The 71723-nt window shown below is 36.2% G+C and overlaps 6 protein-coding genes and 1 long non-coding RNA gene across 10 annotated transcripts; 3 read left to right on the forward strand and 4 right to left on the reverse strand.

Annotated features, from left to right (window-relative positions):
- Positions 1 to 4798: 4798 nt before the first annotated feature.
- Positions 4799 to 10980, forward strand: LOC147508514 (putative clathrin assembly protein At5g35200). The gene is given in 17 exon segments (XM_086600998.1): positions 4799 to 4931; positions 5967 to 6119; positions 6220 to 6289; positions 6416 to 6513; positions 6933 to 7074; positions 7175 to 7275; positions 7583 to 7666; positions 7808 to 7858; positions 7938 to 7969; positions 7971 to 8001; positions 8076 to 8141; positions 8259 to 8339; positions 8444 to 8521; positions 9265 to 9441; positions 9548 to 9623; positions 9704 to 9810; positions 10351 to 10980. Coding segments are annotated over 16 exon segments (1644 nt in total). The 5' UTR covers positions 4799 to 4931; positions 5967 to 6017; the 3' UTR covers positions 10699 to 10980.
- A 1271-nt stretch (positions 10981 to 12251) lies between these two features.
- On the reverse strand, positions 12252 to 16451 carry TPR1 (Tetratricopeptide repeat (TPR)-like superfamily protein). The gene is made up of 5 exons (XM_086600999.1): positions 16106 to 16451; positions 14332 to 14511; positions 13639 to 13765; positions 13042 to 13155; positions 12252 to 12581 (listed from the first exon to the last, which is right to left on the reverse strand). The coding sequence occupies exons 1-5, from the start codon at positions 16325 to 16327 to the stop codon at positions 12466 to 12468; spliced, it is 759 nt and encodes a 252-aa protein (XP_086457125.1). The 5' UTR covers positions 16328 to 16451; the 3' UTR covers positions 12252 to 12465.
- Positions 16452 to 19453: 3002 nt separating this feature from the next.
- CLS (cardiolipin synthase) lies at positions 19454 to 24112 on the reverse strand. 4 transcript variants are annotated; one of them, XM_086601001.1, is made up of 10 exons: positions 23860 to 24104; positions 23150 to 23733; positions 22393 to 22458; positions 22096 to 22162; positions 21939 to 22013; positions 21750 to 21801; positions 20748 to 20833; positions 20586 to 20660; positions 19953 to 20047; positions 19454 to 19874 (listed from the first exon to the last, which is right to left on the reverse strand). In XM_086601001.1, the coding sequence occupies exons 2-10, from the start codon at positions 23182 to 23184 to the stop codon at positions 19760 to 19762; spliced, it is 666 nt and encodes a 221-aa protein (XP_086457127.1). In that variant the 5' UTR covers positions 23185 to 23733; positions 23860 to 24104; the 3' UTR covers positions 19454 to 19759. The 4 variants fall into 4 exon arrangements, with proteins under 4 accessions (XP_086457127.1, XP_086457126.1, XP_086457128.1 ...); XM_086601000.1 differs by having other exon boundaries at positions 23150 to 24104; XM_086601002.1 differs by lacking the exon at positions 23150 to 23733 and having other exon boundaries at positions 23860 to 24095.
- A 1921-nt stretch (positions 24113 to 26033) lies between these two features.
- Positions 26034 to 29244, reverse strand: LOC147508517 (uncharacterized). The gene is made up of 9 exons (XM_086599140.1): positions 29000 to 29244; positions 28810 to 28899; positions 28691 to 28733; positions 28482 to 28585; positions 28284 to 28379; positions 27548 to 27661; positions 27374 to 27462; positions 26597 to 26666; positions 26034 to 26486 (listed from the first exon to the last, which is right to left on the reverse strand). The coding sequence occupies exons 1-9, from the start codon at positions 29150 to 29152 to the stop codon at positions 26418 to 26420; spliced, it is 828 nt and encodes a 275-aa protein (XP_086455266.1). The 5' UTR covers positions 29153 to 29244; the 3' UTR covers positions 26034 to 26417.
- Positions 29245 to 36066: 6822 nt separating this feature from the next.
- LOC147508518 (uncharacterized) lies at positions 36067 to 37050 on the reverse strand. Its single transcript, XM_086599141.1, has 2 exons — positions 36287 to 37050; positions 36067 to 36179 (listed from the first exon to the last, which is right to left on the reverse strand). Exons 1-2 carry the CDS (start codon positions 37008 to 37010, stop codon positions 36151 to 36153), a joined length of 753 nt encoding a protein of 250 aa, XP_086455267.1. The 5' UTR covers positions 37011 to 37050; the 3' UTR covers positions 36067 to 36150.
- A 17358-nt stretch (positions 37051 to 54408) lies between these two features.
- On the forward strand, positions 54409 to 56929 carry LOC147508519 (uncharacterized). Its single transcript, XR_015216379.1, has 2 exons — positions 54409 to 54584; positions 56721 to 56929. It is a non-coding gene; the product is annotated as an uncharacterized LOC147508519 (long non-coding RNA).
- Positions 56930 to 62471: 5542 nt separating this feature from the next.
- Positions 62472 to 62810, forward strand: LOC147508520 (uncharacterized). The gene has a single exon (XM_086597199.1). The coding sequence runs from the start codon at positions 62472 to 62474 to the stop codon at positions 62808 to 62810; it is 339 nt and encodes a 112-aa protein (XP_086453325.1).
- The last annotated feature ends 8913 nt before the right edge of the window (positions 62811 to 71723 follow it).

The following is a 71723-nucleotide window of genomic DNA, read 5'->3' on the forward strand; positions in this document are numbered from 1 at the left end:
TTCTGTTTGGGGGTGCTTTTAAACCTCAGAGCAAAAATTAGGCATCTTGTAGCCTATATATAGTTTTTATTTTCATATTAATAATTGTACTTAGTGACAAAGTTTTGTTTCCTTTTCAATGATGAAAATTGTCTAGAAATCTCACATTAGTATCTAAATTAGGATTTGTTTTTAAGAAACTTTAGATAATACGTATGCAATAGTTTATACATCTTTTCATGAATATTCATGTACTGAATATCATCGATTGTACATAGCAGTAAGTTTCTGGAACCAACGGTTAGTTACTTAAACTATAAATCCTGTGAGAATCTAACCAAAAACCTTGACATGAGTGATTTGTGTGTGATGACACAGAGGAGTAGTTTTTCCGATTAGAGAAATCACGCGTCTACTTACTTGATCACCACCCGAACCCTAGGCGAGAATTTAGGCCTTCTTTGGATCGACATAGCTAAAAATTCTTACCTGTTACAAATTTTACCGCTAGTCACTCCACTGAACCGTTCATCAAACCTTTCACTTTCACCAAAAATTCCTTACCCATTTATTAAACCAAATAAAAGAACCTACCTAAGTGATGAGTATGAGAAATAGGATGAAATGTGGAAAGAATAAAGAGAAAGACTTGTCCCAAACAAAAGTCAGGTTACTTGCTTCAGAAAGAAAAATAGAATCATGTTTTTAAGCCATCTAAAATATATATATATATATATATATATATATATATATATATATATATATATATATATATATATATAATAATAAATCCATTAGAGGCTTAAGAACAAGGTTATAAAGCTCGAGTTAGAAGAAGGAAAAAAACAAGGATTTCTCTAGTGTAAATATATGAAGTCCCTATTCTCTCATACTCGTAGATTTTGATTATCCATTTCCATTTTCTTGTACACTATCCACCTAAGCCCCACAATACCTAATAAAGACCTCTAGCTCAATTAGGAGTAGGGTGGTGTGATAATAAGTAGTAGACGATTGATCGACATCGGCTCCTCATTTGTCGTCATGAGATGTGAGGAAACGTGTGCCCACCGCACACTGGAGTTAACAAAACCTGAGTGGTAAAATTTTGAGTGGAATTATGTTTCGACACATACCTGTGAGAACCCATTTAGGTACGCTCTCCAAGGGATCCAGAAACAACCGTACTAGTATATTTCAATGAAAAGTTCACTGCATGAATAATCATATGTAGATGTTTTAATTATTGAATACATATTAACTTGAGTTTCAAAGAAATCAATCCTCATTCCCTGCTAAGGAGATGTATGGATATCTGAGATTAATTTAGGAAACGAAGTTTTTACATCGAAGTCGTTGTAGTATAAATGAAGTTTGTGAGTATCTTTTCTGGAAAACTCTCACGGGCTATAATAACTCGTCCCACTAGGGAATTCCTAGTGGTTTAAGGCCTTGTTGCATATGGTCAATGCAACCGCACTCTGCGAAACGAGAATTAGTTTAGGACTACACATTCTTGGCCACTTATCTATTTTAATATCTCTTCTTTGCTTGTCCTTTCTTTGCTTGAGGACAAGCAAAGTGTTGTTTGGGGGTAGTGTGATAAGCACCCAAAAGCGTATTATGAAACACCATTGAGACATATAAATTTGGTTAATTATGTGTTTAATAATCATGAAATAAATATGTTTTCATACTTTTGCAGGTATTTGCAGTAAACATGGAAATATTGGTTAAACCTGCAATAAAGCACGAGGAACGACGTATATATGAATTCTCCCAAATCCGCACAGAAGCATCAAACTTCCAAAGCTCCTACCTCTCGAATCAGGACTCCGAATGCGACAAGAGAGCTGCTCAGACAATCAGGGCGATGAACTCTACGCATAGGCGGGAAGTTGTAAAACTGCCCAAAATACCGAACCGCCACTGGACTGCACATGAGCCCACTATGCGGGGCCACAAGATTGGATGAGTCATCAATCATGGAGCATGTCAAGACAAAAATAACAAATTATTGGTGCAAAGTTGACACATTGCATATAATAAATTAGATTAGGTGTTAATAGTGAAAACAAGGCAAGGTGTCACTTTGTTTTAATGTGGTGGATAAAAATGAATTAATATGGTTTGATGATTCACGTGGGAGGAAATGAGATTTCTCTCAAATGGAGAAGAAATTAGACAAGGGTGGGGGACACTCCATTTACTCCCTTGACTTATTTTCCTCATATGGCATTATTTTAGTTCCTTAGTGAAAAAAATCATAAGTTAGTTTTTAGTTTTTGTAAGAAGCTTGTAATAGTTTTAATGGAGGAAACACTTGTTTTCTTCTAGAAAATAAATATATCAAATGAGTTTGATTGTTTATCTTCTTCCTTTCTCTATCTCTCTTTTGTTTTTTTTAGTTTATAAATCCTTGTCCCAAGGATCATGAGCTAACTTCCCTTTTGGGGAGTTAATCCAACTCATGTGAGGGTAAATCAATTTTTGTTTGTTTGGTAGGTTGTTAGGAAGAACAACTAGCTCTACACCCTATCCCAAAATGATAGTTGGTGTAGTGTCTAGTTAGGAATCAAAGCAATGAGCTTAGAGATAAGTCATTGCTTAGTTCCACTTGCTAGCATGTGTGAGCTCTTAAGTGAGCCATACATGCTAGGGATCAAATCTTTACTTCCATTAGGGGATTGTCTATGAGTCTAGGAAGGATCAAATAACCTTTTTCAAATCAACAACTAATGATAGTTTCACATGAGGAAGATTAACTCTCCACCTTTTCTTTCAAATCTCTATTTTGGTATTAAGTGCATGTTTTCAAACTTTAATGTCTTTCTTAATGTTTGTGTAGGAAGGAAAACCTAGCATTAATATTATAATCTTACTCCTTAGTTCCCTTTATTGTAACATCCAATTTGTAGTTGTTCTAAACTTTAGGTTAGTTCGAATCCTTATTCCAACTCTACGAAACGAAGATCGTGAGTAAGGAACTTTGAGTGCTTTTGCATCAATTTAGAGAGTTCAAACATATAAGTAGTAGTAAACAAGCATATATCAGTAGGCTATTAAAAAATACTATCTTTTATATTAGAGTGTCACATATGATAGAAAAAATGCTAACTCTCATATTAGAGTGCCACATAGGAGAGAGAAAATCCTCCTTTAAAGGTCTCTGTTTTAATATATAGATAGTAGATTATTATCCATTGTTATCACTCTCAAGTTTTAAAATTCTCTCAATACGGAGTCCTTTTGCTTCTTCTAAACTTATTTCCATCATTTGTTTTATACATCAACTCATTTTAATCAAAACTCATTAGATAATAGGAATAGTAAAGACACACTCACTCATTTTTTCCTCCATCAAGAACATTCTCTAAACTTGTTAGGAATCATCCATTGGCGAACTTCAAACAACCACTAATATCACAACACCAAAATGGCGGCGCTGTCTATGGATCAATCCCTTAAGTAAAGGAATAATCTAGATCTAGGAAAGGGAAATATCATTCTCATCTCTTCATATTTTTCTTTTTTCTTTTTTCATTTTTCATGTTTTTAAGTTTTTGTTTATCTTTGTTGCTGATCCGTTTATTTGCAAATACAGTTGAATAGTTGGATTGACAACATCAAGACGAACCGCGCGCCCAAAGACATACATAATTAAAACTATCAGTTTATTTCTCTTTGTTTTCCTACTCCTAAGCTTTGTTATTGTTCTTTACTTCATAATATCTTATTGTTATTTCATTGTATTTTTTTGAACTGATAGAAACACCGGTTGTGGTTTCTTTGATATTTCTCCTCTTCGTCACTATTGACATTTCTCTCTTTTCACACCATGTCTAAAACAAAATAAAGTTTTATGCCACTTTTTTGTTGTTCACAAATCACACCATGTCTAAATTTTGATGATGAGTTGTAAATACTTTTCTTACACGTACAATGCTAACTATATATGTTGCTCTAGCCTAAGGTCCCCTCCAATATTGAAGTGCATAAATTCATTCTCTCTAATACACATCTCTAATTTATTCAAATCTTTAAAAGAACAATTATTATATTTAAAATTTGTATTATGATTTTTCATGGACGAAATAATCTTATCTAATGTCTTTAGTTAACTCATAAACTTGTACTTTCAACATGCAATAATTATATTCACAAGTCTATTATAAAGAAAAATTGTTTTTAGGTTCACACACTTCCAGGTCTATTATAAAACTTTATGGAGCTTAGGTTCTAAAAAGTGGCACCTCTTTTCAACTTGATCTAATTTTCATTGAATATTTTCAATCACATTCTCCATATTTGCAAACTCTCGTAGCGACACTATTGAAACTATACTATTAGTTGTGTTGAGAGTTAAATTTTGTTTCCGATTAGTATATCTGCCAAGTTTAGATCTCCAAACCTTATGACCAAAAAAATAAAAAAATAAAAAAATAAAAAGTTTCATTATCACCAACAATATAAACCTCCATCAGGTTTTATAGGCATGTCTCTAACCCATTTATATAATGACGCCACTGGATCGCAATTGTTTTGGGTGGGCAGCGTCTCCACCAATCAGTATATGAGGCCATATGGACAGCAAATAGTGGATGTCCACAAAGTTATTCTGTTTGCCAATTGCCAGTACATACCCTTCTAGTGGCCCTAAGTTCCAATGGACCAATGGATATATACATTCAATAGCGCTGGATTAGAATTTAGAAGCCCAATTAAATTTGTCAGAGAGAAAAAATATGTTGACTTAGGATTTAGCAAGTACAGCTGGTTTGGCTTTAAAATTTCCCAACTCATCATTATTCATGCATGCAAAATATATATATTCTTTGCCAAAATTACAACCAACCCCCCTTCTTTCTTTCTTTTTAGCAACAACACTACTCCTCTTTCTTTCTTTCTCTTATTCTTCGTCCTCGTTTCTTGCATTCGAAGCTTCTCTACAGGTAACCCCTTCTTTTTCTTCACGCTTTCTTCAAATATTAATCATTTTTCTGCCGCATTTGAATCCTTTTAACATTATTTTATGTATCTTGTATTTCTTTTTATTAGGATGTTTTTTATATTTCTGTGATTATGCCAAATTAAATATTATTATGCCAACTAAACCAGCTGAATTTTGAGACAAAACAAGAAAACAAGCAAGCTTAAGTAGAGCTTAAAGATGAAGAAATAGTAGATTGCGTTGTCGTAGGGTACAATGTGGCGCGATTATGTAGGCAATGCATGGGCTTCTAACACTTAAATTAACCCCTCTAGGTTGTCACTGTATTAGTTATACGAATTATTCAAGAAAAGGGGCTTAATTTTGTACTATGAAGTCCATTGATGGCTTAATCTACTCAGATAGAAACTTTTGTAGTTCATAATGAGCTGCATTTTAGATAGTTTTGTTCCCAAGAACATATTGATAACTTAAACGAGAAGACAACATTTTAGATAGTTTTGTGGTTGTTAAACAGATTTCTAGAGATTTGGTATTGACGTCGAACAAGAATGATAACTGCTTTAATAGGGCCATAATAAGGGATATGTAAATTTGGTTTAGCTGAACACTGAAAAAGAAGTCGTCATTTTCGCACCATGGTGCATGCGGCAGATAGTAAGGTTGTATCTATTATACCATTGGGCACCTAGCTCATGTGGAGAAGTTAGCGGTTTTTACGACTTGTGTGGAAACGTAGATACTCTATATTGTTTGTTGAATGTTGGTTGGTTGGGCTATCTGTGCTTGCAAATAAAAAGTTAGGAAGTTAGTATATATAGGATGTTGTAAGAAACGTATATAGAACATATATGTTTAGCATGGTAATACTTGAATACTATTTGCAATTATTAGAAGGTAGGGATCACTTCATCCAGCTCTTATTATATACTAGAACTTAGAATTGTTACGGTGACTCTTGAAAAGTCCTTTACATAGAAACACTATAAAATCTATTTTAAAAATCAAACAGACAAATTGATGCTCTTCTATTCAGGTTTTGCATATTGATTATCTTCTTCAGAACATGTGTTCTTAATTCTACGTCATGGCGGGGACTGGTAGTACTCAATTAAACCTAAGAAAGGCTCTAGGAGCTTTAAAGGACTCCACAAAGGTTGGGTTGGCAAAAGTGAACAGTGAATACAAGGTGATTTCATATCTGCACTATCTAATTGGTACGTTTAATTATGTCTCTTGTAATTGTTCTGTGGTTTCTCAGTTCCTCACAGCTGATGCTCTTTTTCCAGGAACTGGATATTGCTATTGTAAAAGCCACAAACCACGTTGAACATATAGCAAAGGAGAAGCATATCAGCAGTGAGTGAATTTTTTTCCTGAGTTCATACTCTTTAACACACATAATGATAAAGCTTTTTTTAATGTTATATTTACTTCTAAGTTTTGCTTGTTCTAATGTCAGAAAGTTTGTGTTTGTTTTGACAGCTATTTTTTCCACGATTTCGTCTTCAAGACCTCGAGCCGATGTTGCATATTGCATCTATGCTCTTGCTAAACGTCTTTCAAAAACACACAACTGGGCAGTAAGCACCTTTACTTTTTTGTCCCTTTTATTGTTTTGTTATCGAAACACCACTTAACTAGACCCTGTATAGCTTGGTGTTTAAAGTAAATCTTCTATAACTAGATGGACCCATTCTTTTCGGTCTAATCCAGTCGACATGTTTTTGTAGCTTCTTCTTTCCCTTTCATAATCTCCTCTGTATCTGAACCTCATGTTTTTGTGGAGATTCTATCCAACAAATATCTTTTAACCACATTAATCTGCATGCCTTTCGATCATTGTCCCGTTTTAACACACTATTTTAATTAACTTCTTAATAGTTTTATAAAATAGTAAAAAAACTTTGATCAGTTTTGTATGCTATTTTCATTGTCCTGTTTTGCATTTCATCAGTTTTGTTTTGATGATACTCTAGCTTACTCATATCTGCTTGCTCAGGTTGCCCTGAAAACTTTGATTGTCATACACCGTGCGCTACGAGAAGTTGATCCAACGTTTCGAGAGGAGCTCATAAATTATAGCAAAAACAGAGGTCATATGCTGAACTTATCGCGTTTCAAGGATGAATCAAGTCCAACTGGTAAAAGTACTTCGAAGAGTTGATCTTAATCAAAATTTAGTAATATCATGTGTTGGTAGATTCTAGGATCTTACTAACCTAATGTTTATCTTGTCATTAGCGTGGGACTACTCTGCTTGGGTTCGTGTGTATGCTCTATACCTGGAGGAGCGTTTAGAGTGTTCTCGCATACTCAAGTACGATGTTGAGGCAGATAGATTAGTAAGCAGATCTACCGAATTTATGCTCTGTCTTGTAGTATATTTATGCATACTTAAAAGTCTTTGCTTTACAATGTCCTTTTATGTCCCCCAGTGTGTACAAGTTTATGAAGCTTGCAAGTTGTATTGTACAGAACAAATATTGTTAAAGAGTTCTAGCATATCAATAGTTTCCAAATGGTTCACTTGCATTGTGTTGGTTCTTTATATTATTCTTCTCTGCAAAACAAAGAATGAATGTGAATGGCTTGTCATAGACTGTAATCATTTATAGTGGGAGCTTTGTTTCTGTGATGTGTTGTTGGCAGCGGAGTAGAGAGCTTGACACTCCTGACTTGCTTGAGCAATTACCAGCACTGCAACAGCTTCTTTTTAGACTTCTTGCATGCCAGGTAATTTTTATGCATGGATTTCTTACATCAGGTGTAAAAGTTTTCCACTCAATATTCCTAGCATATTGTATATACTAAATAGATATGCACATTTTTTTCTTTCTTTTTTGACTGATTAATACTGATGGATCACTCCTTCAGCCAGAGGGAGCAGCTGTATACAACATTGTGATTCTGTACGCCCTTCAACTTGTAAGCATCTGTCTGAAGCATATACTGTTTTTACGTTGTTTTGTAGCCTTTGACTCTATCTTATTGTCATGCTTACCAGGTTGCAAGTGAAAGTGTGAGGATTTATGCAATAAAATGAAGCTACCCTCAATCTGGTTGACAAGGTAAGGTTTTGGTCCTGTCCTCGTTTTGTCCCTGACATTTTCTCCGAATGGTATCTAAGTCAGTCTTGTGACAGTTCTTTGAGATGCAGCAGCATGATGCTGTTAGAGCGCTTGAAATTTATAAAAAGACTGGGAATCAGGTAAAAGTCTTGGTGCTAATCAGATTTGGAAACATTCTATATCCTGGTATTATTATCTTTCGAATCATTTTTCTGCATTTTCTTTTAAACTCACAAAACACTTCTGTTTTTCTGCAGTCAGAGAGGTTATCTGAATTCTATGAAACCTGTAGGAGCCTTGAATTTGGAAGGAAGCAGAAGTTTATTAAGATTGAGCAGGTATAAGAACTCCAAATTCTGTGTTGGTATATTCCATCTTCTACTTATTTCTTTTTCATCCTTTATTATGTCTGCTCTCTACCTATTTTACACTTCTGTTGCAGCCCCCAGCATCATTTCTCACTACAATGGAAGAGTATGTGAAGGAAGCTCCACGACCCCTAATGCTTACATGGAATGGGGTATGGTTGAATGCTATCACTCTGACAGTTTTGTGAACATAAGAAGCTGGATTTAGTAAAAACTGTGTCCCAGAAATCATAAGAAAATTCACTAAAACTGGTGTAGGAAACCTAATTAATGAGAATGAGAGAGTTAGACGTGTAGTGACATTGCCCAATGATTACAATAGATATTCTAAGCTCTGTATTGATCATAAATTTGGTATTTATTGCCTAATGATACATAACATATCTTTTTAGTGAAAAGTTATGTGTGTGGAATCCTTGTGAGAACTCGAGGTACATGGATTTTTTTTTAATGGTAAATAATTTGCATGTTATTAAGAAATTATATGTGTGCATACTTTTTATTTCAAAGTGATTTTTATTTGGAGCTGTAAAATGTCATTTTCATTTGTTATCATGTTACTTTTCTCCCCTGCCCGATCTCTAACCGACTTTTTCCAGCTTCTTTTTGTTTTGTGGTACAGTAACATTTCCATGATATTAGTCATTATAGTTGAACATACCACCTAGAGTATTGTAAAAATTTGGTGCAGACCTACTTTTATTCTGAATCTATTGTTTCAATGGGCCCGATTAGTGGTAATCTGTTGATCGTCATATTTTTTGGTGGAAAATGGATGATGTGGTCGATCTTCTTTGTGCCATTTTACTTCAGCTATAAATGTGTTGGAACATAGTAGACAAGTATAGAGGTACATCTGACTTTGTTACGTTATATCATTTTTGTCCGTCATCAGGTCAGTGATGATAGAGGGGCCCGTACATCAGTAGGGACTCCAGATTCAGTTTTGTCAATCAAGCCCAAGAGCGAGAAAGAAGTTGAAGAAGATTTTGAGTCTTCAATTACAGAATCAGAGGCCTCAACAACCATGCCAAGTGAAGATCCATTAACACCACCTATTATTGATCTCTTGGTAAGAGCATGTTGAAATTTTTTACTTAGTGATGTTGGTCTATCTTTAATTTGCTATGTTTTTTAAACTAAATATTTCCTTCTACCAATCTATATGATTTTTCCAGGGATTGGATGAGATAAGCCAGGATGCTACAGAATTGGAGGAGAAAAATGCTCATGCACTTGCAATCATCAATTCTGGTAAATGAGTTCACTATTTTATTTTTAATTAAACCTAACCGAATTCTTTTTGTGTACTCATTTTGCTCATAACAATACAGAAGATCCATTAAATGCAATAAATGTTCCGGTTGAATCTACTGGATGGGAGGTTGCACTTGTTACCACACCAAGCTCCAATTCAACTGTTGTTGCAGAGAGTAAACTGGTAAGAAACTTCATCTGCTAGCATAACCTTGAGAAAGGTGCTAGTTGCTATTTCTGTCTGGTGGATGTCTTTCGTAGTACTATTCGTAAGCTGTAGTTTAAAAGACCTTCTAGATCACTTCAGATCCTTGCAAAGCTTAAGCCGTAGTTCAAACTCAAGTTTTGCGAGCCTCTTTCTTTATGCATCAGTGTTTGAAATATTGGCTGCAGACCTTTATGACTTGCAAACTAGTTGAATCTTTAACATTAAAGCTAGGACCTCCAGTCATCTCTCAAGGTATAAGCTTAATGTGCTTCGAGGCAGAAAGGGATCTCAGATTAAATGGCTAGTGCATCCAGTGACTCCTTGGTTTCTTTGTTCAGAGTCCTGTCTAATGGTCTCTAGTTTCAGTGCTTTTCCCGCGAGAAGAGGATTTTTTCCCTTACTTTTATTCTAGTTGACTTTGTTATGAATTTATGCAGTCCTTCTTGCAACCTTGCAAGAATGTACTGTAATTCAACTGCTTTGGGTTTCTTTGCTGATTTACCTTCTCACTTTTAGGCTGGTGGGCTTGACAAACTGACTCTGGATAGTCTTTACGAAGATGCAATGGCAAGAAGAACGAATCAGAATGGGACGTACCACACTGGACAAGTGGCCCCTAATCCATTTGAGATTACCCAGTATATGCACGACCCGTTCTATGCATCAAACGATGTTGCTCCACCCTCGAATGTGCAGTTGGCTGACATGGCGCAGCAACAGCAAGCATTTATGATGCAGCAGCAACATCAACAGCAGCAACAGTCTGTGGCTGGCCAGAATCCAACCAATCCCTTTGGTAACCCGTATGACGGACAGGATGTACAAGCTGGACAATCTCAGAGTCCCTACACTAGCTTTATTTAGATGATGACCCATATCAGGAGGAAAAAAGAATGTGCAGATATAAGCAAGAAGTGAGAGTTGTAGATATTTTGTTATTTGCAGCTGTGAATGATGCAGTTGCCCTTCTTTCAACAGCTTTCACTAGAGCACTTCCCACCCCATCTTCATTTGGGATTTTGGGGTGTGCTTTACGAAGTTGTGATAGAGATGTACAGTGTATGGAACAGGATAATAGAAGATCTCGTAGAAATTGGCCGTTAATTTCCATACTGCATTTGAAGGAATATGTTAATTGGTTCCCACTATCTATACTGAAAAAAAAGTAATTTTCAGTTTGCTGAAAACACATGGAAAAAAAAAGCGAGACTGAACTCAGCTAACATTGTTGAGTTTGGAACCATGTATTTCACTCGTGCCTGGGGTAGGAGTCCTATTGGCTATTGCATTTCCAAATACTGTGCATGAGTACACGTTTCCAGTCAAGCACTTCGTAAGTGAGGAATGAGGATCATAAACAGGGATCGTCGTGTCTCAGATCTGACATTCATTCAAGGATCCAAATCAATGTGCATTTTGGAATTTATCGTTCTTGGCAAGGGAGGTTCAACTAGTTTACCAATCAGAAAATAATTGCAACGTGAAAATAGTTTAGTAATCTAGCGTTGTGTAGAACAGCAAAGTGAGCAAAGTTATCATTCTTTCTATGGTACATCTGTCATCCAGTGTATACTAAAGAAAATGGAAGTAAGAGCATCTCTAGGGCAAGTATCCGCAAATTTTGAGGTGAAAGCAAATAATAGCGGCAAATTTAGAGTAGGACCTACCTACCACCGGCTAATATCACTTGACTATCGCAAATTGACAAAGTTAAAAACCCTACTATCGCAAGAATATCGCCCAAGTTGAAAAAGTAAAAAAACAACCAAATTGAAAAAGTTAAAAAAAAAAAATCCACGTGACATTGGAAATGGCGCACGACACTACCACTATCGTGCCGCATCCACATCCGTATCCAAAATCCCAAATTTGCATCCACGGATAAACAGGTGATACTTCCACATTTGCCTCCACCTAGAGATGGTTTTTCGTAAAATTCCGAATTGTGGAGAACCCCAAATTTGCATCCACGGATAAACAGGTGATACCTCCACATTTGCCTCCACCTAGAAATGGTTTTTCGCAAAATTCCGAATTGTGGAGGCAAATGTGCAGGTGATACTTCCACCTAGAAATGCTCTAATAAATCAGATGAGCTTGAAATGTTAGTCACTGGACTCACAGCAGAAATGTTGCGATTCTGTTGCCGAGTTCATTTTAGGTGAAAAGTTCACTCCTGACCATAGCACTCTCTCCTAAATGCCTTCACACAAGTAAGAATCAATCTAAACATTCAAGAATCTTGCAGATTCATGCTTTACGTCAAAGTGGATTAGAGTATTAGACCACGTTATTCAACCTCTTCTTATGGGATTCGACTTAAAAGCAAGATACAAACTTAAAATGAGTTGTACCTGAGCCTACCTAAGCAAGATACAAACTCAAAGGCGCGGTAAATTGTCTAATGCCTCGAAAAGTTGAAAGAAAAACACATTGTATAGATAATCACTCCACAAGAACAAGTCTATGTACAACTGGTTCATAATTCCATTTACATCCCAAATCTGTAAAACTGCTCCCTCTAATCATGTAAAGAATTATGATCGTTATCTCTAACTTCCTATTTCTCTTTCCAACTTTCAAAGTCAAATCTTTTCATGGGAAATTCAACAGAACGATCCACATGTCGGTCTAGCGCTGGAATGAGATGGAATATGATCCAGTGTTTGGATCCTTAACTGCTTTAAAGTTATCGACACTCATTCCAAAGCGCCCTAATAGTCCGTTTCCAATATCCTTTAGCTTCCCTGCAAGACAGACCAACTTAAATCAGTTAAACTAGTCTTTAGAAGGCAGAGTCACTGTGAAAGTAAAGAGTAACAGTATGATCAAGACAATCTGAACTTCATTATGTTCTTAACCAATGTAAGTAAATGATAAATGTAGCGGAGTTCGGATTCCATTTGTCCTTCAGAAATTTTTAATCTTAAACTATGAACAGTTCTTTAAGCAGGCAGCAAACCTTTTAAAGTGTGCATATTTTGCATATGAAATCACATTTGTGCATAATTGTTGGAAACCAGTTTTTTCACAAAAATCATTTCCCACTTTGAAGGAGTCAGAGCCTATTATCTCTCAGTACTATGATAAAAGCTTATAGCATTATAAACTTTTGCCTCTGCAAACTGGATGCGTCATTTGAATATTTCTGGCTTCTTTGTATAATAGGAAACAATGCAATCTCAAGGAAATTACTTCTTTACTTACCAATCATCTCCTCCTTCATTTTTTCACGTTTTTCTGCAGCCAACGGTTCTAAGCGGCGTATTGTTTTTTGAGCTTGGTCATTTGAGGGATCCAGTTCCAAGGTTCTTTTCATATCTCAAGGAGACAAATGAAAGCACCAGTTTCAAAAAGTAGCAACAGCAAATTGCTTTAAGTGCAAGAACTTGACTCCTATGTTTTATAATAGTGTGACGCTTTTGACTACTTTCCTAATTTGTATTACCTTTTCCCAAAAGCAACTAAATGTTTGAGTAACTGCTAAATCAAATTCTCAAGTTATAGCAGCGGTTCAGATTTCTCGGCTTTTAACCAGTTTTGGATAGGTTAAACTGTTACAGGGATCAGAGTCAGCTTGCATCGATGTGAATACATGATGAGATAACCATCATTACTGGAAGTCATCTGTAGACTTATCTTATCTCTACATGATCCCAATGTCACAGTTACGAAAACACTTACAGAGTTCGCCTACGTGCTGTGCATGTATGGTTGTTTCCTAACCAGGATGATCTGCCATTGGTTTTATTATGTGTGTAAGTGTGTTATACATCTTGAAAACATTTAAACATCCAGACATACCGGCAATGGCCTCTTCAAAATGTTCAAGCTTTTCATGTGCCTCTCCTCTTCTAAGCAAAGCTTTAATATATGTAGAATTGAACTCCAAAGCTTTTGTGCACTCTTTAATGGTGTCGTCATATTTACCCTGAAAATATGAAGTTTCTAGATTACAAAACTCCATGAGTATCTCAATGAAGAGAAAATAAATCAAAAAGATAAACAACTAGGAACCGGTATAGAAACCACAAAGACGTTCACTAGAAACACTCATTAAGAATCTATCTTCAGTAGCCAGCACAACTAGCATTAACAATAAAAGGAGAAAGGTTGAAAAATACATTTTGAAGCCAAAATTCAATAAAACAGAGTACATATAACAGTGACCATGATAGGAACACGCACCACTATTGTAGTTTCCAGAGCAAGGAACAACAAGATACTTAAACACTGATGACAACTTTGGAGTCTTAGGCTCATAGCATCAGCATATTACAATTCATTTCAATTATTAAAGGAATTTTTAATATCTAATGTGAAAGTACAAAAAAAGAAAAACTGAAAGTGCACTACAAGAAGATGTCACACCATATTTCCTGAGTACAGATTAATGTTCATCACAACTGGATAAAAAGTTAAAAATAGTACGCTCAAAATGAAATCTCAGTCACGCTCTTATTTTAATTTTTTATACACTTGAAAATAAAGAAATACCAATTTTGAGTAGCATATTGCCCGGTTCGCATGGCAAATAGAACGAAGTTCCACACAGGATGATGCCTCCGGAGCGACATATAAAGCGAACTCATACTTTGACAATGCGTCTTCGTACTGCCCAGCTCCAAAGAGTTCATTGCCTTGAGCTTTTGCATCATTAGCTTGAGCTAGGGCCCTCTGCATCCAAAGAGATACAATACATAAGAATCCTGAGTAAGGCACCAGAAACAGAGGGATTGTCACCATAAAATCCATTCAGGTTTTTACGTTATAGAGATGAAATTACTGACTAGATTGCAAGGATTTTGGTTCTTCTGATAACTACTTTTTAATTTTAAAAGAAGCTTCTAAAAATCTTATTCTTTTTTGTGATATGTACTTATTTTCCAAATTGTAAGATCCCATAGCCTTGGGTGTTTAGCATCTCTAGCTATCTAGCATACCTTTAGTATCTGATTTGAACAAAAGAAGAAAGAACGATTAGGATAAATATCGTGACTTGGATACAAGATAAGTGCAATTTCGAAAATGTGCATACACATTGTTAATGAATTTCATGAAAATTTGTTACTTATCTCTGACAGAGGGTCAGGACGTCATCTGGCTTCTAATCCTAGTGATGGGTTCACTAATGATCAGAAATTGTCTAAGTAACATGGTCACTTCATATTCTTAAAAAAATCTGTGTCAAACACACAGACACACGTGTCGGGCACACGCGACACGCTTTGTGCATAATGATTTCAACCTAGGGTTTCCTTTATACCCAAAAAACTAGGAAAATAATCCCTAACATAGTTACAATCCATGATATACCATTTTCATGGCTATTTATTTGTAAGGAGGCACTTTGTAAGGTCTTGATCCCAAGAATTTATTCTGTAATTAAAGAATGGTAACAGTCATCCTTTTAATATGTCGTATCCCAGTGTCCTACTTAATATAGGCGCCGTGTAGGACACTGAAACGCATATCCGTGTCAGTGTGACTTAGGAAATTGTTGAAGAAATAACAAGATTTTTCCTATTCACAATATGCAATCTTAGTTCATCCAACTCCAAATGGTTAACAATCCCAACAAGTATACCCTTATTCCAAAACAGCAGTTATTCTTATCCACAGAAATTGTCCCTCCTAGGGAAAAAAAACGACTGATATATCCCAGATAATTACTTATTCACAAAGTTCAGTCTAAGTTCATCCTACTTCATGACATCCGAATGCATGTGGTTCCGAAAAGATACAAAGAATCAGTTCCAATAAGTTCTCTTTCCTATGTACAAACAATATGTGCCCTTTTCAATTTTACAAGTTTAATGTTCATAATGATATACAATCATCTACATAACAATATAATTGCAAGATTAGACTACTAAACTTGTAGATTTCTTATTTTCCCAATTTTGAACCTCGAAAGACTAGTGTTTGTTGTGCACATTGAAGTTTTTGTTAAGAATTGTGCAACATTTGGAAAAGTGGTGCAATTCTACATGGTTGAATGTTTTTACTAATTTTCTTTTCACTTGCTATGTTAAACCTTTATCACCACATGAACACACATACTACAGAGATTCAACGTTTGCTATCGCCCACACGGTTCTCAACTGATAGATGTGGTTGAATGCCATTTATTCCACAACACTATATTACGCCACACACGATTATTATTATTATTATTATTATTATTATTATTATTATTATGTATGAATGACCAAATTTTAGCTAGAAATCTCTGAATAAGAAATACTCAAGTGATATAAAAAAAATGTACCTGTTTCAACTCTTCATCTGTCAGTGCATCTTCAAAAGAGTCATCTTTCGCAGGGGCAGGTTGTTCTTCAGCATCAGCATCAGCATCTTCTTCTTCACCTTCACTGGCTGTTTCATAGTCTTCTGTTGCTGCTTCCTTAACTATGGTTTCCTGTTCAGTTGACTCACCTCTAGTCTCATTCTCATCATCAGCTCCTCCTGTCTCAGATACTATCACCACCATCTTTTTTTTATCTACAAAAAATCAAATAAACTTCTTTTATATTGCTGCATCTAATCTAATCTAATCTAATCTAATCTAACTTCTTTAAAGAAAACGTCCAACTCTACAGTAATTTTTCATCACGTCATTAATTTTATTTGCCTTTTTTGTCCTTATTTTATTGCTGTAATTACATATTTTGTCTGGTCAATTGGATTTTTAATTCCAATTTTGCCCCTAATAATTTTCGATTATTTCAAATATTCTAAAAACAAAAAGGTGTAATAATGGATGGTATGGAAAGATTAAAACGTAAACATCCTATATCTCATATCACATCATCTCATTTCTTTTCTATTTTCCATCAGTATCTCATTTCTCTTTCTCTCTTTCTCTCTTTCTCTTTCATTATTATCACATCTCTTCTCTTCACTATTTCTCCTCAATATCTCATATATCTAATCTCTCTCTCTCTCCTTAATATCTCATCTCATTTCATCTCTTTATTTTTTATCTTCATTATCTCATCTCTCTCTCTAATCCGAAATTTCGACAATTCCATTAGAAATTCCACACAAAATTTCAATATACTTTAAAATTTATAACTTATTTTTTATTTTTTATTTTTTTTTATCCCGAACACATTTAGTCTAAATTAGTGTGTTAGTGGGACCTTTTTACATCTAGAGCAACAAATCGAGCCAGGAAATTAGATTTTTATGTTCGATTCAAATTTGAATTTTGGAATCGGGTTTTTTTATTATCCTGATTGATTTCGGTTTCGGATAGGTAATATAAAGTAAGTGTAAAAAAAAAAAAAATCATCGCGCACGCCAGAAGACAATTAAATTTTGACAATTCCATAAAATTCCAATATGTTTTAAAATTCGGAAATTATTTCATTTTTTTTTTTATTCCGACAAATTCAACACATTTAGTCTAAATTATTATTTTTTATTTTTTATTTTTTTTTATCCCGAACACATTTAGTCTAAATTAGTGTGTTAGTGGGACCTTTTTACATCTAGAGCAACAAATCGAGCCAGGAAATTAGATTTTTATGTTCGATTCAAATTTGAATTTTGGAATCGGGTTTTTTTATTATCCTGATTGATTTCGGTTTCGGATAGGTAATATAAAGTAAGTGTAAAAAAAAAACAGTCGCATCGCGCATGCGACAGAAGACAATTAAATTTTGACAATTCCATAAAATTCCAATATGTTTTAAAATTCGGAAATTATTTCATTTTTTTTTTTATTCCGACAAATTCAACACATTTAGTCTAAATTAGTTAGTGGGACCTCTTTACATCTAGAGTAACAAATCGGGTCGGGAATTAAAATTTTTATGATCAATTCAAATTTGAATTTTGGAATCGGAGTTTTTTTATTAACCCGATTGATTTCAGTTTCAGATAAGTAGCATAAAATAAATACGAAAAAAACAGGCCCATCGGTTGCAATTTGGTTGGTTGGCTTATTTTGACTGAGATTCGGTTGCAATTTTTTAAATCAACATTGCCACATAGATTGGGCTTTTGGTGGGCTTGCTTTCATGGTTTGGTTGATTGTGCAACTCTCAATTTACACTAACTTTATACTACATATCTGAAGCCGAAATCAATCGGGATAATAAAAAAACCCGATTCCAAAATTCAAATTTGAATCGAACATAAAAATCTAATTTTCTTACCCGATTTGTTGCTCTAGATGTAAAAAAGTCCCACTAACACACTAATTTAGACTAAATGTGTTCGGGATAAAAAAAATAAAAAAATAAAATATAAAAAATAAGTTCTAAATTTTAAAGTATATTGAAATTTTGTATGGAATTTCTGATGGAATTGTCGAAATTTCGGATTAGAGAGAGAGAGAGATGAGATAATGAGGATAAAAAATGAAGAGATGAAATGAGATGAGATATTAAGGAGAGAGAGAGAGATTAGAAATATGAGATATTGAGGAGAAATAGTGAAGAGAAGAGATGTGATAATAAGGAAAGAGAAAGAGAAAGAGAAATGAGATATTGATGGGAAATAGAAAAGAAATGAGATGATGTGATATGAGATATAGTATGTTTACGTTTTAACCTTTCCATACAATCCATTATTACACCCTTTTGTTTTTAGAATATTTGAAATAATCGAAAATTATTAGGGGCAAAATTGGAATTAAAAAATCCAATTGACGGGACAAAATATGTAATTACAGCAATAAAGTAAGGACAAAAAAGGCAAATAAAATTAATGACGTGATGAAAAATTACTGTAGAGTTGGACGTTTTATTTAAATAAGTTAGAGTCGGAATAAAAAAAAAATGAAATAATTTCCGAATTTTAAAACATATTGGAATTTTATGGAATTGTCGAAATTTAATTGTCTTATGGCGGCATGCTGATGCATTTTTTTTTTTTTTTTTTACTTTATACTACCTATCCGAAACCAAAATCAATCGGGATAATAAAAAAACCCGATTTCAAAATTCAAAGAATCGAACATAAAAATCTAATTTCCTGGCCCGATTTGTTGCTTTAGATGTAAAAAGGTCCCACTAACACACTAATTTAGACTAAATGTGTTTGGGATAAAAAAAATAAAAAATAAAAAAAAGTTCTAAATTTATAGTATATTGAAATTTTGTGTGGAATTTATGATGGAATTGTCGAAATTTCGGATTAGAGAGAGAGATGAGATAATGAGGATAAAAAATGAAGAAATGAAATGAGATGAGAGATTAAGGAGAGAGAGAGAGAGATTAGAAATATGAGATATTGAAGAGAAATAGTGAAGAGAAGAGATAATAGTGAAGAGAAGAGATGTGATAATAAAGAAAGAGAAATAGAGAAAGAGAAATGAGATATTGATGGGAAATAGAAAAGAAATGAGATGATGTGATATGAGATATAGTATGTTTACGTTTTAACCCTTCCATACCATCCATTATTACACTCTTTTGTTTTTAAAATATTTGAAATAATCAAAAATTATTAGGGGCAAAATTGGAATTAAAAAATCCAATTGACCGGACAAAATATGTAATTACAGCAATAAAGTAAAGACAAAAAAAAACAAATAAAATTAATGACGTGATGAAAAATTACTGTAGAGTTGGACGTTTTCTTTAAAGAAGTTAGATGAAAGAAAACATTTGAGAAGAAACTTGAATGGACATAGGCCGAATTGATAATGAAAAGTTTACATGATACACTTTCCCTTTATCTAGTCTGTTTCTGTTTTACACTCTAGCTTAAATAAGCTTTCTTCTTTGATCACTTCTGGGCATCTGTCACTTGGTATTTCCGCCGCTTCAAAGGAAATAAATAGTTATTACTTTCTGCAGATGTGCTGGCAGTTCAATAACCAGAGACAAAAACCCGAATTTCCCCCTTGATCTGATAGTTTACTTTTGATGTGAACCGTGAAGTAACCGTCAAACAGAAGGTTGAACTGAAGTTAGGAAGATTTGCTGCTAGGAAACTTTTGCTTTGCAACCAACGTTGACCCACTCCGCATTTGTTGTGCTCCATATGCTACAGTTGACGCCACTGTTGTCGAAGCTACCAACCAACTGCAAGAATATAACGTCTCAAAAGGTTTTCATATGAGTGAGCTAAGGATGCAGATAGTGGCATAGTGGCATGATTACCTCAAATAGGTGATGTACACTTGAGTTTCATCAGTGCCAAATTCTGGTTGAAGAAGAGCAGCAGCAACTAGGACCAACTGGAAAACTGTATTAACCTGCACTAGAAGTAGAATCCATCAATTTTCACCATTTTCTTTTTCTACATATAGTCAACACATCTTACTATATTCTACAATCAACTCATAAGTAACCCAAGGTTCGCTACTTATCCACAGGGAAAACTGAAAAAGAGTTCATAAATTTTCTGTTGTGGTTGAATCAGGAAAAGCACATTCAAGTATTGCACCTTGCGATCTGTTCAATTTCATACTAGATAAAAGCAGAACCAGCTAGCCATTACTACTGGAACTCTACTAAGATCATCTTATTTTCCTTATTAGTACTATCAACTTTTTTTTTTTGGATGTGTTCTCTGTTCCTTTTCATATCATTCTAACCACAGAACAAAATGTCATTTTTCGGTGATCTATCTAGTTTTGCATCAAATTTTAGCTCAAGTTTTGGATAATACTCATAAGTTTTGTGTCTTCATTCTGACACTGGACCATCTTATCCTCTAGTCATCAGTTTGCATCCATGGGCACAAGGGAAAATAACATATACTAAACGGACTAAAAGAGAACAAGGACATACCTTGCTAAGGAATAGGGGTTCTACTTTCCTTGCACGGGTCCCATCGAGGTTGGTAAACTCGGACCAACTCTTCCACTAGTATCAAGATATACAAGCAGAGATTGATGAAAGCCAAATTAAGAATTAAAAAATCAAATTTTAATAGTAACCTCACATCCTCACCTCCCAATCCAAGCTATTAGCCCTTTGATAGACTGCGCCACTAATGAGACCTACATCACGGAGAACAACAAGTCCGACAAGCCATGCTGCATGATAAGAAAACTACATCAATGTGGCTTACAATCCGATGCAAATAAAAAAAAGTCGAAATCAGAAAAAATAAAGCTAATCTAGATAAGGGAATAAAGTGTCTGTGTCTGTGAGTGCTAGGGGCCTCAACTTTCAGCCAAGAATGAACTTAAAATCTGAGGAAGGGTGAGGTTCTAACATGCACAAAAACTTAAAAAGTTCTCCAACTGTCACAAATATCGAACGCCGATACTTATATCCTCTCTCAACGTCCATGGGAAAAATGATAACCAAGATTTAAAGAAACGCACAGAGGCTTAAGCCTTAGCATCTTGAGGCCTAAGCCTTGACTATTTTTATTTTTGTTTTACTTATTTTCCATTTTTTATTATTTTTTTACTTAACCCCTCATAACTTCTTTAAAAAGTACAAACTCCCTATTAACTTATGTTTTGAGCCTCTCTCTCTCTCTCTCTCTCTCTCTCTCTCTCTCTGTGTGTGTGGATTGAGGCTTAAGTTTATAAAACCTTGATGATATGTTACTGTTCATGCTAATAAATTAACACCAGTTGGAAATAGCCTTGCACCAATGGTTATATATTAATGGAACTATAGTCGATTAAACTGTAAAAAGAAATCAATATGCCACATTAACGATAATAGCAACAACTGCATTAATAACAATAAAAATTACATTTTTTTATTATTAGTTAGAACATTTATTCCCTAAACCACTTAAATCCCCGGTGAAGGTGGCAATCAAACACAAGACCTTAGGGCCAACCTTTAAGTCTTAACCAGTAGGCCACTGGACACCTTCAAATAACAACATTATAATTATTTACCCATATACTCATGTTGTCTTTTCTTTTTTCTGATTAGTATATATAGTGCAATATTAAATCCAAAGGACTGAAGATTTCAAGAGCTTACGTTGAAGAAGACCCTTTTTCACCATTGCTATAGCAACAGACACGATAAGAACCTGTATCATGAGGACAAATAGCAAAATAGTTGTAATTACGGCCATGCGAATAAACAATAATAAAACAATACATATTCCAAATGAAATTAATTACTCAATGCAATTAGCCGGAACAGAAGAAGAGTTCAACTATTTACTTTATCAGCTAGGGGATCAAGATATGATCCAATGACTGAATTTATTCCCATCCTCCTAGCCACGTAACCATCTAGCTAGACATACAAACAGTGAGAGCAGTCAGTACAGCGTCCGTTACCCCAAAAGAGTCATAGTTACTAAATGGTTAGTCCATACCCAATCAGTTGCTCCAGAGACAGCTAACCCTATAAATGCTGATAGATACCACTCATTCATAATCATCCTGCATGAAATTTTTTACTGTCAGTTTAATCAGCAGATGTGGAAAAAAGTTATGCTATTGCGTTGTCTTCCCCTCTAAAGTTTCAGTTGTTCATGCAAGTACGGGGTGATTGGTAGGTAGTAGCCCACCAATATCCCCCATGTGTATTGGGTTTAAAGGAGTATAGTCGCATAGCGTTCTCAGTTACAAATGATGGAATTGAAGTCAAGAAGGGCATAGGAAAATCCTACGTATAATATTCCACCATCAGATTCCTTCCCTGTTCTCCATCTCGAACGTTGAAGGAAATCCTACCACTGAATTCATGAAAGGTCAAAAAAAAAAAAAAAAAAAAAAATGCCAGAGTCCAGAGGTCTAATCTGATGGGAAGAATTATCGACAAAGAGATCAAGATCTTACAGCCATGACAGTAGATTTTACAGATTCTTTTATCTCTCGACACCTAAGGTTCCTACCTTGCTTTCCTCTGAATTGAATATTTTTACATCGTCCTTGCAAGGTTAGGTTTTTTCTTGAGTTGCGTGGCCAAGCAGCATATTCTCACCATTACAATGTCGAATCACGAAAACAGAACCATTGTGGTTGGCTTTTTCTGCACTCCTTTAGATTCATAGAAACTGTAGTTACGATGCAATAGGAGGTATTTTCAGGGAAGGTAATAAGGATCCATGATTCAATAGTCTTCAATCAATGACTTTTGTAGCTAAGGATGTTTACAAGAGTAGCCTGAGGTTTCTTATGGAACTTTGCAATTAATTAAGATAGCTTACCGTATTAAAATCTGTGATGCATGGCGACTGGACTGTGAAGCAAATCAAAATTCTCTATCAATTAAAATCATTCTCAACTACAGTGTATGCATACATACAGACCACAGTCCAACATAATCTACAGACCTCTCTATATATAAGCAAAGCACGTTTCAATGTAAGGAATCAACAATACCAATAAAAAGTTTAATCAAAGGAGATAGAAGAACGTGCATACCATCCAATGAAAGGACCAGAAATCAATCTACTCATCGAAATCGAATTTGGCAAATTAAAAATATTTCCCCACACCCTCCACTACCGACTCCAACACCATTTCGTAAAGACTCCTTAGTCTGATCATCAAACCCATTAACTAAACTGAGTGATCCAAACCCCAAGTCAACCTTTGTCCCTGTCAACCTTCTCAAAACAACATTTCCTTCACCTTGCAAATACAGAGGCGTTGTGCATTGTAATAACTGCCAAGGTGGGGAGGAGAGAAACAAGGGACTTGAAAAGGGATCAAACTAGATAATGGAGAGAGTAAATGAGAGTGCGAGAAAGAAGTGAGACGAAAGGGAGATAACAAAGAAGAAGAAGAAGATGACTGGTGATGGAGATGGAGATGGAATCGGAACTGGGAATTTAGAAGGAGCACATAGGTTCAGAAAGGCTCGTGATCTATTGGTATTTGAGTTGCGAAGTAAGGGTTTGAAGAACGATCTCAACATTGCTATTTTTAAAGGTGATAGCAAAGAAGCATCATCCTTTTTCCTAATGGGCAGACACTAGTGACTAGGAGATAGAGATTAGTAGTACCTGAAGAGAACAAGACGAAACCCAAAATTTATGTGACTTGTCTTACAGGTGACACGCGTTTGAAGAGAGTGTTCTTACCTCTTGACACGTGTTGTAATCAGGAAAATAAACTCAAAAGAAACTTACTGCTTTACTGCTGAGTGCTGACCGTTTGCTTGGCCTGCTGAAAAGAGATGCCAGCTACAACCAAAACGGTGGGGATGTTTCTCTGGTACGGGCCAAGGGGTAGACTCATTCTCAAGTCTTGGTTAACCCGCCCAACCCGGAAAGAAAACCTAAAGCCCAGCCCAAACAAAAAAGTTTCTAGTCGGGTCAGTCGGTCAACATTTTAGATTGATGTTATACTCTTTACTCTTACATCATTTCCTTGTATTTATACTAGACTAGCATTCCGGCACGGCGCCAATACGCCGTTGCATCTTTATTTGGTGGAAAAAAAAAAAGTTTTGTAACTTACAATATAGGGACTTATTTGTAATTTAGACAAATTATAGGGACTGCTATATAATATATGGTAAAGTATAGGGATGGACTGTTCTGTAATTTGAGTAAAGTATAGGAGCTGTTTTGTAAATTAAAATAGTTAGATGGCAGTTTCGTAATTTGTTAATAACATAGGGGCAATGTGCTAAATCAAGAGAGAAGCGTCTAAAATTTACCAGTCAAATGCCGGTCTTACCCTTCCATAACATATCTTATTAGAGCATCATCAACGCATTGTCAAATGATCGTTTTGATTTTAAGAATTGTTAAAACTGGAGCCAAATTGGTGAAGAATATAGAAATGGTGTGCACGGGACAATTTGACCCGTCCAAGAGTAGGACGGGATCACGGGACTACTTTAGCTGTCCAGCATTTTTTTGTTTTTTTTTAATAAAAAATTCAAATTTGGAACCAAAATAGAAATGTCTCGCACGGGACAATTTGACCCGTCCAAGAGTGGGATGGGACTACTTTAGTCGTCCAGATTTTTTTTCGTTTTTTTTAATAAAAAATTCCAAATGGCTCGATTTTGTTCCGTTGGGCTTTTACACTGTTGGGCTTTTGTAATTTGGCACGGGACAACTATTCCCGTCCAAAATTAAAAAGCAAATTTTGCTCAAAATGCGTTGGTTCTTCTCTTGAATTTAGAAATTTTGAACTGCCAAAACTGATGAGGTGTCACAACGCAAAGTGGAAATGCGTTGATGATGCTCTTACATATCTACTTTTTAATAATAATTGTAATAATAGAAACTGTATAGGGGTATTATAGGAAAATGCCACTGTTCACTGAACCATCTTCTTTAAAGTAGTTAGATTTGGCTCGTGTCGTACGACACTAAAAAGCCCAGCAGAATCCCGAAGAAAAAAGCCCAACTGCCCACCCAAAAAGTCCCGCATTTGTTGACTTCAAATAATGATCCAGTATTCCTGTGGCCACTTATTATATTGTCCACTCCCCATAAGCCCTAAGATCCGCTACATCATAAGTATTATTGAGTAGATCCAAAGGTTAGGATTGGTTTCTGGGGCCTCACACCACCCTAATTTGTTATATAGATATAGATATATACTAACTTGTGGGCTCGTGCATAGGCACCTGCTCTTTTGAAAATATTTAGATTTTTTTTAGAAAATTGAGACTACAGTTTCAGTCGATAATCCATTTTAATTTTCTAACAAATTGTTTTAATTAAGTTTTAAAAATCCGTTTTTTTTAATTGGGAAAGAGATCATGTTTTAATAGGAAAATAATTCTCGTTTTAATTAGATATGCTAGATTTTCCCTTTTCAATAGGAGATGAATTCCCATTTTAATAGGAGAATGATTCCCGCTTTAATTAGAAGTGCTAGAATTTGTTTTAATAGGAGAGAAATTCTCGTTGTAAAAAAAGATTCCCGTTTTTTAAATAGGAGAGAAATTCCCGATTTAATAGGAGACAATGTGGAATTTTAATAGAGCTCGAAAAATACCCCTTGTAGGAGCTTTAATATTAAGACTAGCTTGTAGGCCCGTGCATATGCACCGCCTCTTTTGAAAACATGTAGATTTTTTTTAGAAAATTGAGACTACCGTTTTAGTCGCTAACCCGTTTTAATTTTCTAACAAATTATTTTTAATGAAGTTTTAAAAACCCGTTTTTTCAATTGGGAGAGACATCCTGTTTTAATAGGAGAAGGATTCCCGCTTTAATTAAAAGTGCTATAATTTGTTTTAATAGGAGAATAATTCCCGTTATAATAGGAGAGGAATTCTCATTATAAAAAAAGGATTTCCATTTTCAAATATGAGAGAAATTTAGGAGATGACGTGGAATTTTAGTAGAGCTTGAAAAATACCCCTTGTGGGAGCTTTAATATTAAGATATAGATATAGATATATAAACTGAAGAAAATAGAGATCTCATCATATGTATGATGTAAAAGACTATTATGATTACAAAGAATGTGCTATCTTGTATTACAAAGAACTGAAACCTATTGCTCTGTATCTACCCTAAGAAAAATTATCCACTGTAAACTTTTCAGTATACTCTTCCTATCTGTTCTGTATGTACTTCAGCTGGCTTTTCCAGTGTAAATCAGTGTTGCAGTCAGGATGCACCTTATAATTCTCGACTAGCTAATCCAATGGAAAGAAACAAGTGGCGGCTGTACTGTACACTTCTCTCCACTTAGATAAAAAGAGTGGTACAACTTCTTAAACCGCAGATTCTATTCCAACAGTTACCAATAGTTGGCATAGCAAACTCTGTATAACTGGATACTCCTACAAATTGCCAAATAGTGAAACAAAAGAAAATAAACCTCTAATTTCGATCAATGATTCAAAAATTCTAAACAAGTTGAAGGAAACAAACTGTAATAAAGAATATATACCTTTGTGGTTTGGTGAAAATGGCCATAGACAAAGAGCTTCGGGAGATTATGTGCCACAACACTGAATCCCCTAATACATAAGAACACACTAACAATAAGATGCCAATATAGGGGTACTGACACTGTAAAAGTTAAAGCAAGATTCTTATTATGAAATTTGAAATGATAATCCTAAAGATATTGAAAGGTCAAGTCTAGTGCACCACAAGTAAAACCTAAGTAAGACAAGAAACACATTAGACAGAATAATTGATGGTCTCAAATATCATGACTATAGCTTCAACCAATGAGTTCCTGGATCCTGACAATAGACTGAACCTGTTGCTTGGTCACAAGTACAGGAGATATTGCATTCTCCTACGTGAAATCAAGTGACAAGAGTTGCATGAAAGAATCTCTAAATCAAATGCCCACATGATTGTGCTCGAACCTATCCACCCATGCAACAATAAGACTTACACAAAATGCATCAGAAGCAACTCCAGTCCATTGTTCTTCCTCAAGTCTATGCAGTCCTCAAGCAAAGTCTACAAAGACTTGCATGATAAGTTATCCTAAACTTGAATTTTAACAAACGTGTAGGAGTCTGCCTAACCCCACTCCCCTATGGAGGCTTTGCTTTTTTTTTTAAAAAAAAATAAAATAAAATAAAAATAGAAGTTATCCTAAACTTCCTGAGCATGTGTCAAATTTGGTGCCGATGCTGATAGCAGAAAAATATATCCTATAGCCCGGGTGGGAAAATTTCCAAAATTCCTCGGTTTTTGTTAAACTTACCTCGCATGATTGCAGAGAAGAACATAGCATCTAATAATGTGAAAGAGGAGTCGAGGGGAAAAATCTTGATCTCTAGCCAAAACCTCGACCTTGAACACCACAGCACGTGAACACATTCAGATGACTCACCCTGATAGCATGCAAATACTGTAGGCTAAGTTGCATTTAAAGTACCTGATGATGCCAGGTTATCATCAATTTACTGAGTAGATGGCTGCACATTGGACTACAGATGTAGCTTAACCCTTCATTATCTTGCAGAATGGCCTCCAAAATGTGCATAGCAATCTGTATCAACATCCAGATCATCACACCAACCCAGTGGTTGTTTTAGTGCGTATTGGTAAGCGCTTCCATTGTAAAGTAAGAACCTACATATACCACATTAAACAGAGTAACAGAATATCTGTTGTATGGGTATCCAGAAGAGATATAATTATTGGGTGCAACAAAAGTCTTACACTAAAGTCATTCAGTTACTCAGTAAAGGTCTCTAGCCTTTACGAGGTAATTGTTTCCTAATAGGCATGTTTCCTGATTTCAAGGTTAGTGGTTTATGTGAGTGGGTGTGGTGGCAGTGTGGACACTATTGTATATAATCAATATGTAGGAGATTCAAACAAGTAGTAAAGGGGTGATATTATTATTGGTGTTCTAGTTCTTTGGAGGTTGATTTCCTCAAAAGTAAACCATCTCAATGTAATTCAATTTTCTTCTTCATTTTTTAAAATCAATACAGGGACGGTACAAAGAAAAATAAGGATTTGATTCAGTTTTTGCCAGAAAACTGACGGCTAGCTAGACGATTAGGTAGGCGGCAATAAACTGCTAATACCACATGTGCAAAACATCAACAGAATATAAAAACTACGTGCCAAATGTAGAAAGATATTCTCGATTTTACACTAACCACTTGCGAGAGTTCACTGCCGGCCTCTATGCTAGTCCAACATATCTCCACCATGTTGCTTTTGATAGCCCACTGAATGATCAAGGATTCTCTGGCCTTATAAAATAAAAAGAAAACAAAAGGAACTTCAGTCTCAAACTCTGAAGACATTATAATAATGTGTTATGTAATAGCTAAAATCTCGGATTTAGCTTCTACCTGGCACAATATACCGACTACAGAAAGTGCAACTGCTCGAACATTCTCAAATACTTGCGGGTACTCGTATTGGATCAGAGGTAACACAAAATTTGGCACAAGAGCTGTTTTTGCTCAGGAAGAAGAAATAAATGTCAAAGATGGTTATGACACAGAAACCATTAGTTAAATCTAACAACAACATCTATCGACACAAACTCAAATCTTACTTGTGATAAACTTTGTCCTTGTTTCACTGTTGGCAGCAATACTCTGCAATTACAAATCACTCAACGAAGTAAGAAGCAGAAGAAAATAGCATGATGAACAAGAAATACAGGTAATCTACCTGTAAAAGTGTGAGAACATTGGCAACACGCCTGGAAGATCTACCATCTACGTTCCCCTTTACCATATTTTGGTAAAACACCAACAGCTCCTATTTTACATAACCAAAACACTGTTAAATCCTCCTCCTCTTAACATTTGAATAGATGACTAAAATAAGAGGGGATAAAAAGGTCCTATGAAATATAAACCTTCAACAAGATGGTCACGGTGCAACAAGAGTTGTAGAGCAAGAACCCGGTCCTATAGTAATTATCTCGCTCTTCCTCCCAGTTCTGCCACCAAGAAAACCGCCAAATAAAAAAATGCTGAATTATTATAGTTTTGACATCACCAAAGTCCATAATACATAATCAACAGATAAATCCAAGTAAGCCAACTTGAGTCACCAACCCTTGTCATTTGAAACTAATTCCCTGCAAATGGATATTTTGGTGCATTGATTACTTTTTAGTACTAATTAAGTAAATCACACATCCACTGTTTAAGTTTGTATAATAATATAACAATGACACAAACTAAAGGTCAGCTTCTAAATAACAGTTATCTCATTACTTCAAGTCTTTTAAATTGACATAAGATGAATAGTGGAATAGGGTTGAAGTTCTAGTCCAACCCTAAAACAACATATGCAGCATTCCTCTCTTGTGCGTTTACTGAAGTAACTCAAGCAAGTGCAGGGGCAGGGCTAACCATCATTTTACCACCACCACCACAACATTGAAATCCCCAAAAAAGAGGGGACCCTAAACCCGCAATGATAACGTTTCATTCTTCCTTAAAAAAATAACCTTCTTGAAAAACCCTTACTACACAGACCGAAATATTTTAATTCAATTTCAAAGGGCTGATACCCAGATGACTAAATAAAAAAAACCCATCAGCATTATATTTTCCAGTTGAAGTAAGCAGAATGAGACAACCTAACAATGCACACCTAAACACCATTAAACCTAAGCACACCTATAGGAACACATGTACATAAACAACCCCCACTTTATTTCTAGCCAACATAGCATGGTACATTGATACCCACATAATAAATTGAACATAAACTAGAAGACTACTCAAATTAAAAACAAACCCACATTGTAAATACTAAAACAAACAAAACCCACCCTAGAGAAAGAAAAAGAGAACCTGGAGAAGATATTTGCTAAGACAATGTAGTGCATATTCTCTCATCTTCTCATCTTGAAGTTCAAGAATAAGTTCAGGTATAGCCATTGGTCTTCTCATCCATCTTTTAGTATGCTTAGTTCCACCACTTTTCCATAACTTCACTGCAGCAAACTCTGCAACAACAAAGAACAACACCAACATTATAATAAACAACCAAGAAAAAGTACACACCCAAGAGAGAGAGATATATATATATACATACTTTGGTCGAGCTTGGATTCTTGGAGTAGATTAAGTGTTCTATATTCCCAGTGTTCTTCTTCTTCTTCTTCCTGGGTTTCTAAGCGATCAGCCATTCTTTCGTTAAAAACTTTCTGGAATTCAAGTTGTTCTTTAGTTAAAAAAGGAAGAGTAGTTGTTAATGGGTTTGTTGAAGAAGGCGGAGGAGACATTGTGACTTAGAGAGAGCACAACATACAACGGAAGACTAGTTTATTAGGCAGAGAGAATGGGATTTTCTACTTTTGTACCCGGTTCTATTTCAGTAACTGCCTATTTACAGTGGTACAAAATGCCAAGATATGTTGCGGGTAATGTTGCCATGTTGGTAATCGGTAATCGAGGAGGAGAAATTGTTATTCCAAACTTATAATTTTCTAGCAGTATTTGCGTCCTTGATTATGTATTTTTAAAGTATTGTATGTAACTTGACTATTTTAACACAAAAAACCTACATAAAAAAGAACAAGATAGCGAAGTAGAACTACAATGCAATTACAATTGTTCAATCAATTATCAAGTGGTGTTTCAATTGTTAAGTGGTGTTCAATTATCAAGTGGTGTTGTTTCAATCACATGCTTTAATTTGTTCACAATACTGACTATAGTCCTAGAGAAGAAATATTTTTGCAATTCACAAATCCATTGCTTCTATTAGGAACAGTAGTGTCACTTCAATCATTTCAAAGAAGAAATTTGGTTTACTCTGATATTTCAATTATAATGACATTCTTGTTCGGTGTTACCAATATGCAACAAGTAAAAAGCGACTAACTTGGTGCTTGGTCATTCCTAAAATTACGAGCATGTATTTGAGTACTCTTTTTCGGCCCCCCATGAAAAAGGCAGGGACTAATCGTGTGCATATATACTCATGCAAAATGATGCGAACACTAACATTGTGATATCAAATTTGGCTAAGTCATGATTTTGTTCTTAACGAAGTCATGAAGTGGACAATGATACATCCTGCCTATTTGTAACATTTTTACCAGGAAGTTGTTTATCAGGAAACTGACATTTTGAATGTAAAAACAGAGATCCCCTAGCACTTCATTCGTCAGAACAAATAATTCAAGAGTCTAGCTCACTGATATTGTTATAGCTAGTTATAGTGTAGGTTCCCTTACGATACTACTGCATCAAGAGTCTACATCTAAACCTAGAGTCCTAGAATAGATACCAACTAATGTTGGAGTCAGTTGTAATGCATGGGTTAATTTGAGAAGAAGAAGAAGATATGAAAGAGAAGAAAGACTAGTTTTTATGGATTTGGATAGGCAGAGAATGGTGGTGCCTCTAATGTCTTTAAGAGAGTGCCTGCAATTTAAATGAAGCTTACTTTTTCAGCTTCAGAAGGAGAACGCATTAATATGATGATCCTCTAATATTATCATCATCTAATATAAATTTGATTTTTTTCAGAAATAAACAACTGTAGGTCCTTAGTGTAAGTGTAATGTGCTTGAACTCTTTCCATATCCAGACTGACAACAACGCTGCTGTTCTCAATGTTAATTCAATTTTTATGCACATTGGGATCTTGTAGTTTTAATATGCGTCGCCATAACACTCCACTGTAATTGGGATATTGAGAGTTTGAGCCGAAGCCTATCATATACCTCTCTCCTAATTCTATTAAGCTAATGTCCAGCTGGAAGGATAACATTGTTAATTCTGGCCACGTTACACACAAGGAATTTCTCAAACCAGGAACAGCACCAAAATCTTTAATCAAAGATATAAATGTGACAACGAAACCACATGGTACATGCGAGCGAAGAGGCTATCAGCTATTATATCCAGAAATTTTCCACTAAAATCTTTGTCCATTTGAAATCCCCGGCCTCAACTCCAACAAATCAGCAGTCTGCCATCACAAAAGTTGAACATAGGAGTATTTAAACGCCAGTTCTTAAAATACAGGCTGCTTCATTCATACGAATAGATAGAGAGTTCGATGCGTGAGGATTTCTCCAATACCCAGAATACATGTCAATCAATAAAGAAAACCAAATAATAATAGGACATACCTGAAGCCATAGCGTTATCAAGCAAGTCCTATAAGCAGCGGAACGTTGTTGTCTTTCACTCCAAAACCCTTCTTGTGTTCTCTCACAGTGGATGGAAAACTTATGAGAATCAGAATAGGGTTTGGGGTGGGGACCTCAACTTATATATTATGGGTGTATTTCTATTATAGCCCATCATGATAATAGAAATACGCTTAAGCCCAAAAAGTATCTGCACATATCGTTAAGCCCATACTCACTTTATACACGTGTCATGACTTGACACGTGTGGTTTGAGACATGTAAATGACTCAGTCATGTTACTTTAAGATCACAATTTAGTGAGTCTTCTCAATGCCACTCGGACATAGTTCGACAATCAACAATTGTGTAATGTGTATGATCTATGTAGGTACACCTTAAAGAGAAAAGTTCTAACAATCTCCCACTTGTACCACATAGGTCATAACCTGATATTAAACAATGGTGACCTTAAGAGCTCTAAATTTTATTGTCGAAATAATGAGTGACGTCTCAAAAAACACAATCTGGTCCATTGAAAATAAAAATATAGGATCACAAATGCCTTTTGCCACATTTAGCATGACTAGACCCATCTGTGGTCACAATACTAATATCTCCAACGACATAGATTAAGTATGGATGTGTAGCATGAAAATAACATGTAATGTGATCCCTGAACATGTTCATTTTCAATTGGTCCAACCTTATGATTTATAATGATGTCTTTATTCTACTTAATCAAACTTTATATGCGCAACCATAAATGAATAAGTAGATAACTTTATTTCAAAAAATAATCATCAATAGTAAACAAAATATTAATACAAACTCCCACTAAAATGAAACATCAGAAGGACTAACCACCCCCATACGAGCTACATGCTCCTTAAATGCCTTAGGTGGTAAGCCCTTAGTTAGCGGATCGACTATCCGAGATTTGTATTAACATACTCAATTGTCATATGATGATCTTTAACCCTCTCTTTCACGACAAGAAACTTGATGTCAATGTGCCTAGACTTTGACGAACTCTTGTTGTTCTTGGAATAAAGTTCTGCGGCTTTATTATCACAATAAACCGTTAATGGTTTCTCAATGAAACCCATTGCATGAAGCCCGAGTGAAATTTCTATACCACTTTACTTGATTTGATGCTTCAAAACAAGCAATAAATTCTGCTTCCATAGTGGAGGAGGCTATTAGTGTTTGTTTGACACTTTTCCATGATACAGCACCTCCAGCTAACATGAAAACATAACCAGACGTGGATTTTCTACTATCCAAGCAACCAGCAAAATCAGAATCCGAATACCCAATCAACTCAAAATGATCGGTTTTTCGGTATGTGAGCATAAAATCTTTTGTCCTTTGCAAATACCGCATCACCTTTTTAGCCGCTTTCCAATGATCCATTCCTGGATGACTTAAGTATCTACCTAGTATTCCAACTACGTACGCAATATCTGGACGCGTACAAACTTGAGCATACATAAGACTCCCTACTATTGATGCATAAGGAATATCTTGCATTTGTTCTTTCTCTAAATCGTTCTTTGGACATTGAAGCAAACTCAATTTATCACCCTTAGCAATGGGCACATCACCTAGTGCACAGTTTTGCATGCCAAACCTACTTAGCACCCTTTCAACATAAGCCTTTTGTGATAAGCCTAAAATGTCACGTGATCTATCACGATGAATTTCAATGCCTAGCACAAAAGATGCTTCACCAAGATCTTTCATCTCAAAATTCCTTGAAAGAAATCGCTTGGTTTCATGCAAAAGGCCTATGTCACTGCTCGCTAGTAGGATGTCATCAACATATAGCACTAGAAAAATAAATTTACTCCCACTGATCTTGTGATAAACACATTGATCCACATCATTTTCCTTAAAACCAAAAGAGGAAATGATGTGATCAAACTTTAAATACCACTGACGAAATGCCTGCTTTAAGCCATAGATGGATTTCTTTAATTTACAAACCAAATGTTTAGAGCCTGTGGACTCAAAACCATGAGGTTGCCTCATATAGATAGTCTCCTGAATGTCACCATTTAGAAAAGCTGTCTTAACATCCATCTGGTGTAACTCTAAATCATAATGAGCTACAAGTGCCATAATAAGTCTAAAAGAGTCTTTCGATGAAACTGGAGAGAAAGTCTCTTTATAGTCAATGCCTGCCTTTTGAGTAAAGCCTTTTGCAACAAGACGTGCTTTATATCTGTCAATGCTGCCTTTTGAGTCTCTTTTGGTTTTGAAAATCCATTTGTTAGCAATGGGTTTGACTCCATTAGGCAACTCGACAAGATCCCAAACGCCATTGTCTTTCATAGACCTTAACTCCTCTATCATGGCATTCATCCAATCTAAGGAGTGAGCACTTTGTTTGTCTTGAATGAAGGTAGTAGGATCATTTTCCATTCCTATATCAAACTCATGCTCTTGGAGATAAACTATATATTCATCTGAATTAATAGCTGCTCTCCGCTCCCTAGTTGATCTCCTTATTGGCACTTCTAATTGAATTTGTTGAGGTTCTTCTATAATAGCAGGGGCCAACTCAGGAATATTTGGTTGATCTACAACCGCATCCTGCCTAATGACAGGTGTGATCAACTCATCTTTGTGGATATTCATTAAAGGAATATCAACATGCTCTTCTTCAAAAGCAATATTCCTTTGTTGTGTGCTCCCACTATCCTCAACATCTTCATTGGAAGAGGGGCAATAAAACTTGAAACCCCTTGACCTTTCCGAATAACCAATAAAGTAGCAACTAACTGTTCTTGAGTCTAGTTTTCTTTCATTAGGCCTATATGGCCTAGCCTCAGCTGGACAACCCCAAATATGTAAATGCCTTATACTGGGTTTCTTTCCAGTCCATAATTCATATGGGGTTTTAGTTACTGCTTTACTAGGTACTCGGTTAAGGATATATACTGCAGTCTTTAAGGCTTCACCCCAAAGAGACTCTGGTAAGGTAGAATGACAAATCATACTCCTAACCATGTCCTTTAGAGTCCGATTTCATCTCTCAGATACACCATTTTGACGTGGAGTCCCTGGCATGGTGTATTGAGGAACGATGCCACATTCCTCCAAGTATCTTGCAAATGGTCCTGGATGTTGGCCTTTTCCATCATACCTACCATAGTATTCACCACCACGGTCGGATCTGATAGCTTTAATTTTCTTAGGATGTTGATTTTCAACTTTAGCTTTATAGGCCTTAAATACATCCAGTGACTGTGATTTTTCATGAATTAAGTATAGATACCCATAACGAGAATAGTCATCTGTAAACGTGATAAAATACCGTTGACCATTCCAAGAAGCCGTAGGAAATGGACCACAAATATCGGTATATATCAAGTCTAAGACACTTGAACTCCTACTGGCACCAAACTTCCTTATATTTGTTTGTTTACCCTTTATACATTCAATACAAACTTTAAAGTCTGAAAAATCAAGGGCACTAAGAACTCCATTTGACACAAGCCTTTCAATTCTTTGTTTAGAGATATGACCCAAAACGCTTGTGCCACAATGTAGAGGAGTTCTCATTAATTAATCTATGCTTCGTACCATAGTTATTAACATGCAAAGTTTCATTTAACCTTAAGTGAGAGGCATCCAAGTCTAACTTGTATAGATTATCAATCAAAGAGCCTGTACCGATAAGATTTGAATTTTGAAAGAGACTAAATATTCCTTTTCCAACTGAAGAAGTATAACCGGATTTGTCCAAACAGGAAATAGAAATTAAATTCCGTCTAAAAGACGGTACATAAACAGTCTCATCTAAATCCAAATAAAACCCAGACTCTAATTTTAATCTAAAGACTCCAATGGCCTCAACACATGCCTTATTGCCATCACCCATGTAAATGAACCTTTCGGTATCACTTGGCTTGCGGCTCCTTAGACAACCCTGCATGGAAACACTAATGTGAATAGTTGCTCCCGTATCTATCCACCAAGAATTAGAAGGTACTTCGGCAAGATTTAATTCAGAACAAACAAAACTAAATTCATTACCTGCTTGCTTTGCTTTCCACTTTATATACTTTGGACATTCTTTCTTAATGTGACCTACAGGTTTCTTACAAAAGTAACAGAAAGTAGCCTGAACCTGTTTATCTTTCGCATTCACCTGTGGTGTCGCATTATCTGCAGTTCCTTTACCCTTATTATTCCATTTTCTTTTCTTAGTGCCTGAATTGCCAATAGAGGAAGTGGCCAAGTGAGCACTTTCTGTCTTCTCTTGTTTTAGCCTTTCCTCTTCTTGCACACACTGAGCAATGAGCTCATTAAGAGTCCATTTCTCCCTTTGAGTATTATAATTGATCTTAAAGGGACTAAATTGTGCAGGAAGAGAAATAAGAATGAGGTGCACAAGGAGATCATCAGAGAACTCCAACTTTAGTGCCCTCATTTTGGCAACAAGATTAGATATTTCCATAATGTACTCTCTAACATTTCCTTTGCCAGTATACCGCATGGTGACAAGTTTGCTAAGGAGCGTACTTGCCTCCACCTTTTCCGACGCAACAAATCGGTCTGCAACTTGGTTTAGGAATTTCTTGGCATTTTCTTCCTTAGGCATTGCACCACGAAAAGTTTCAGAAATAGAGTGCTTAATTATACTAAGACTAAGGCGATTGGAGCGCTCCCACTTTTCGTAGGTAGCCTTTTCCTCAGCTCCACTATCAGCCTTAAGGTTAGCAGGCTCATCAACACGTAATGCATAATCCAAATCCATACATCCAAGAACGATTAGAACATGCTCTTTCCATTTTGTAAAGTTGGAACCAAGAAGAACCGAATACTAGTTAAATTGGCAGATATAGAAGATGTATTCACTGAAGCATAACACAAAAGATATCTCACATTACTATATATGTCATCTACTATAATGCATTGACAATAATAAACTTGAATATTATCATGCATTCATTAGTCTAAATGAAAATTAATAATCAAGTAGACAAATGACAAGATAGAAAACATTTATAAAACTTTAGTAGGGGACCTTAATGAGAAACCTAACACACCGTTATAATTCAAGTCTTTGGACAAGCATTTAACGTGTAAGTGGTTTCCTCTAAACACATAAGGCTAATCGACATATGTAAAACAAAATTAGGCTTGGCCAAACAATAAGTCTTCCTTAGGGCCGACTATTGAATGCATAAGTAACTCCTAAAATTATTTTACATATATTAATTACCTTATACCGTCACTAATCCGGCCAAAATAGTAAACTTCCTTTGGGCCGATTATTACTTGCATGGATTAAGACGCAACTATATACAATCTAATAAACTTTACCATTAAACCCAAATAAATTTTCCATGAAAGAGGCCACTTAGGCAGCGTATCACGTTGAACTTACCCAAATTTCATGGTTTAGATTGCTAATTTTAAAATGTTTGGAACATGCTATTATTCAATTCTATTAATTAACATGATAATAGTAGAAAAGAAAATTCCAATAACAAAGCTCATAAATCCAAACATGATCAAACTGAAATTTAAGTCCATCTACTTTATTGGGCCCGAAAAAACACTTCAAGTTGACTATTCATATGCCCAAAACGGACTTAAAACAAGGTATATACAACTGAAATAAGGTAATTGGGCCCAAAAAAATACCAAATAGGCCCAAAACCGGGTCAAACTAGGTCCATTCAGCATGAGTAGGACCCGGTCAGCACAAGTCAAACTTTGTTTGCAAAGTCAGACTTGGCATACATGGGTCAGACCCAAGCCTAATATAGTTTATGGGTCGAGATGGACTTTGGGCTATGGGGCAGACTTTAATAAAACACAAATTCCTCTTTTAGCGTGCTTTAGAAGAAAACAAGGGCCCAAAAAAATAATTTGTGTTTGGGATCGGTTTTAAAACTCAGAATTTTTAACTCTGACTCAAGTGAGTTGACAATGAAACTCATCGTCACTTTCACCCACAAAAGACAAACTTAAAAAAAAAACCAGACTTGATGGTTTTTCCGACCAAACTGCCGCCATTAATCCCGTTGACTGAACGATACAAAACAAGTTTTGACCGTCAGATATCATCTCTATCATCACACAACCCACCACACCAAATTTCAGCACAATCCAAAGATAGATTACAAAGATCCATGGATTTAAAGTCGAGAAAAAAAACGAAGTTTTTAACGGATTATCGGCAACGAATCAAAGCATATTAATCGAAATCCGTCATCCACCTTATGAACATGATTCTTGGATAACGAACTTGCGACCCTATGAAATCCTTTTACCGGAACAGATTCGGTGATCCGATAAAAAACGAAAAAAAAAAATATTTCGCAAACTTAACCGCATAACTTAAAAAAAAAAAAACTCGATTTTTACTCAATGTTACACAGTAATAAAATTAAACTGTATGTTTTCTTCATGATTAACATCTAGGCGACTGATACCAATTGTGAGGATTTCTCCAATACCCGTAATACATGTCAATCAATAAAGAAAACCAAATAATAATAGGACATACCGAAGCCATAAGCGTTATCAAGCAAGTCCTATAAAGCGGCGAACGTTGTTGTCTTCCACTCCAAAACCCTTCTTGTGTTCTCTCACGGTGGATGGAAAACTGAGAGAATCGAGAATAGGGTTTGGGGGTGGGACCTCCTCAACTTATATATTATGGGTGTATTTCTATTATAGCCCATCATGATAATAGAAATACGCTTAAGCCCAAAAAGTATCTGCACATATCGTTAAGCCCATACTCACTTTATACACGTGTCATGACTTGACACGTGTGGTTTGAGACATGTAAATGACTCAGTCAAGTTACTTTAAGATCACAGTTTAGTGAGTCTTCTCAATGTCACTCGGACGTAGTTCGACAATCAACAATTGTGTAATGTGTATGATCTATGTAGGTACACCTTAAAGAGAAAAATTCTAACACGATGAACTCCACAACAAGGTTAAGCCGTGCTCACGAATTTACCAATACTTTTTCCATCGGTTGTGATTCCTAGCTCCAATATTTAGGCAATGTTTGTCTCTAGGTACAATCATGTAGCTAGTATAAGTACCATTCATTGAGATTTGCGAATTAAAATTTCTTCAACTAATGAAACAAAGATGAATCATTTCTGACAGATTCTGGATTAAGTTCCCATCATGAAACTTGCTTAGGTGTTTTTAGGACACATTCCATTCCCAACTCCCAAGTGGCATAACCTTGGGAAGTTGGAGTGATTTTTGTTGTTCATTTCACATCAAACTCAGAGAGAGTAGTACTCGCATTAAAACTAAAACTAATGCATGTGAAGGTGCATGCGTATATAGTTCACCATGAGATTTGACACTGAATTAACATTGAGATATTGTGTATCCACTTTCTATTTGTAACGACCCACCTTTTCCTACCATGTCGATATTGTCCCCACTTAGCCACTGCGGACATCCGACAGTGTTGGGTTTTGTCAAGACATGACTTTCCAGGAGGTCATCCATATTGAAAACTACTCTCGCCCAAGTTTGCTTAATTGTAGAATTGTCACCAACCCCACAACCAATTGTGCTGAAAAGGCCTCGACGTTAGGATTTTGTGGATCAATTGCTTATAGTAGTCAGGATCTTTGGATAGTTGCTTAAGCGAAGTGGGATCACATCATGGTGCAACCATCACTCATACCCGGGCTTAGATGCAGATGCTTGCGCCAAATACGGAGCCAATCTAACAAAGGGCACCAAGCAATGGTGGGATGATAAACCACCTTTCATGCACCAGATAGAGAATCAACATTAGATGTACTACAAATTCATGTAGTAAATCTTGTTAGGTTTAGTCTAAATGTAAACTTTGGAGAGACCTACAAAAGGCTCTCAATTGATATAAATGTAATTTTTTCTTTTTTTATGGGTATTTTTTTTTTAATACAATTACCCTTTTAGCAAAATAAATTATGGTGAAATGGGCACCTATAGTTGTTGTTGTGTGTGTGTGTTTCATTTTTTGTTATGTTATTTGAATAAAAAAGGGTTTTGGAAAAACCCTTTCTTAACATAATAGATTCTATTTTGGAATTGGAAACTACCAAACATTGTCGGCTCCTTTCTAAATGGGTAACTGTATCAGTTAAAATAGGATCCACTAGAGTTTGAGTAAGACTCTTGTTCTCCAAGTTTTATACTCTATAAAAACCCCTCTATGAGCAGCCAAAATCTAATATGAAAAGTTAGAGAAAACTCTATTTTCTATACTACTATTTATGGGCAATTAAATCAGTTTCGCATTCGTCTTCTTTTCTTCTTTGTTTAAGTGCAGTTAGCATTGAAGATTGATCTATTGTGGCTGTTGTATCCTGGAGGTTGGCGTGGTCTGTCTGCACAAGGAAAAACAGACGCGAAACAACCTTAAAGAGAGCGTACCAATCCGTGCCTCAGCCTTCTTGCATTCATTGTTTGTTCTTGTTGCAAATAATTGTTCCCCAACAATTTTAAGGTTGTTCAACAATGAATACGTAGAAGAAAGGTTAAATAAGTTATTGTTCATCTCCTTTACTGCGAACAATTGGTACAAGGAACCGATGGTGATAATAAGTATTGTGATCGACATGGATTATACTGATCATGAATTTTGGAGTGGAAACAATAATCGTCTTGACTTTAGAATTAATTTTGGAGTGGAAACAATAATCGTCTTGACTTTAGAATTAACACGACTTGATTCTTGGTTTAAAAAATCTTATTGTTGTTCACTATATGTGGGTATAAAGTAGGCCACGGACTGAAAAATTGTGTTCGACAATTACTGAGTAATACTCTCGGTTTTGAATCTGGAAAAAATTAAATAGACTTGTTTACTTGAAAGAAAGTAAAGAGGTTTGACACTAGCTTGTGAACACCTTTTATAAACAATTTGTTTATTATAATCTGTGTTAAAGTAGGTGACTTCAAGTTTTAAGTTTCACTCTCATGCGATGATGCTAATAAAGATGTGAGGATGGGTACGGTTTCAATAAACTAAAACAAAGTTCTCATGTGTGTGACTGTAACAATTCATGTTATATGTTTAAAGTCACATGCTTAACATATGTTCTATTTTATTGATGGTGTGATTATTGTGAAACTCTCTTATTTGTTTTTACGCATGAACAAAATCTAAGTTCGAGATTTGGAAATTATCGAAAAAGAAGAAATAGTTCGAAATTTGGAATGGTAGGACAGTTCTGACGAAAATGGCTATAACGTTTTGCTCGATAATTGGATTCACAATCCGTTTTTTACGTTAGAAAGCTAACTCAGAGATGTTTCCAACGGTATATGGCTCAAAACATAGTTTGTCTTGAGCTGGTTCACTTTAACAGTTCTTTTTTAGCCAATGTTCTCCAGAAAAGCGAAACGTGATAATCCGATTTTTCAATCGGATGGGTATCGTACTCTTTACGAAATACATGTAATTCTTTGTTTTATATTGTGAGATGATTTGAAACTTAGAATTACATGCTAGGGTTTTTTTAAAGAAGTTTAAAACCTAAGACTATATGTTCTAGTTATTTATTTAGTCGATATATTGTGGCACTGAGTTTTGCTTAACATGCGTTGAAAGTTTTTTCATTGACTAGATATAATTGTTTGAGATTAATTTCTCTTTTGTACATTTATAATCACCATGTTTGAATTGGTGTCTTGTTGGTAATATTAGTAAGAGATATGCATGTAGGGAGATATTGAAGTTTGTTGATCCCACATCAAGTAGTAATGGAGTTACACTTCTATTGATATAGAACCCCACACTTTAGATGAGGTCCAACTGAGAATTGGGCCAAGTGATGGCTAAAATTGGGGACAATATCAGTCTTGGGTGAGAGATCTGTGAGGGTACCATGTATGGTCCCTAGGCTTGGCCCTGGTCATGCCTGACTAGTGAGACAAAGTCGATGGTTCAGTTAGACCAGTTTCGGTCCAAAGTGGAGATTGTTAGGTGTATGGACCGAATTGGATATGATGTTGTTGATTTTAATAATCTTATACGTCTACTTACATAATTTCTTGTTCTGTTAATGTTTGGCATGGTAGATTATGTCATATTAATACGAAATATGTTAAGAACATGAGCATACTTGGTTTAATTCTTAATTTGAATTATGATGATTTTGTACACGGTGAATCTTGCACTAAGACCAAAATCACAAAGAAGCCTCACAAGTAAGTTGAAAAGAGTACGAATCTACTAGACTTGGTATACACTGATATTTGTGAGCTTGAAGGTGTTCTAACTAGAGGTGGTAAAATATATTTTATTACCTTCATTGATGATTGCTCGAAACTTACATATGTTTATTTGCTGATAAATAAAAGTGGTGTTTTTTTTTATGCTTTTAAAGTTTATATACTTGAAGTTCAAAATCAGTATGATAGAAACATTAAAGTAATTCAAAGTGATTGAGGTACTGGATATGGTTTTGCTGATTTTAATTTTTTTCTTGCAATCACATGGTATATATTATTCATGAGACGACAACTCTTTATTCACCTGAAATAAATGGAGTAGCTGAACGTAAGAATATAATAGTTAAAGGGATTAATTGTTGCTATGTTGCTTAGTTCTGGAGCACCCACAATTTTGTGGAAAAAACTGTTTTGACTGTATACTATATATGTGCTGAATAGAATTGTTAATTCTAAAACAAAGGTTACACCTTATGAGTTATGGAAAAATAGGAAACCTAATTTGAGTTACTACAGAACATGGGGATGTCTGGCTTTTGTAAAGAAGCATGATCCTAAAATCTCAAAGCTTGAGAGTAAGACTTTTGAGTGTGTTTTTTAGGCAATGTTATGGATAGCAATGCCTACATTTTTCTAGATATGAAGAGTAATGTTTTTGTTGATAATTTTATGTTGAGTTTCTTGAAGATAGATTTTCATATTTATCTAGAAATAGTGGGGGTGCTAGTGGGGGTATTATCCTCCAAGGTCCCTAATATTGATGTTTCTGACACTGACATATCTAGATTGTATGATAGAATCATGGACACAAAATATGAACCTAGAGGATATAAAAGAGCTTAGGGTCACTAAGGTCTTAGGACTCGACTTTGTCACTGTACTTTGGAAGGAGATCCCTCCTCCATTGAAGAAGCTCTCACATCTTTTGATTTCGAGTTTTTGGAGAGAAGTCATTCAAGTGAGATTGGTTCGATCTCTCATGGAAAACAAAACTTGGAACTTGTTGATTTGTCTATTGGTTCTAAAACTATAGGAATCAAATAGATTTTAAAAATGAAGTTTAAAACCGATGGTTCAGTAGACAAGTTTTAAGGCCTGACTTGTAGTCAAGGGATTTAAATGGAGTGAAAACTTTGATTCTTTGACGCATATTCACATGTTATTAATTAGGATAACATCTATTAGAGTATTATCATCTGTTATTGTTGTTCATAAATCTTATTGTTCATCCACTGAATGTTAAAACTGTCTTTCTAAATGGGGATTTAGAAGAGGAGGTTTATATGGATCAGCTAGCAGGTTTTGTGGAAAAGTGAAAAAAGGCATGCAGATTACTTCAGTCACTTTATGCTTGGAACATGCACTGAAACAATGGCATAAAAAGTTTAATCACTTTGTCATTGCCAATGGTTTCAAGATAAGTGAAAGGGATAAATGCATATATTATAAGTACTCTGATGGGATATATGTGTTATCATATGCTTATATGTTGATGATCTACTATTTTTTGGGTCTAATCCATATGGTGAGAAAGAGACCAATAACTTGTTGTCTTCTAATTTGATATGAAGGACTTACGTGAAGTTGATTACAATATCATCGATTGGCATATGTTAGATCAGTAACACTTTATTGAGAAAGTGTTGAAGAAGTATAACCATTTCGATTGCATGCCTGTGATAGGGCTATATATTAAAAGCATTACTTTTGTAATAACTCTAATTCTTTATATTTTGAATGAGAATCATATGGGCAAATGTTATGCATATTATATATGTTATTAGTAATATACATGTGTCTAATATTTTATGTTGTAGATGATATGGTGTGTGGTGACACACAGAAGATCATATCATCAGTACCTTATAAAGTATAAGTAATTGTTTACAACCTAGATGGATTTGGACAAACCATTGGTACGGTTGTAGTATAATATGATATTAGTCTATCTTGACTATAAGATTACACTAGTACACTTTGTGTGCATTGAACAGGACCAAGTGAGGTTGTTTCTCTTTATACTGACTATATAAGAGAACAAGCACCTCTGTTATTATGGATGCTTGTCCTCTTAATCCGGATATAATAATGGGCACTTACATGCATTGTACATTGCTTTAAATCATCAATGAGTGAGATTCATATGTGAATCAACAAACTCGATGGATTGGGTAATGATATTGTATGTAAGGTGTGCTGTTGATTATAGAAGGAATTCGTGACCAGCAGGAAGTCGGGTTGATGATGTCCCTTTGAGGAGCTCATAAAGATTGTCATGTAAACCCTGCAGGTGGATTTATTCCGACATGACAATGAGGTTGAGTGGTACTACTCAAGGACATAAGAAGTTGATTAATGTAGTTGTCAATAAATTGACTTAATCAACGGACATTCGATATCTTAAACACGGGGAGATCAACGAGCATATAATATGGAGCCCATAAACGTAACACGTAATTTGGGATTAGGACGGTAGTGCAATAATGGCCTTTAGTGGAATAAGCCATTTGTTGATGGACTTGGGCCGTGTGTTCTGGGCGAACATGGGAAGCCCAAGCCCGTCAGGAGGCCCAACCTTAATTTCTCCTCATGGTCCCTATTGTAGCCTATAAATAGAAACCTTTTTTTTTGGCCGAAATTCACTATTCATCTTGATTGAAAAGAGAGGCAAGAAAAGATAGATCCAAATCGATTCTAACTTTGTGAGAAAGAAAGGGATTGGTAGATCGTTGCCTACACAACGTCTAATCTATTGAAAGGAATACAACAGAAGATCAAGAGGTGGTTGCTGATTTTATAGCTATTGGATTCTCAGAGTTATCAAGAAGCCGTTTCTAAAGGTATGTTTTCCATCCAAAATCGTGACAACCCATTAATTCCGCTGTGCGTAGTTTTCACGGTTTGTAGAAATTTGCATTATGAAATAACGGTTCCTACATCCTATTTGTTCTCTTTTTTATTTTAGTGTTAAATTATTTTGTTAATAATGGTGAACCTATGAATCAGAAGAAAAATGCAAGTATCATTTGTAGTTTTGAGATATGCTACATATTGTATAAGACCTGGCATTACCTATGCAGTAGATGTTCTTTGTAGGTACACTAGCAAGCAATAGATTCGGATTGAAACATCCTTTCTAAAGACTCCAAGGTCACCAGTGGCTATGTGTTTAGCATTGGTAGAGGTGTGTATCTTGGAAGTTGAAAAAACAGACCGTAATAGCACAGTCTGCTATGGAGTATGAGATTATTGCTTTGGCTAGTACGAGTGAAGAAGCTAGTTGAATTCAATGCTTTCTTACTCATATACTAGTCGGAGATAGACAATATTAGTTACAATGATACTTTGTTAATAGCATTACAGCTATAATTGGGATAGTTCATATTATTTTGATTTTGTGAGATCTTAAGATAACCTTGCAGATTCACATACCAAAGCTCTGGCCAGAGATACAGTGTGGACTGCTCTACTAGCATGGGACTGAAGCCCATTGAAAGATGAACATCTATGATGGTAACCCAACCTAGGGACTGGAGATCCCAAGAACTAAGTTCAAAGAGAAGAATAAGTCATAGAATGTTGGTTATGAGACATGCATTGTTACTAATTTGTCCCGTAATTGGATAGTAAAATGTATGAGATCCTGAAGCAATGAATAAAGGTTGAGGTTTATGGGAAAAACTCTTAATGAAGTTCTATGGTCCTTATGGGCAGAGTGCATAACTACAAGAGCACTCTTGATAGACTCACCTAGTGAATGTGAAAGTACAAGCCGCTTTCTATGAGAATGAGGGTTGATTCTCTAGATCATTCACGAATCCAGGATGGAAGCACATGACCTTTAATGTGCGGACTTGAGAGGAGAACGTTGGATGTGTTATGTGTGTTGATAACTTATCGTATACACAAGACCCAAGTTTAAGATTTTGTCACTTGTGGTTCTTATACTTTGAGTACTCTTCACTACGTAAATGTTTAAGTATTGGACACCTTTATGTATGCATTACACATTGAAATGATATTGAATGCCTACACAATATATCTTATTTTTATGAAAATAAGTGGGGGATTGTTACATTATTTTTATTAAAATAAGTGGGGGATTGTTATGTTATTTGAATAAAAAATGGTTTTGGAAAACCCTCTATTAACAAAATAGATTCTGTTTTGGAATTGGAAACTACCAAACCTTGTGGCTCCTTTCTAAATGGGTAACTGTATCAGTTAACCCAATAAAATAGGATCCACTAGAGTTTGAGTAGGACTCTTGTTCTCCAAGTTTTGTACTCTATAAAAACCCCTCTATGAGTAGCCAAAATCTAATATGAAAAGTTAGAGAAAACTCTATTTTCTATACTACTATTTATGGGCAATCAAATCAGTTTTGCGTTGTTCGTCTTCTTTTCTTCTTTATTTAAGTGCAGTTAGCATTGAAGATTGATCTATTGTGGCTGTTGTATCCTGGAAGTTGGCGTAGTCTATCTGCACAAGGAAGAACAGATGCGAAACAACCTTAAAGAGAGCATACCGATCCGTGCCTCAGCCTTCTTGTATTCATAGTTTGTTCTTGTGCAGATAAGTGTTCCCAAGATTCCTTTTAATGTTTTTTTTTCTCTTTGGAAGGTTACCCCTGTTACTCTCGGTAAAAATGTAAAATAATTCCTGGTTAATTTCCCAAAAAGTCCTAAACTCCAACTATGTTAGGTTGAGAAGTAAGTCACTAAGTGGTAAGATACTATTCATACAAAGATGTCAACAGAACAGCTCAAACAATGGATAGTATGAACTCGGAGGTAAAGCTGTTAGAGTTATCCCTCACATGAGGATAAAAGGATTTCAGTCTGCATGGAGAAGCCTGAGCGTGCGCGCGCTCGACTTGGTCTTGCCCAAGGCGCTCCCCCCATGCCTTGGTCGACTTCTAGAACTCTCAGTGTGACCCGCGCCTATGCCTATTTTGGCAGGATTCTATTTTTGGGGAACCGCGAGTTTTGCATTACATGTTTGGGTTTTTGGCAAAACCAAACACACGAGAGACAGCACAAAAGTCAGAGAAAACCCAATCTTGAAAGCTATCAAGATTGAGAGATAACCTTTACAGAGAGACAACCCTGTAAAGAGATAAAAGTGATCTAGTAAAGTGAGAGACTGAAAGGAGAGATTGTAATCTTCCTTCCCACTTTATAAAGGACTAGCTCTTGTGGAAGTAGGCATCATTGGCCGAACCACGGTATATCTTTGTGTTGTTGTATGCGTTTAATTCTACTTTACATTATTATCTGTTGTTAATAGTTGTTTAGCGAGTTGGGCATGTTAGCATAGGTTGTAGTTGATATTTAGAATTTGTCTGGAGTTGAATTGTGTTCAAATACAAGTTATCTGTGTAATGGGGGAATCGATTGGTATTGGTATAAACCCCAACAAGTGGTATCAGAGCCAGGTTAGATTAGCCTAGGGTGTTATCCAAATCTTGGTCGGAAGGTGTTTGACAAAATTCCTGAGAGAAGATTTGAGTTTAAATAACTTGTAGAAATGGACCATTCTATGAACACTCACATGATGAGTCTGAATAGGAACAACCATATTATGTGGAAATCCAGGATGGAAGACTTGCTCTGTTGCGAGGACCTGGCACAACCCATTGAGAATGAGGGAGTAAAACCGATACATCATCCGATGCCGATTGGAAGACGCTTGATGAAAAAGCAATAAGGTGCATTAGACAATGGATTGACAACAATATAATCCACCTTGTATCCCAAGAGACCACAACTTTTAGCCTGTGGAAGACTTTAGAAGACCTCAACGAGAAGACAAGAAAGGATGCACATAATAGCTCCTGTCACTCAGAGATCCTTGTTACAGAAAAGCAAGAGAGAGCCAAAAGCAGAAAACCATCTCATTCTAGAGATGATGACAAAAGAAAATCTAGTAGCGCGAGCAGACCTCCTAAGAAAGACTTGTTATGCAATTATTGCGGTATCCATGGCCACTTCAAATATGAATGCATAGAATTGAAGAGGGATGAAAAGACTAGTACCGTACATAAAGACAAGTTATAGTTAAAAGAAAGCACCATCGATAGAGACGCCACAGATATCGCTTCAGAAGGTGAAGTAGGAATTGTGTCAGACGGTGACGAGTTATGCTTGAGCACTTCAGGCCAGGGTACAGAGTGGGTGGTAGATACAGGTGCTTCTTACCACATCACATCCCATAAGAGTTTCTTCACTACCTACAAATCTGGTGATTTTGGTGAGGTGAAGATGGGCAACAGTGGAGTCTCGAAGATTATAGGCATTGGAGATGTTCATGTAGAAACCTATGTCGGCTACACCTTGACACTCAAGGATGTAAGACATGTCCCTGACATATGGTTAAGCCTAATTTCGGCTGGAAAGTTAGATAACGATGGCTTTGTAAACTCCTTTGGTAACGGGGTATGGAAACTGAGCAGAGGTTCCATTGTAGCAGTCAGAGGGAGGAAAACTTGCTCTCTTTACAAAACATAGGCTAGTTTGTGTAAATCAGAAGTGAATGCGGTAGGAGAAGAAGCTTCCTCCGAACTGTGGCACAAGAGACTGTGTCATATGGGCATAAAAGGGATGAAAGTTCTTGCTAAGCAAAAAGCCTTGCCAGACATCAAAGGTACACATTTAAATACATGTACTCACTGTTTGGTAGGAAAACAACACAGGGTGTCTTTCCAAAGATTCCCGTCTCACAGAAAGGACAATGTCCTTGAACTAGTGCACACAGATTTATGTGGTGCTATAAAAGTGAAGTCCCATGGGGGAGCTTTATACTTCGTGACCTTCATTGATGATGCGTCAAGAAAGGTATGGGCATATAGTCTAAAAACCAAGGATGAAGTACTTGGCGTGTTTGAGAAATTCCACAACATGGTGGAAAGAGAGACTGGGAAGTTGTTAAAGTGTATTCGCTCAGATAATGGGGGTGAGTACATTGGGCCGTTTGAAGAGTATTGCCAGAGTCATGGGATTCGTCATGAGCAGACCGTTCCCAAGACACCGCAACAGAATGGAATAGTAGAGAGAATGAACCGTACCATTATAGAGATGATGAGATGCATGCTATCCCACTCTAAGCTACCTAGAACCTACTGGGTAGAAGCAATGCGTACAGCCGTGCATGTGATCAACCTATCGCCATCGAAGCCTCTGAATAGTGATTATCTAGAGAGAGTATGGTCAGGCAGAGATGTTGATTATGGATACTTGAGGGTATTTGGGTGCAGGGTATTTGTGCATATTCCGAAGGATGAGAGATCCAAGCTTGATGACAAAGCCAAGCAGTGCATTTTTCTGGTTATGGAGATAAAAAGTTTGGTTACAAACTCTATGATCCGATTAACAAGAAGGTAATCTGAAGTCGAGATGTTGTGTTCCTGGAAGACCAAACCATAGCAGACTTTGAGGAGGGTGAGAAGCTACATGCTTTCACCAATGATCTTGTTGATTCAGAACCAAAAGTTCCTACTGTGGAACGTGCAAAAGGCATTGAAAATGCAGAAAACCATGAGTTTGAAGCTCATGATGAGAATCCTATTACTCATGATGGGAATAGAACCTATTGGTATAGAAGATGCAGATGAGATGCATGAACCACCACCAGAGCAAGCAGACGTGCATCCTCCTGAGGCACCAGCAGATGGAGTAAGGAGGTCAAATAGAGAGAGACTAGTTTCAACCAGGTATCCACCACATATGTACGTGCTACTATTGGATGGTGGAAAACCTATGTACTATCAAGAGGCACTTGAAGGTACAAACAAAGAAAAGTGGTTGAAGGCCATGCATGACGAGATGTATTCTTTACATAAGAATCACACTTATGAGTTAGTTGAGAAACCGCAAAGACAAAAAATTCTCAAGAATAAGTGGATATACAAAGTCAAGCATGAGAAGAACAATCCTCACCCAAGGCACAAAGCTCGCTTTGTTGTGAAGGGATTCGGTCAAAGAAAAGGGATTGACTTTGATGAGATTTTCTCTCCTGTAGTGAAGATGACTTCTATCCGGGTGGTATTAGGTATGACCGGAAGTATGAACCTAGAGGTTGAGCAGCTAGATGTTAAGACAACTTTTCTTTATGGAGACCTTGAAGAAGATGTCTACACGGACCCCTTTGATGTCAAAGGCAAGGAGCACCTAGTATGCAAGCTGATAAAGAGCTTATATGGGTTGAAGCAGGCACCAAGGAAGTGATACATAAAGTTTGATTCCTTTATAGCAAAGCAAGAATACAAGAAGTCTGCTTCTGATCATTGTGTGTTTGTTCAGAGATTTCCAGATGGGGATTTCATAGTACTATTATTGTATGTGGATGATATGTTGATAGTTGGCTCAAACATCAACAGGATATCCAAGCTGAAGAAAGACTTGAGTAAGTCCTTTGAGATAAAGGATTTGGGTAAATCAAAGCAGATACTTGGGATACGGATCACTCGTGACAGAAAAAGTGGAAAGTTGTGGTTTTCTTAAGAAAGCTACATTGAGAAGGTGTTAAAGAGATTTAACATGGATCAAGCGAAGCTAGTCAGTTGTCCGCTTGGTGTCCAGTTCTGCATGACTAAATAGATGTGTCCAAAGGATGAGCATGAGCAGAGTCAGATGAAAAAGATTCCTTATGCATCTACAGTGAGCAGCTTGATGTACGCAATGATGTGTATAAGACCGGATATTGCTTTTGCCGTTGGTGTTGTAAGCCGATTTTTGTCAAATTTGGGAAAGGAGCATTGTGATAAGAGCCCAAAACTGTAGTTTTAACCCCTTAATAATAATACTTTTAGACCAATTATGCTAGTAATAAATAAGAGTTAATGCTGATTACGTGTTTTTATGTATTTCAAGCAGTAAAGTCAATTATGTGCAGAAATGTGCCACTTTGGCGAGATAAAGGAGCAAGGGTTGGTTGCTAAGAAGTTATGTGATAACGGCCAAGATTTAAGGAGACAAAGCCTTTGTAAAGCCCAGTCAAACGCTGAAAAGTCAACACGGGCAGAAACAGTACACAAGTCAACAAGATTTCCGAAGACCATATCTTTGGACTCAGGCCTCGAATTTGGGCCTACCTTATGTCAAAACGACCGGCTCAGAAAGAGCTTTCCAATGGTCCAAGCCTTGGCCCAATCAGAGGAGCAAAAATGGACGAAAAGTCTATTGAAGCCAAATCCAGCTGAAGAGCCCTTTTTTGGACTGAAAGAATTGGGTTTTGAGCCCGATTTTTCGGCCCAAAACAGGGCTCCAAGCCCATGCACGATTTTTGGATCTGAAGCATATAAAAACAAAAGCTTAGCTCTTTGTTAATGGTAGCTAATTAGACCTAAACTATAGATAAATCTAGATCTAGTTTTAATTGTTTTTAGTTAAGTTTAGTTTCATTTCATTCCTTGTTTTAGATTAAACCTTAAAATCATTGTTCTTCATTGATTAGATAAATAAAATAGTAGATTCTTGTTCATTTCGATTTTGTCATTTACAATTGTTTAGATCTAAATTCCTTTATTACTTGTTATTCATTTCCTAGTTATTACCTGAGATTTCAATTATTGTTTAGATAAATTGCATAAAGATAGAATTTTTATGTGATGTCTAGTTTTAAATCAATTGGAAATGATAGTAGTATGAATCAAGGCTAAACCTCCGTTAGAAGGGTTGATGAAGCTTGATCTTTGTTAAACTTAGAAATCGTCGTGATAGTTATTCCACTCTAGAAGTCGTTGATTCGCCATGAGAATGGGTGGACGACCTCACATGCTAGTTATTGATTGGTAGAGATGCCATGGATAATTAGGGATTAGAATTACTATTTTGATATGCGAAGAATTCAATTTGGATCACGACGAGTCTTTGTTATTTGATTAAGTCGAGTTAAGGTGGATTCAATTCCCTTAATTCCATGTCTAGATTCAAACCCTTAGCATTCTATCATTACTTTATTCGTAACTTGTTAAGTGAATTCACCTCGTAGTATAGAATTTCCCTCGTAAATCTCTCATTAGACTTTGGACTAATTAGTTGACACGAACCCATCGCATGCTAAAGAACTAGGAGTGGAACGAATCATCTACTCCACTATATCTCAATAGGATTGAGAGTAGAAACTTTGATAAAGCTTAATAGCAAACTTGTATTTTAGTTTTACTAGCGTTTAGAGTTCTCGCAAACTTTATTCTTTGGTAAAACTAGCGATTTAGAGAATTATCACATTGGGAAGGTGTTAAGTGGATATTGAGATATCTCAAGGGCACTTCCAAATCGTGTTTGTACTTTGGTGGAAGTAAGCCATTACTTGAAGGCTACACTGATGCATACATGGTAGGTGATGTTGACTCGATGAAGTCCACCTGCGGTTATTTGGTTACTTTTGCAGGGGGAGCAGTTTCTTGGCAATCAAAGTTGCAAAAGTGTGTTGCCCTCTCTACTACAGAAACCGAGTATATTGCAGCCACTGAGTGTTACAAAGAGATGATATGGATGAAGAGGTTCTTCGACGAACTAGGGCTAAAGTAGAAACAATTTGTAGTTCTATGTGATAGTCAGAACGCCATCCATTTGAGCAAGAATCCGAGTTTTCATTCTAGATCCAAGCACATACATCTGCGTTATCATTGGATTATAGAAGTACTCGAAGACAAGCATTTGTATATCGAGAAGATCCATACCAACAAGAACGGGTTGGATATGATGACTAAAGTCTTACCGAAAGGTAAGTTTGATGTTTGTCTATATCTTTGAATGGCGACACACTCCTCCCCGTTGAATTGGAAATTGTATGGAGGTATCCCCCCTCACTGTTCGGGAGAGAGAGATTGTTGGAGTTATCCCTCACATGAGGAGAAAAGGATTTCGGTCTGCATGGAGAAGCCTGAGCGCGCGCGCGCTCGACTTGGTCTTGCCTAAGGCGCGCCCCATGCCCATGCCTTGGTCGACTTCCAAAACACTCGCGAGACCAGCGCTCGACTTGGCCTTGGCCAAGTAGCGCCCCGCGCCATGCCTATTTTGGCAGGATTCTATTTTTGCGAAACTGCGAGTTTTGCATTATATGTTTGGGTTTTGGCAAAACCAAACACACGAGAGACAACACAAAAGTCAGAGAAAACCTAATCTTGAAAGCTACCAAGATTGAGAGATAACCTTAACAGAGAGATAACCCCGTAAAGAGATAAGAGTGATCTAGTAAGGTGAGAGACTGAAAGGAGAGATTGCAATCTTTATTCCCACTTTATAAAGGACTAGCTCTTGTAGAAGTAGGCACCATTGGCCGAACCACGGTATATCTTTGTGTTGTGGTATGCGTTTAATTCTGTTTTACATTATTATCTGTTGTTAATAGTTGTTTAGTGAGTTGGGCATGTTAGCATAGGTTGTAGTTGATATTTAGAATTTGTCTGGAGTTGAATTGTGTTCAAATACAAATTATCTGTGTAGTGGATGAATCGATTGGTATTGGTATAAACCCCAACAAAAACAACAATCATAATCATAATACAATTTATTGATTGATTTAGGTACCATTTGAAAGGGTGAAACATAATACAATTTATTGATCGATTTAGGTACCATTTGAAAGGGTGAAACGTTATTATAAACTCATGAACGGAATTTTGAGCAAGGGCTTACGAATCAAATGAATGGCCTACCAATTGTATAAAATATAATGACCTTAAGAGCTTGGGGGTTCTGCACTTTCTTGGCAATGAGATGTGATCAAAATCCTGTTCTTTTGTTTTGTTAGGCAAAAAAACCCCACCTAGTGTCCAAGTGGGCAATTGTTGCTTGGCAATGTCGACAGATTAAGAAGGCAAAATTAATGACAGAGCGGAGACTTGAGAGTCAACAGGTCTAAACAAATCTATAACAATTTGAGGTCAAAGAAGTCAGCATGTGGTAGCTAGTTGAATGGCTTGTACTATTATTCATCTATAAATATGGTATAAATATGGCTACAAAGAAGTTCATCACAATCATGTACAACTGTAAGATGATGAATAAGTCTGTTATGTTAGTTCTTCTTGCATTTGTACTAGTAATTCTTGTTCAAATGGCTGGTGCAGTTCGCCAACATGCGGCTAATGATCTGCTTCATCCCCAAGGTAACGAAACTTGATTCTTGTTCAAACACTAAGGTTAAACCACAAAACCCCTGAAGAAAGTTTGGAGGCTTTCTTACTTAGACCATCTCCAATGGTCTTTATATATAGACATAATGACCTAAATTTTTTTTTACATTAAATATAATGTATTTTTTTTTTTGCCTAAAAATATACGGAACTTTTAATTTTTTAGAATGGATACATTCTGATCAATCTGATCGAAGGATATAAATTTCCTGTTAGAAATGGTCACGTGAGTTGCACTTTCCTCTTATATCACCTATATGACTAAAATACCCTTAAAAACAAATTAAAATTTCAAATATCTTCAAATTTAAAACCATACCCACTACTAAAACAAATTTTCCATACTGGAAACAAATGGAAAAGGTTTTGTGTCTTTTTAAATTAACCCCGAAATTTTTGGAAAAATTTCACTCCAAATATTATTCTTTCCAATTTATTCCTTTCCCTAGTTTTACTTTCCTTTCCCCAGCCTTTACCAAACACATTGGTTATTTCTTTCCATTCCATTCCATTTTCCATGGATTTTACCAGGCAAAATTTAACCATACATTACATAGTGTCAAGAAATCCATGGACTTGAAGATTAAAGATAGAAGGAAACAAACCTCCGAATGCCGCAGAAAGCGTGAAATTCCTAATCCTTGCAGTTGCCATTGGTGCAAGTCCACCCATAAATCCAAACCCGTGGTGAGGAAATGACTAGGGTCTGGTGGTGGGGCAGTTTCACGTCTCTGACCCGAAGGAAAATTAGGAAAATTGACATCGGGAATTGACTTGGACCTTGGATCCATAGGCGTCTTTCCTTCACCATGAAGAGGTACCAATTTCTCTTCCTGTATAATGGCTTTACAAACAGGGCACTCTTGCGAATGCGAATGAATATGGAGCCACTTATACAAACAAGGCCAGCAGAAAAGGTGGCCAAATAATGTCACGATTGGGTCTTGCGCTAATTCAAAACAGATGTTACACTCAAAACTACCAGCATTATTGCTACCACTCCCAGAACATGAAGGGGGGTGGCTTGCTCATCGACTCCATTTCTCGTAAATGGCTACTCAAGGAGGATACCATATCCGAGTTTCCCAATTGTTTGATAACATACTCTTCATAGATATGAACCAGTAATGATAGACCGACACACTTATTTGACTTACTATTTGGACCTATTGATGTGTCAAAAGTCATAATCATTGATTTACATAGAGATATGTGTCCGTGTGTATTACAATGCAAACCAACGTTATCCAAATAGTGAGTCACAATAGTAGGTCTAAAAAGTAGGTCCGTGTAGCACTACTCGATATGAACCCACTTTAAGGTTTAATTTGATGCAATTGGGGTTAAATTCATTAATTTCAGTGAATGAGTTTTGCTATCGAGGTTTCAATTAATTTTACCTGTTTTCTGGCAGCGTGTGTGATACACTGTTCTTTTATTTAAAAATTTCGTGTGGTAATCCGTAAAGAAATTTGAAGATACCAACCCAATTTTGGAGATATTTAAAATTGTGATTTGTTTTTTAGGATATTTTAGTCATATAAATAAAATAAGAGGAGTGTGCAACTCACGTGACCAGTTCTAACCGGTTAATTAACATTCTGTCCAATCAATATTTTAGGCAAGAAAAAAAATACATTGTATTTAAAACAACAAAATAAATTATATTTTTAGGTCATTATTTCTTATATATATCATATCATCCTCTTTAGAGATCCACTTGAAGAAGTCATATACTCCAACAGTCTTTAATGTAACATATATCTTTCGTGCGCACATTGAACATTTTAACATAGCAAACATTCAGTTTGCCATTTAATACGTATATGTATCTAGATCTCTTTAATACGTTTTCTACCTGTTTCCTACATGCCTACCTGTTTCTTTAAACAATATAGAATCCCTTCTGAGACGCTCATATGATTACTGATTAGACCGACTGCCGCTGGAATATATGACTTCAGCAGCAAGTTTCCATTGAGATATTTTTTTTCAAGAAAGAGCAATACCAGACTTTACCTCATGAAAGAAAGCAATGTATATGTTAGCTTACAGTATTCACGAACATCTAACAACTATACTTATCTTGTTTCTTTTGGTTTGCTAAAGCTTGTCCTTGCTGCAAGTGGGAAAGGAAAGGTTTTCTACTCTGCACCGAAATATGTTGCAACTAAAGCACCTATTAGCGAGAATGAAGAAGAAAACTGAGATCTAGAAGAAACTATGACATTTACATTAAATAATCTCTTTCAGTCATATTTACGGCATTGCATGTTCTTTGAGGAACTGTTCAGATTTCTAATAAAATCTTTTTCTAATGTGTTAGTTGTTTTGCTGCCAATTAAGTTCCAACTAAGTATTGTCCGACTAATTTGATTTTGGATGTGTATAATAGAAGTAAGAGAGCGCACACCCCCTATTTTAATATAATGTACGAAGGTTTTATCAAAAAAAGAGAGAACGCACACTCCCTATAATTTAACACAACTCGGGGCGCACACTAATGAACAACATCCACCGTTTGTACAGATTGTTTCTAATTTGTTTCTAAATACATACGTACACGTTTTTAGAATTCTGGAGTATAGGGCCCGAGTTGTGCTGAATTATAGGGCGTGCGCCCCTCTTACTTCTATTAATTAGACATTTAAAATGATGTAGAAAGAGAATGTAACCAGGTACAGAGGTAAGTATTGCATGAAGGCAATCATCCAGATCAGAATGAATGAATTTTAGTATTTGTGCATAAATTAAGACAAGTTTAAAATTCTAATAGTGTTTTAGCAATTTCTATCAATTGCCCACCAAATTGGCTTACTATTTTAATTGAAACTGTAGTGCAAAGTTTCAAAATAGGGGACATATCCAACACAGATGTTTGATGTGTGTTTACATATTCTACTACTCTTTGTATTTGAGCATCCAAATCTCTCAATCTAGGTCATTATTGGATAGTGTTGAGTTTTGATAAGTAAGATCCACGCACCCTTTTGATTATGATTCCCCGCCTGGCTTCTTGGTAGTGCAACCAAACTTAGTCGGATGCCGTTTGTGACTTGAGTAATTTTAAACCATAAACCTACATAAAATAAGAGAGGAAATAAAACTAAAATGTTAGAATCGCTCAATCAAAACAGTGTTGCTTCAATGCGGTTGTACATTCATAAGAACACAAATCACTATAACAGTATATACTTGTTCGGAGCAATCCTTGCATTGAGGGCAATATGATTGGCCGATGATAATGGGAGATGGTAGATTGATTTGGAGTTTTGGACCATGGCTTTATCCTCGCCCCATTTTGTACATGTGAAAGTTACATTTTTAATTTCAATTTCCTCCTATGTCTCAATTATTCATTTGAAATATCTATCCCTAGTGATAAAAAGTAAGGACGATCTTGCTAAAATACAAGTTACGACTATGCAACAAGTAAAACGTTACCACTATGCAACAACTTACCACTCTCAAAAAATGAAGTGCATACATGAGTACTCCTTTATTTGGACACACCTTGGAAAAGTCGGGGACTAATTGTTTGCATATTCATGCAAAAATGGTGAAGTAATATTATACCATCAACAAATTACTGCTAGCAATAACAGCCACATGAAGTGGATCAAGTATAATACATCTCGCCAATTTGTAACATTATATTTCGGTTATGAAGTTGTTTACTAGGAAACCAACATTTTGAATGCAAACACAGAGATCCCCAAACTCTTTACTATATAAGAACATATAGTTTCAGTGACAGGTTCTCTTACGATATTATTAATCCATAAGGAGTTCATTCCTCTCTCCTATGGAACACTTGACATTAGATAAACTGCAATTAGTGCGCGAGTACACTTGCAATTAGATAGAGAATAGGTAATCAAACAAATGTCTCTTTATTTTTCAATCACATTAACCCGTAAAAGATACAAGTCATGCGTTAGTTCAAGACTTCAAAACTAATCCTATGAAGTTATTGCGCAGCTGAAAGGGTCACATTGTTAAATCTGACCTCATTAGACACAAGGCAAATGTTGCATAATCGGAGACGTATAGAGCTAGGAATTGTTCACAACAGGAAGGCACCAGTCTTTAGTCATTTTTATGGTCACAAACTGAAAGGGAGGCTAGTCTTTAGCCATTTTCATGGTCACAAACTGAAAGGAAGGCCCTCGATCAATGTATTACTAACCCTAGATGGTGGCGACCAACCACAGGGCACAAGGGAAATATGAATATATGCATGAAAGTTTCCACCAGAATATTACGAGGAAGACTAATTTGTTCAATAGAAATCCTCTGGATTCTGCAAATCAGCAGTACTCTGCCATATTAAAAGTCGTGTGAGTCTGTAGGGGTTCTCAAATTGCTGGTTCTTACAATACAGTATGCTCGATAGAAATAGAGGGACCAATGAACTTTATGTCCACAATCATCTAGCCATTACGTACTTTAAGCAATGTTGTTAGCTACAATCACGTATAGTATAACCGTATCCACTGAAAGCTTAAATATTCAATACAACAAATACCGAATTAACTCACTGTAATATGCAAGAAGATAAAGATAAAATGAATCAATTAAGCTTTTCTTATTCATTAACGGTGGTTTTCTCTGTTCACTCATTCTCTCTCTGTTTACACGTGAGAAATAGAAAAAGTAAGTGGGAAATAGAAATTTTCTACTACGAACGTACATAATCAACTAGTGCCAAATCACAAAAAGATGGGAAAAAAAAATAGACGGATAATAAATACTTTAAGTTAAGAGCATATCTCTAGGTGGAAGTAGGAGTGTAAATAAAACCGTTGACCCATCACCTGGTAGGGCACCTGGTCTTCACCTGCAATCCAAACCTGCACCGACTCGAAAATAGACCCGCCCCGCCACTGTTTCTACGCGGTCAGGCTATCTATGGGTGTAGGTTTTATGCTCAAACCCAACCCGTTGAGCCGCCCGACCCACACCGTTTCAAGACTCTAACTCCAATATTTTTGTATTTTGATTATATTTTCTTTTAACTTTTGTAGAAATTTGAGAGATATGAATACAAACTTATGAGTTCAGCATTAATTTCAAATGTTCAAGTTTTAACATTGGGCAAATATCAAGAGTTCAAATTCAACTTATGAATTTTAGAGAAGATGAATCATTCATCATTGTATTAATTTTAAATTCTTTTAGTTTATATTTTATTGTTTTGTACCATAGACCCCCCATCTTCATTTTATCTTGTTATGGAAGATAATCAATTTATAAATGGTAAATCACGATAAAAAAGTTTCAAATTTTCAAGTATATATGGTTTTGGGTTCAAGTTATAGCTTTTCATTTTTGTTTATTTTTCATTGATTGATTCCATTAATTTTCTCTATGTTGTAAATTGAAAAGATATTACTTGCAGAATTCGGAAGTTTTTTTTTTTGGTAAAATTGGATTAAAATGACAATTTCCATCCGACCTGGATGACCCGCACTGTAAGCTAACCCAACAGGCCGGGTGGTGGTACTAAGACATGGCACTTCTACTAGGGCTGTCAACGGGCTGGACCTGAATAGGACACACCTAGGTCCAGGCCCGACCCAAATCATATTTGATATTTTGAGTCCAAACCCGGCCTAGGTCCTATTGGGCAAGTTCGGATTTGGGCCAGGCCTAGGTCCGTTAGCAATACATGAGAACTGTTATTTTTGTGGTAAGAATCGAATCCACAACTCTTGTGTGGCAAACACAATACTAACCAATATGACTTCCAATTTTCTATGTCAACTTTCAGTAAATATAATAGATATATTAATAATATTAAATATAAAACACATAAACTATTATAGATTTCGGGCCGGGCCATTATCGGACTGGATATAGGTATGTTCAGACCTGGCCCAATAATCTTATCGGGCTAAATTTAAAGTCTAAGTCCTTATCTTATCGGTTCGGATTCAATCGGCCTTCGGGTTTGTCCCGGCCCATTGACAGCCCTAACTTCAACTCGCCCTACCCCGCCCCGTCGGGGACCATTGGATTTGTATCCCCTAGACCCGCCCCGACCAGACCCATCACTATTTGACCCGTGGTTGACCCGACCCATCCCGTATTACACCCCTAGGTGGAAGTATCACCTACACATTTGCCTCCATAATTTGGAATTTCGCAAAAAACCATTTCTAGGTGGAGGCAAATGTGGAGTTATCACCTGTCTACCTGCATTCGTCGTTGATGCAAATTTGTGATTTCGGATGGGGATGCGGTGCGACAGTAGTAATGTCGCACGCCACTCCTAATATTGCCTGAACATTTTTTTGACTTTGACCAAAACACATCGCGCCATTACTAATGTCGCACGACATTTGTACTGTAGTGCGATACTATCACTATTGCGTGCTCTAATGGAAAAAAAATGGGCAAACAATAGCTGGAATTCTACATCCATATATCTATACTCATTTCCTTCTTCATTTTACATACACTCAACCCAAACATTCTAATCATACAACTCAACCATTTCACATCAATCATCAACAAACAACACACACACATTGCCAAAAAATGGATTATGAAGTGTATGCGTTTTTTCTCCTTCAATCTTCATCTTCATCTTTGCCTTCATCTTCATCTTCATATTCTCTGGCGGAAGACTCGGTAGATAGTCTTGATGAAGAATTTGTTAACGACATTCCCTTTATCAAGCACAGTTTGGTTGTACTTTCACAAACACAAGTGTATGCTCCGAAGGCACCACATGGTGGTTCAAAGAAGGGTAAAAAAGTGAAGCATATAAACTATGCTTTGACTTTGGAAATCTTGAAGGCTAACTGCTTCATTGATCGTCCTGTTTTTCCGAAAAAGGATTTCAAATGGCACTTTCGTATGAAAAAATATTTATTCCTTCACATCTTCAGACTCATTTTAAGTACTTTCAGCATAAAATTAACTTTCAGCATAAAATTAACAATGCTGGTAAACCTGGGATAGATCTTTGATCAAGGTGGCTGCAACTATTCTTGGTTACGTGGATGGCCTGGTATGTTGGGAAGCATTGATTGCATGTACTTGACCTTGCATGTACTTGACTTGAACAAGACACACCTAGGTACAGCCCCAGCCCAAATCATATTTGATATTTTGAGTCCAAGCCCGGCCTAGGTCCTATTGGGTTGGGCCCGGCTTAAGTCCGCTAGCAATACATGGAAACTATTATTTTTTTCTAAAATTTAATCAAATTTGCAAGTGGTAGGGATCAAACCCATATCTCCGGTGTGGTAGACACAATACTAACCAATATGGCTTCCAATTTTCTATGTTAACTTTCAATAAACATAATAGATATATTAATAATATTAAATATAAAACATATAAAACTATTATAGATTTCAGGTCGGGCCATTATCGGATCAGACATAGGTATGTCCAGACCTGGCCCAATAATCTTATCGAGCTAAATTTAAAGTCTAAGTCCTTATCTTATCGGTTCGGATTCAATCGGGCTTCGAGCTTATCCCGACCTATTGACAGCCCTAATTGCATGCATTAGGAATGACATGATTGTCCAACTGGATGACAAAGTGCTTACAGTGGTCATTATGGAAAACCATATGTTATTCTTGAAGCTGTTGCAACCGAAGACCTGTGGATATGACATTCTTTCTTTGGGATGTCAGGGTCACACAATGACATTAACATGTTGGACAACTCACTGATTTTGAGCACATGATCAATGGTACTTCCCCACATATTTATTTTGATGTAAATCATCATAGCTACAATATGGGTTATTATTTAGCTGATGGTATCTATTCTGACTATGCGACATTTATATAAACAATTTCAAAACCTAATGCTTTAAAGATGAAGTGCTTCGCAACGATGCAGGAAACTGCAAGGAAAAATATTGAAAGAGCTTTTGGGGTTTTGCAGTCTAAATTTGGGATTTTGGCAAAAGCTTACAAATTATGGCATGTGGAGACAATGTGTACTGTTATCAGAACATATATCATATTGCACAATATAATAATTGGAGCTAAGAATAAAAATTATGAAATTAGGAGGTACATTCTTTATCCGGAAGGGCAACCACAGATCCCACCTACTCGGGAACAGTACATTGAGGGGACTCTACGAGTTCAATCAAAGATTATGTATGATAGACTTAAAAACGACATTGTCGAGCATCTATGGACCATTAAGCAGGGTGACCGACATTGAGTCAATTGTTGTAATTTAATTTAATTTAATTTCGTAGATGCATATTTCTTCTTAATCATCAATAAACGATGTTAATCAATTTCTCTTGTATATATATAGAAAATAACATATATTTATAGAAAATAAAAGTTCATTCATATTAAAAAAAACATATTATGTTACATATTCATAGAAAATAAATTGATTAACCACTCTTAACCTTTTCCATTACAACACCCAACCACTCACATTTTTCACACAATATACACTTCAATAGATCAAGGCCTTTTCCTTCAAGGTTCGCGAATTTTTTCAGCTCTCTGACACCATCACAACCATTTGGGCATGGTATCTGTGCATAGGGGCAATACCTATACCAATGATCTTTCTCGCCACAACACGTGCATATAAACAAACTGTCTATATATATATTTCATACCAGGGCATAGATCATACATGTATTTCAAAAATTTTACTTCTTCACCATCTTCGTTACATCTTCTATATATGAGCATATAGCCTTGGCAATGTGGTGTTTTAGGACACCTTACATTCAGATACTTGCATGATAATGCAAGGTGTTTCCTTGAGGTGCAAATTTGGCACCTCTCTTGATCGAGTGTATCAAAATAATATGATTGTTGAGTTAATTCGCCAACGTCGGTATGTTGACTAGTTTTTTGCAATGATGAAGAAGAAGCCATAGTAAAATGAAATGGTTGTGGAGATAGTTTTGGAGTGTGGGGTGAGAATGAAGCAGTGAACTGAAATTTGCGACTTTTTACTCGATAGCACGCGACAGTGGAAATGATGCGCGATAGTACTAATGGAGTGCCAGTACGGTACTGGCGCGCAACATTACCAATGGCGCGCGGGGTAGACCCTACATACAAATTTGTGACTGATATTTTCCTCCACCTAGAGTTAGTCAAAATTTGAGAATACTTTTCTCCAATTTTGGCCTCAAACATGCAGGTGATACTACCACCACCTAGAAATGCTCTAAAACATTGATAATAACACCAAATGTTATGACCTAATTCTCTAACCTAATTCTTCCTCTCCTTTTTTCCTCTCCTCTCTATTAGGTTTTCTCTTCTCTCTTATGCTCGGTCCTCCGCTCTCTACGCTTAACCCTTGATCTTGCTTTCATCCATCTACTGTGCTACTCCCACGTGTCTTCTACTACGTGGCACATACGCATCCCAATAGATGTTGGGGGTTGAACTAGTTCCCAATTTAGGTCTTTTTTCACATTTGGCTAAACCCAAAGATGGTGAGCTAGTAGGATCCGTCGGCCAAATTGCGGCTGGTCTTCGAGTTCCGCTTACCAACTTGGATTGTGAAGTTTTTAATTATTACCACATAGCTTTGTGTCAAACAACTGGAAACTTCTGGAGGGTCTTGTATGGGTCCAATTACTATAATAGCACACATCGCGACCAAATTGACGATCATGATCTTTCCACCAATTTCTACCTTAAAAGGACTACCAAGGCCATTGTACTCGTAATGACAAGAACCCTTCATATTGAATCTCCCTTATTTAGACAAAAATTGGGAATTCTTTCCCGTTTACTTGACTGGGAATTGGGAGTATGCCTAATCTCATCCCATTGAGCCATTGCGGTATCTTGAATTCTGCTTCGATGGTAAGTATATGTCCTATTCACGATCCCTACGCTTCGGAGTCCTTATATGTCAGTTTTGCATACAATAGTATTAGTATACTGATAAGAGCCCAAAATTGTAGTTTTAACCCTGTAACAGACATACTTTTAGACCAATTATGTGAGTAATAATTAAGAGTTAACACTGATTACGTGTTTTTATGCATTTCAGGCTTCAAAGTCCATTATGTGTAGAAATGTGCCACTTTAGTGAGATAAAGGAGCAAAGGTCGGTTACTAAGGAGTTCCGTGATTAAAGGCCAGATTCAAGAAGACAAAGCCTTTCTAAAGCCCGGTCAAAAGCTGAAAAGTCGACGCTGGGCGTAAACAAAGACACAAAGTCAGCAGAACTTCCGAAGGCCATATCTTTGGACCCAGACCTCGGAATGGGGCCTACCTTATATCAAAACGACCGGATCGGAAAGAGCTTTCCAATGGTCTAAGCCTTGATCCAATCAGAGGAGCAGAAGTGGATGAAAAGTCTGTTGAAGCCAACTGCAGCTGAAGAGGCCTTTTTGGACTGAAAGAATTGGGTTTTGGGTCTGATTCTCTGGCCCAAAACATGGCTCCAAGCCCATGCACGATTTTTGGATCTGAAAGTATAAAAACCAAAGCTTAACTCCTTGTTAATGGTAGATTTTTAGGTTAGAAAATAAAGGAGCTTAGAATAGAAAGTAGCCATTAGAATAGCTTCTAGATCTAGATTTAATTGTTTTAATTAAGTTTAATTTCAAATCCAATTCTTGTTTTAGATTAAACTCTTAGAATCATTACTCTTAATTAGTTTGATTAATAAAATAGCTAGTTGTTAATTTCGATTCTTGTCATTTATATTTGTGCTAGATCTGATTCATTTAGTACTTGTTATTTAATTCTTAGTTATTAATTAGATTTTAATTATTGTTTAATTTAGATTAGTAAATTTCAATTCTTTATATCATGTTTAGTTTAAATTTAATCGGAAATGATTGCGTAATGATTCTCGGCTAAACTTCCATTAGAGGGGGTTGAGAAGCCTTGATGAAAGCTTGATTCCGACTATCGTAGAGTCGTCGTAATTTCCTTTCCACTCTAGAAACGATTAGTTTACCATGAGAATGGGTTTAATCGTTCACATGCTAGTTATGAATTGGTAGGAATGCCATGTGTAATTAGGGATTAGGAAGAACCAATTGTTCTGCAAGCGCTTCAATTCGATTACTGACGATTAATTATTCGTTAATAGGATTAAGTCGAGTTAAGGTGGAATCAACCCCCCTCTAACTCCTTATCATAGAATCAACGTAGCATTCCCTTAGTTGTTCTAATAGTTGACTAGTGCATCTTGTGGGTAGTTGCATCGTAGTCTAGTAGCCACTTCGTAAATCTCTCATTAAACTTAGAGAAGAATACTTATACTTAGAAAACACAACATGCGGAAGGACTAGGAGTGGAACGAATCACTCTACTCCACTATATCTCATAGGATTGAGAGTAGAATTCTTTGATAAAATATAGGCACTTAAAATATCGTTTAGTTTTACTTACGTTTAGAGTTTCATCGCTTTATTTCGTAGGTAAACTATTCAATTTTATGTTTTATCATATACTATTTGGTCAATCTACATATTATGTTCTAACATATACCTACTATCATATGGTCTGTTGTTTGGAGTGCTAACATATTATGTATCATATGCGCTGTATATATGCAATGTGTAGTGCACTAGTGCATGTCTCGATCCACTTTGATTCTTTAATCTGTTATTACTAGTTTACTACTAGCGTGTATTGTTAGGTGTTGTTTATTTGTATTGTGTGCTGGTTGCATCGAAGCAGCCAATACAACATCCACCATGCCTCATCAGTCTTAACTCTTAAGCTAACCTTCATAACTAGGGGTAGTGAACTTCACAAGAAATACTACAAATGTTTCTTGCAAACTTCCCATCTAGCCGCTAGTTCCCGTCAGCGGTATTTTATTTGTTTCTAAAACTCTGATTTGTATTTGATGAACAATAGGTATCTACCATGTCTGAAGATTGTTTTGTTTTCCACACTGGGCGCTCTTGAGTGTATTTAGAGCTAGACTTAAGACCATCTTTTAACTTTGCTATTTTATTTTGTTTGTCCCTCTTACCTTTTCTTCTCTGACTAGTGATAGATAATTGAGTGTTAGAAATGATCCATGACCATAGAAAGGTTCCATGACCATATAATTTATATAGTTATTACTGATTGTATTCTCACTGATCATAGTCAACTCGATGCAAACTCTACAGTCTGCTATTCTCACCTGAATCTTTCAGTTCCGTATTTTTAGTTCCATTTGTTATCTAATACTTATTCTTTTTCAGGTTTAGATTGGTTCACTGACTCGATCGACTTACCCTGGGGTCATTTCTCCGCTCTTGCAAAGCATCTGCGATTTGGGGAAAGATCAATATAATATCCCATTCTTGGTTTGGATTTCGATACCATTTATCCTGTACTGTCCAATCCCTCTTTTTACAACATAAACAATCACGTCCACCCCCTCTATCGAACCCCGTTGCCCCCTAAGTCCTCCAAGATTTCCATAAAGAAGGCCCAAAAGAAAATAGGTCCCCCAGTTCCCCATTTGAAAGTTAAACCATCTCATTCTTCCCACACACACTCTTCTGCTCCTACTCGCGATAGCTCGCTAACAACCAAATTCCCTTTAATTAGTGACTGGGAAGGATCCTCCAGCCCTCAAATGAAGTTTCCCACAGCTCCAAAATTGTTTCCCGACCGCGATTCCTTTGATGATGATGCGCCTGATACTCGTGTCTTAGGTGGCCCCTAAAAAAAACTTAGGTCCGCAGACCCCCATGCCCCCAGTTTCACTGTGTCCACGGTTCCCACTGCCCCTCCTGATAAGAGCCCAAAACTGTAGTTTTAACCCCTTAATAATACTACTTTTAGACCAATTATGCGAGTAATAAATAAGAGTTAATGCTAATTACGTGCTTTTATGTATTTCAGGTATGGAACTCAATTATGTGCAGAAATGTGCCACTTTGGCGATATAAAGGAGCAAAGGGTTGGTTACTAAGAAGTTATGTGATAAAGGCCAAGATTCAAGGAGACAAAGCCTTTATGAACCCCGGTCAAAAGCTGAAAAGTTAACACGGGCAGAAACAGTGCACAAGTCAACAGAACTTTCAAAGACCATATCTTTGGACTCAGGCCTCGGATTTGAGCCTACCTTACATCAAAACGACCGGCTCAGAAAGAACTTTCCAATGGTTCAAGCCTTAACCCAATCAGAGGAGAAGAAGTGGACAAAAAGTCTATTGAAATCAAAGCCAGCTGAAACGGGCTCTGTGGACTGAAGAAATTGGGCTTTGGACTCGATTTTCCGGCCCAAAATATGAGACCTCAGCCCATGCACGAAATTGTGGATCTGGTCTCCTCCTTTACATAAAACAAGACTTAGCTCTTAAGAAAGATATAGTTAGATAGCTTAGAATAGAAAGTAGCCATTAAAATAGCTTGTAAATCTAGTTATTTGGAATTTCAATTAGTTAATTAATTAGTTTTATACATTGTTTTAGATTAGTTATTTGGGAATGATTGCTCTTCATTGATTAGATAAATAAAATAGTAGTTCTTGATCATTTCGATTTTGCCATTTAAATTTGTAGAGCTAAGTTCAATTCTTGTTGTCATTCCATTCTTAGTATTAATTAGATTTGAAGTATTGTTAGTTAAAATTAGTAAAGTTCAAATCTTTATATTATGTCTAGTTTTAATTCAATGGGAAATGATAGTTTGATGAATCAAGGCTAACCTCCATTAGAGGAGTTTGATGAAGCCTTGATGAAAACTTGATTGTGTAGTATAGAATCATTGTAAGAATCTATTCCACTCTAGAAGGTCGTTGATTCGCCATGAGAATGGGTGGACGACCTCACATACTAGTTATGAATTGGTAGAAATGCCATGTATAATTAGGGATTAGAATAACCAATTCTTACCGTGAGAACGTAAGAATTGGTTTACAACAAATCTATGCTAGTTTATTAAGTTGGATTCAAGGTGGAATCAAATTCCCCTAATTCTTTATCTAGATTCAACTCTTAACAATTTGTCATTTCGTTATTCGTAGCTTGTTATTTGAATTCACATTGTAGTATAAATTCCACCATTACTCTCATTAGACTTTGGATAGACTCGTCAATTGTAGAAAACTTGAATGCTAAAGGACTAGGAGTGGAACGAATCTTCTATTCCAACTTTACGTCAATAGATTCAAGAGTAGAAAACAAATATTTTGATAAGTCTAGTAACAAATTAGTTTATAATTTTACTTGCGTTTAGAGTTTCATAGCTTTATTTGTGAGTAAGACTATCTTTTTATGTTTATCACCTCCTAAGGCATCTGCTGACGAACGTGGGAAAGTGAAGGTGAGAGCTGAGAATGTCTCTCGACCCCCTTTTTCTGTGACGTTGATGGGACTCCCACTGACCTTTGCGGACTCAGCGCTACAAAACTCTTTTGTGGCTCTTTCCATGTTCCAAAGTGCTCACTTTCCCTTGGATCTTGACTACTTTCGAGAGGATACTTTACCTTCACACCGCGCTTCTTTTTGTCAAAGCTTAGAATGGGTACACTCTTTCCCTTACTTTACATTTTGTTTTGTAACAGGTTTTACATTTTATTGAATATCAAATAAGTGATCACCATTTTCCTTGCAGATGACTTACTCGATGCTCACAAGATATTTCGAGCTCAACGAAGCTTTTGCTTAAAATGAAAAGATGGTGGTGGAACTCCAGGGATCCGCGACCCGACCAGGTCTGCTATCCAAATATGATGATGTATGCGGGCAACTCAAAGATGCCCATCTTGAGATCGATACTTTAAAGTCCAATCTCGACGCTCTGGGAAAATCCCAAGCTGCGGACCTGAAGAAACGAGTGGCTGAAAAAGAAAAGGAACTCCACAACTGCTTTATCGGTGAAATTTCCAAACTTCAAACTCAGTATCAGCGTGAAGCCCTGAAATATGTGGAGCAGATTAAGAAAGACCGAAAGGCAGCTCGTGTGGGCAGAACCTCATCCATTCCCGAAATCGCTATGGGAGAAACTTCCTTGGCAACTATTCGCCATATTGTCCCCGAAGATCTACCACTTACCTCTTTAGTTGAGCCGGATTCTCCTATGGTCGACACTCAAGAGGAAGTTGCTGCGGATTCCCTTAACGTTACTGAAAAAACCATTGAGGAAGAATCAACTCCCAGGGCTATAGACGATACTCTAGCTGTGGAGTAATTTTACTACTATGGCATTTACACCACTTTTGGTTTAAGACTTGTTTATTTTTGTTTATTACGCATATCGGCCGTAGTGGGTTTCCTGGTATCCCAGGCACTATTGGTTTTATCTCGAGTCTTTAGTGACTTAGCTTAAAAGCTTGTTAAAAGTTGATAAATTAACAGTCCATGCTTATTCTCCTCTAAGATATACCCACTGTTTCTCCGGTTTCTCCGGTTTGTCCTTTCTACTTATTCTTATCAAATGACGCTGACTCTGACCACAGAGGCCATCCTAGGAAGTTTAAAACCTGACTTGTTCAAGTGAATAATGGAAACCCAACATTGAGCAATAGCAGGAACACAGGCAGAGGCAAATGCATGAAGTCAACTAAGTAGTGTAAGTACGACCCCAGAATAAGTATCAATATATTACCTGTACAGTTCATGTATTCTCAAATTGTAAATTGATGCTAAAGTAACATATAAAATCCATGTATTACCTGTCTTTGAAGAGCATTAGGCCATGAAATTATTTAGTACTTGTCTACAATATGTGAAGCAAGACATGACGAAACACATCAATACCGCAATACCTACAATTTGCGGGTAGGAGGGAATACATGGGGATGGATTTTGATTGGGTAATTGACGCTTTCAGAGATAGCTATAGCTCATGGTTCAAATCACATATCTTCTTTTCCCCTGCTTTGAATAAAATGTATTTTCTCTAGTTCCAACTCACTCTGTCACCTATCCGAAGGATAGGTCCGCGGTATCACCCATGCCCAATTTGCTCTATCAATTAGTCTATTATCCAACGGATAGATCCGTGATATCACCCATAGCCAGCTTGCTCTCTCAGCTAGTGTACTATCCACGAGATCGGTCCGCCGTATCACCCATACCACACTGCTTTGTATGAAGTCCTTCATTTTGAATCTAGATATAACCCATATCACCAGTATACAAATAGGGAATTCTTTCCCTTGTATATGTTGGGGAACTTGTAGTCTGTGGAAGCCAAACCCCGCGTCTCGATTATTTCATTTTTGCTCACTACTCACTTCGTTGTATTTGGCCTCAGGTTGATTCATTGATATGAAGAGTCATTCCCCAAGGTTGTCCCCGTTATTTGAGCATATCTGCGAACTCAGAGGCGGCTAATGTTCAGTTCCCGACTATGCCAAGTATGCCATAACCCAAACTAGTTTTGACATAATCAACAAATGCAATGTCTTATTGACAACCCGTAAAAACTCAACTAGATTACTCTAACTTTATTCTTACGGTCGTCAATTATTTATTTCTTACTCTCACATATATATTTATGCAATATATAGAGTACGGAATCATTCCACTCCTAAACTACCAAGACATAATAGAATCCAATTAATCAAACACAAGAAAACAATGGTGAAAGTAATATTTATAGAGGTGAATTTATACTATGAAACTAAATATATGAATTTAAATTATACTAATTTAACTAAGCAATTGAATATGACTTGAATAAAATATGGAGAAGAAATTAGGGGGATTTGATTCCACTTTGATTTATTTCTAATATGCTAGTGTAGATTATTGCAATCCTAACCAATTAAGATTAAGTATTTGATCTCTAATTATTTATGGCAATCTCTGCCAACTAATAATTAACATGTGAGAAAGTTCAACCCATTCTCATGGCGAATCAACTAACCTACTAGAGTGAAACTCTTAAACAAGCAATAATTCTAACTAACATATCAAGTCTTCATCAAGCTTCATCAAACCCCTCTAATGGAGGTTTAACTAGAAGTTATTAGACTATCATTAATAGAAGAATAAGAAGAAAACATAATGAAGAACAATAATTTGACTTTTATTAATCTAATGAAAGCTACAAACTAAACTAATTAACTAAAACTAAACTAAACTATAAAGGGAGAAAGAGAGAGAGAACCCTAAACTATATTAAACTAAAGTGGGAGTAGCCAAGTTTTGTTTTAGCCTTAACCCTCTTT

This window comes from Coptis chinensis, chromosome 3, assembly GCF_015680905.1.
Source record: "Coptis chinensis isolate HL-2020 chromosome 3, ASM1568090v1, whole genome shotgun sequence".
Classification (NCBI taxonomy): domain Eukaryota; kingdom Viridiplantae; phylum Streptophyta; class Magnoliopsida; order Ranunculales; family Ranunculaceae; genus Coptis; species Coptis chinensis.

What these genes read in the sequence shown, in the direction of transcription:
- LOC147508518 (XM_086599141.1), bottom strand. Translation starts at nt 37,010, where the DNA reads ATGGATTTGGATTATGCATTACGTGTTGATGAGCCTGCTAACCTTAAG. An exon ending in GTGGAAAGCAAAGCAAGCAG is followed by an intron (nt 36,180 to 36,286) that starts GTAATGAATTTA and finishes GTTTCCATGCAG; the next exon opens with GGTTGTCTAAGGAGCCGCAA.
- LOC147508520 (XM_086597199.1), top strand. Translation starts at nt 62,472, where the DNA reads ATGCAGGAAACTGCAAGGAAAAATATTGAAAGAGCTTTTGGGGTTTTG.
- CLS (XM_086601001.1), bottom strand. Translation starts at nt 23,184, where the DNA reads ATGAGTAGATTGATTTCTGGTCCTTTCATTGGATG. An exon ending in TCTCTGGAGCAACTGATTGG is followed by an intron (nt 22,014 to 22,095) that starts GTATGGACTAAC and finishes TTGTATGTCTAG; the next exon opens with CTAGATGGTTACGTGGCTAG. An exon ending in GTGTACATCACCTATTTGAG is followed by an intron (nt 19,875 to 19,952) that starts GTAATCATGCCA and finishes ATATTCTTGCAG; the next exon opens with TTGGTTGGTAGCTTCGACAA.
- LOC147508517 (XM_086599140.1), bottom strand. Translation starts at nt 29,152, where the DNA reads ATGGACTTTGGTGATGTCAAAACTATAATAATTCAGCATTTTTTTATT. An exon ending in GCAGTGAACTCTCGCAAGTG is followed by an intron (nt 27,662 to 28,283) that starts GTTAGTGTAAAA and finishes ATGTTGATACAG; the next exon opens with ATTGCTATGCACATTTTGGA. An exon ending in CTTCTCTGCAATCATGCGAG is followed by an intron (nt 26,667 to 27,373) that starts GTAAGTTTAACA and finishes CTTATGTATTAG; the next exon opens with GGGATTCAGTGTTGTGGCAC.
- TPR1 (XM_086600999.1), bottom strand. Translation starts at nt 16,327, where the DNA reads ATGGTGGTGATAGTATCTGAGACAGGAGGAGCTGATGATGAGAATGAG. An exon ending in TTTTGAAGAGGCCATTGCCG is followed by an intron (nt 13,156 to 13,638) that starts GTATGTCTGGAT and finishes TGTCTCCTTGAG; the next exon opens with ATATGAAAAGAACCTTGGAA. An exon ending in AATGAAGGAGGAGATGATTG is followed by an intron (nt 12,582 to 13,041) that starts GTAAGTAAAGAA and finishes TCTGTCTTGCAG; the next exon opens with GGAAGCTAAAGGATATTGGA.